Raw genomic sequence first — 72,089 nt, 5'->3', positions numbered from 1 at the left:
ATATAAGCTCAGTAGTAACACTGCTGGATCAAAGGGTATGCACAGTTTGATAACTTTTTGAGCATAGTTCCAAACTACTCTCCAGAATGGTTTGATTCATTCACAACTCCACCAACAATGCATCAATGTCCCAGTTTTCCCGCATCCCCTCCAACAATCATCATTATTTTTTCCTGTCATCTTAGCCAATCTGACAGGTGTGTAGTGGTATCTTAGAGTTGTCTTAATTTGCATTTCTCTGATTAATAATGATTTGGAGCATCTTTTCATATGACTAGAAATTCTTTCAATTTCTTCATCTGAAAATTATCTGTTCATATCCTTTGACCATTTTTCAATTGGAGAATGGCTTGATTTTTTATAAAAATATTTTCCCAGTTTATTGCTTCCCTTCTAATCTTGTCTGCATTAGTTTTGTTTGTACAAAAACTTTTAAGTTTTGTATAATCGAAATTTTCTGTTTTGTGATCAGTAATGATCTCTAGTTCTTCTTTGGTCATAAAGTCTTTCCCCTTCCACAGGTCTGAGAGATAAACTATCCTGTGTTCCTCTAATTTATTTATAATTTCATTCTTTATACGTAGGTCATGAACCCATTTTGACCTTATCTTGGTGTACGGCGTTAAGTATGGATCAATGCCTAGTTTCTGCCATATTAGTTTCCAATTTTCCCAGCAATTTTTGTTAAACAGTAAGTTCTTATACTAAAAGCTTGGGTCTTTGTGTTTGTCAAAGATTGGTTGCTATAGTTGTTGACTGTTTTGTCCCTTGAACCTAACCTATTCCACTGATCAACCTAATCTATTCCTTAGCCAATACCAAATAGTTTTGGTAACTGCTGCTCTATAATATAATTTTAGATCTGGTACAGCTAAGCCACCATCATTTGATTTTTTTTTCATTAATTCCCTTGAAATTCTTGACCTTTTGTTTTTCCATATGAACTTTGTTGTTATTTTTTCTAGGTCATTAAAATAGTTTTTTGGGAGTCTGATTGGTATAGCGCTAAATAAATAGATTAGTTTAGGTAATATTGTCATCTTTATTATATTTGCTCACCCTATTCAAGAGCATTTAATATTTTTCCAATTGGTTAGATCAGACTTAATTTGTGTGAAAACTGAGCTGTAATTTTGCTCATAAAGTTTCTGATTTTCCCTTGGCAGATGGATTCCTAAATATTTTATATTATCTGTAGTTACTTTAAATGGAATTTCTCTTTGTAAATCTGACTGTTGGATTTTGTTAGTGATATATAAGAATGCTGATGACTTATGTGGGTTTATTTTATAACCAGCAACTTTGCTAAAGTGGTGGATTATTTCTAATAACTTTTTAGTAGAATCTCTGGGGTTCTCTAAGTATACCATCATATCGTCGACAAAGAGTGATAATTTGGTTTCCTCATTGCCTATTCTTATTCCTTTAATCTCTTTCTCAGCTCTTATTGCCAAAGCTAGCGTTTCTAATAAAATATTAACTAGTAACGGTGATAGTGGGCAACCTTGTTTCACTCCAGATCTTATTGGGAATGGTTGCAGTTTGTCTCCATTACATATGATGCTTACTGATGGTTTTAAATAGATGCTGCTGATTATTTTAAGGAAAAGTCCATTTATTCCTATACTCTCATGTTTTTAATAGGAATGGATGTTGGATTTTGTCAAATGCTTTTTCTGCATCTATTGAGATGATTCTATGGTTTTTGTTAATTTTGTTATTAACATGGCCAATTATATTGATAGTTTTCCTAATATTGAACCAGGCCTGCATTCCTGGTATAAATCCTACTTGATCATAGTGTATTATCCTGGAGATGATTTTCTGTAGTCTTTTTGCTAATATCTTATTTAATTTAATTGATTGGGGGTTTTTAATTTGGTCTTTTTTTAGTTTTTTTAGTTGGAAGCCCATTTCATTAATCTTTTCTTTCTCTGTTTTATTCAAGTAAGCCTCTAAGGATATAAAATTCCCTCTTATTACCGCTTTGGCTGCATCCCACAAATTTTGGTATGATGTCTCATCATTGTCATTATCTTGAGTGAAATTATTAATTGTATCTATAATTTTCTGCTTCACCCAATCATTCTTTAAGATGAGATTGTTTAGTTTCCAATTACTTTTTGGTCTATTTACCCCTAACTTTTTGTTGAATGTAGTTTTTATTGCATTATGATCTGAAAAGAAAGCATTTACTATTTCTGCTTTCTTGCATTTAATTTTGAGGTCTTTATGTCCTAATATATGGTCAATATTTGAATAGCTTCCATGAACTGCTGAGAAGATAGTATATTCCTTTCTATCTCCATTCAATTTTCTCCAAAGATCTAACATAACTAATTTTTCTAATACTCTATTTACTTCTTTAATTTCTTTCTTATTTGTTTTGTCATTTGATTTGTCTAATTCTGAGAGGGCAAGGTTGAGATCTCTCACTATTACAGTTTTGTTGTCTATTTCTTCTTGCAACTCTCTTACCTTGTCCTTTAGGAAGTTGGATGCCATACCACTTGGTGCATATGTGTTTAATATTTATATTGCTTCATTGTTTATGCTACCCTTTAGCAGGATGTAGTTTCCTTCCTTATCACTTTTAATTAGATCAATTTTTGCTTTTCCTTGATCTGAGATAAGGATGGCTACCCCTCCTTTTTTGACTTCACCTGAAGCATAATAGATTTTGCTCCAGACTTTTACCTTTACCCTATATGTATCTCCCTGCTTTAAATGTGTTTCTTGTAAACAACATATTGTAGGGTTCTGAATTTTGATCCAGTCTGCTATCTGCCTCCTCTTTATGGGAGAGTTTATCCCATTCACATTTACGGTTAGAATTACTAATTCTGTATTTCCTGCCATCCTAATAACCCCAGATTATACTTTACTTTTTCTTGCCTCCCCCAACCCTCTTCCCCTTTTTAAACTTATGTACCCCACTTGTATCACGATGCTTACCTTCTTTAGAATCCCTCCCTCCCCCCCTTTGAATCTTTTCCCCTTCCTTCCCTTATTACTCTTTTTCTTTCCCCTTTTCCTCTCCCCCTTTTTAATGAGGCGAGAGAGAATTTTCTCTAAAATAAATGACAATTAGTTTCTCTTTGAGCCAACTCTGATGAGAGTAAGATTCACACAATGTTCCTCCCCTTATCTAAATTCCCTCAGATATGATAAGTTTCCTTTGCCTCTTTGTGGAATGTAGTTTCCCTCATTTTATCCCTCCTTCCCACCTTATTCTGCCGTCATCCCTTTTCCATATCTACTTACATTTTTATGTTATATCAGTAAAATCAGATTATACATGTATTCTTTTTGTATATCCACAACAGAAATACAATTCTCAAGAGTTCTTTTTACCTTTTCTGCATCTCTTGAGTCCTATGGTTGGAGATCAAATTTTTTGTTTAGTTCTGGTTTCTTCCTTAGAAACAAATGGAATTCATTTGTTTCATTAAATGGCCATCTTCTTCCCTGGAAGAAAATGCTCAGCTTAGCTGGGTAGTTTATTCTTGGCTGCATTCCAAGTTCTTTTGCCTTTCGGAATATCAGATTCCAGGCCCTTCGATACTTTAATGTGGAGGCAGCCAGATCTTGGGTGATCCTTTTTGTGGCACCTTGATATTTAAATCGTTTGTTTTTTTTTTTTTTTTGGCTGCTTGTAATTTTTTTTCCTTAATCTGATAGTTCTGAAATTTGGCCACAATATTCCTTGGGATTTTTATTTTAGGGTCTCTTTCAGAAGGTGTTTGATGAATTCTTTCAATGCCTATTTTACCTTCTGATTTTATTACATCTGGGCAGTTCTCTTTGATGATTTCTTGCAAAATAGTATCTAGGCTCTTTTTTTCATCATAATTTTCGGAAAGTCCAATAATCCACAGATCATCTCTACTAGATCTATTTTAAAAGTCTGTCGTTTTTGCAAGTAGATAATTCAGGGTTTTTTTCCAGTTTGTCATTTTTTTGGTTTTGCTTGACTGATTCTTTCTGTCTCAATGAATCATTAGTTCCTATTTGTTCAGTTCTAATTTTTAAAGAACTATTTTCTACATTAGCTCTTTTTATTTCTTTCTGTATATGTCCAATTGAATTTTTAAATGAATTGTTTTGATCTATGGAATTTTTTTTCCATTTCACTAATTTTTTTTTTAGTGAATTATTTTCTTTTTCCAATTCACAGATCCTACTTTCTTGTGAGTTCTTTATCTTTTCCAATTTACAAATCCTACTTTCTAGTGAATTTTTTTTTTCCAATTCACAATTCTTACTTTCCTGAGATTTTTTTACTTTTTCCAATTAATATTTCAGGAAGTTGTTGCTCTCTTGTAAGGCTTCTCTTTCCTTTCCCCATTTATCTTCTAACTCTCTTTTGAGACTTTTAATGGTCTCTTCTATGAGAGCATCATGTAAAAGAGGACAATCTGGTGCATGTTTGCTATTAGTCTCTTCAGGTTTGCTGACCTGCTCTTTTTCTTCATAGAAGCTGTCAATAGTTCTTTTCATCTTTTTATTCATGTTTTAAAGCATTTAGTGTATGCCTCCTAGGCAAGGGGGTTACCAGCTTCCTCTGCAGAGCAGGGAGAGAAGTAAACCGGTCTCCGGCTCTGAGGTATGGGAGTGCTCTGAGTGGGAGTGTTCCCTTCCCCCAACAGGAGGTGGATTCAGCACTGGCCGAGCTATCTAAGTGCCCAGTTGGGCTGTGTGGGTTAGAGATTGCCCTAGGCTAGAGACTAAGGGGTGAAAGTGTCACTGCCCCAGGCCAGAGCCTTTTGTGGGGCTGTGGGTATTAGCAGCTGACCACAAACCGCTGATTCTACCGGAATTCTGCCCGACAGTCTCTTCCCCAACGTCTCTGCCCCAACATCTCTGCCCAACAAATCAGCCCTGCGAAAGCTCTATGGCCCCAAGCTGAGCCCCACACTGCGCAGATTAGAGGCTAAGGCTAACCTGGGCTGTGTCCTCCTGCTGTGCAGGTTCGCAACTGCCCCAAGGAAAAGCCCCGTACTGTGGGTTGGGCCTGCAAGCTTGTGCTGAGACCTCTGCTTTTACTTTTGGTTTGAGGCTCTCCTCAGAACCTAGTTTCTCTCCCAGTCTACGCTGATCTCCCCCCTAGCCCCAGAACAAACCTTTTTTGGCGAGACTGCAGATTTTCTTCGGCTGGTGAGTTGTTATACTTTTTATCTTTATGAATTGTAGCAGTCAAGACTATTTTTGAGGCTCAATATAATATTGATAAAGAGGCTAAGAGAAGAGCTTAGAAAGTCGCATGTGCCTTCTCCACCATCTTGCCTCCACCCACCCACCCCCTTGATTGACTCTTTCAACCACATTGGATAAAGCCAGTTCAAATTCTCTCAAAGCCTCTTGAGTTTCTTTTGTAACCTGGCATAGTAAGTTTAAAGCACTGTCTCCCCTTAAAATGTCATATAATGTTTGCAATTGATAGGTAGTCAAGCCTAACACTGGATGCATCCATTAGATATTTCCTATCAATTTCTGAAAGTCATTTAAGGTGTTTAGCTTCTCTGTTCTTAAGGAAAATTTGTGTATTATGAGCACCTTAGGAAATACTTCATATCCTAAATATTGAAAAGGAGCATATCTTTGAATTTTTTTCTGGAGCTATGTGCAATGTGTAGTATCTTAGTGTATCTTAGTGTTTCCATGATCTTTTGTAAACATGCTTCTAACATTTGCTCCTCATGTGCTCATCCCAATATATCATCCATATAATGTAATAACATTACTTTTGGAAATGCTTTTCTTACTGGAGTAAGAGCAGCAGCAATATACATTTGACACATAGTACGGCTGTTTTACATTCCCTGTGGCAAAACTGTCCATTCATATTTTTTATAAGGCTCAGCTAAGTTAACACTGGGCACTAAAAAGGCAAATCTTTTCATATCCTCCTTATCTAGAGGTATAGAATAGAAACAATCCTTAATGTCTATAACCCACAGAGGCTATTCTCTAGGCCAGGGGTCCTCAAGCTATGGCCCGCGGGCCAGATGCAGTAGCTGAGGACTTTTATCACACTCACCCAGGGTTATGAAGTTTCTTTATTTAGTAGCCCACAAAACAAAGTTTTTGTTTTTACTATAGTCTGGCCCTCCAACAGTCTGAGGGACAGTGAACTGGCCCCCTATTTTAAAAGTTTGAAGACCCCTGCTCTAGGCAATTGAGTAGAAGATGGAAGCCCAGGCTGAAGAGTTCCCATAATTTCCATCTGTTCATTTATCTTTCTTAAATCAATCAATATCCTCCATTTTTCAGATGTCTTTCTTACAACAAATACTGGGGAATTCCAAGGACTTAGAGAAGGTTGTAAGTGTCCTTCGTCAAGTTGCTCCTGTACTATATCTTATAAGGCATGAATTTTATTGCTACCTAAGAGCCACTGTTTTATCCACACTGGTGTATTGGTTTTCCATTGGATAGGAACAGGGGAATGTGTTGGCAGGTCTTCAACAGCAGACCTGCCTAAAAAACCAAGATACTCATTTTTAATCCTAATTGTTGTAAAATGTCTCTTCCCCACAGGTTGATGGAGATTTTTTCAACTATAAAAGGATTAAAAATTCCTTTTTCATCCATCTCAAAGTCCATCTCAAAGGGGTAGCACTAACTTCAGCTGCTATTGATCACCCTATGTCAGACATGTAGGTCTCTCTGCCTTTATCTTTGGCCAGTAATTGGGCCAGTTGGCACCTCTAATGACTGTATGATCTGCACCTGTGTCTACCAATCCTTCTAATGGTATGCCATTTACAAAATAGTGAGTATAGGCCAGTCAGTTGTCACAGCTGCTGTCCAGTATATTCCTGGATTTTGTTTGCTTGGAATCAAAATCTGGGTGATTATCACCAGATTGCTTATTAGAAGTCTGTATCAGTAAACCTGATGCTACTACTTTTCCTGGGTGACAAGTCACACATTGTCTACCTGTATTAGTGACTGGGATATAATCTTCACATTCCCCAGTTTCCCATATCAGTGTATGGATGAACACTGTTTTGTAAGTGCTCTCAGGAGGTTAAATGGTCAAGCCTACTGTGCCTGGAGGCAAGGGATCCATATGCTTGAGAGGAACAGATTTCACCTCTCTAGGAGATATCTCAGTTGTTCCAGCTGCATACAACTCTATTCTCCCCAATTATAACCCCTTTCTCCCATCAGGTTGCTTTCTAGCTGGTTGATTGTGAAATCCCCTTCTCCCCTCATATGCCTTCTTGACTGATTGATCATGTCTGTGTACTGGACTTCTAGGCACTCCGGGTGTAGCATCAGTTGCCATCATGCCCCAAGTATTTTTTGGTCTTGGCCCTGGGGCTGGGCCCCTCATCTCACTTCCCTTAATCAATCTACATTCTGATGCCCAATGGATAGAGGGTCTTGTTCTCCCACTCTGTTTTCTCACTCTGTCTCTATGCCAAGATTGAGCTTTCAGATTCCCTACTTTACCACATTGAAAGCATTGACAAGTCTCTCTGGAAGTCCCTTGCCAAAAGGGACGCTGTTTTTCCATGTTTGGATCTTGGGAAGTCTGCATCATAACCTGGCTGTAAAAGGCATTTGTGCCCACTGTGGCATAGCTTCTTATGATCTCCTCTAAAGGAGCATCCTTGAATAGTCCTAGTAAAATTCTTCTACAAACCTCATTAGCATTTTTTTTAGCAAGTTGCCTTATCATAATGTTTGTTACTGCATTTTCACCATTAGTTCATATGACAGCTATTTTCAGATGTCCCACAAAATCAGGAAAGGGTTCATTTGGCCCTTGTGTTATTTTTGTGAAGGCTTCACCTTTATCATTTTTAGTGGGAAGACAAGTCCATGCTTTGATAGCAGCAGCAGCAATTTTCCCATAAGCTACTAAGGGGTAATTAATCTGTACTGAAATTTCTGCATAAGAACCTACACCTGTTAGTTGGTCACAGGTTATTGGAGGATTAACTCCACTATGACTATTTTGTTGGGCTTGTATCCTACAGAGTTCACTATTTTCAGAAAGCCACAACAAGTTTTGTCCAGGTTCTATACTTGTCCTTGCTATAGATTTCCAGTCCCTAGGGGTTAAGACTTCATAAGCCAAATTCTGTAATAACATCTTAACATAAGCTGATGTAGTCCCATAAAGAGTGCAGGCCTTTTTCAGGTCTTTGCATATTTCTATATCAAAAGGAGAATATCTTCTACTTTCTTGACCTGAAGGGTCAAACTGTTGAATCATTGGATACATTTTCAGTTGCAAATCACCTAAATTCTGCCCTTCTTCCATGGCTTTAAGCACTGCCTTTTGCAATCTAGTAATAGGAGGGAGTGATTTTTTTTTTTGGGGGGGGTGCTGGTGGTGTCACTGCCCCTCCCACTTCTCATCTCTCCATCCCAGAAGGTGAAATTGATGGGGGAGTGTCAAGAACCAGTTCTGGTTTAGGTGGGGTTGAAGCTGGTTTGTGAGAAAGAGGATTGCCATGCCCTTTGCCACCCCCTTCACCATGCCCTTCATTCTCACTTAACTCACCATGACCCCCCCACCCCCCCACCCCCCTGTGGTGATGACGCTTTTAATCCCTCCTTTGTCCTCCTCATTTTCCTCACACTTCCTCATCTGGCCATTTTTAGAATTTTTCTTTTTTCTATAACTTGCAAGATTCTTTAAGGCCAATTTTATTATGTTGTATCTATAGATTGTTTCTTGGAAATTGAATGACGACCTTTATCATTGTAATATTTGCATAATTGTTGTCCTACTAGCTTCCAATTATCTAGCCCTATCTCCTCTTCCTTTAAGAACCAAGGGGACGTGGGTTTTAATGTACCCAAGAATCTAGCAATCTGCAACCAATTTACAATTAAGCCTTGTCCCTTGATCAATTTCAGTATGCTTTCTATAGTGCCCCCTTGGGATGGGGTGAGTGTGGGGCTGGGGCTGGGGCTGGCTCTGGGACTGTGGGAGAATCTTTTCCCAATATCTGCCCCATTTCAGCTAGAAAACGTTATTAGTTCAGCCCTTAACAAAGTAGGGTCCCTGTTTGTCTATTTAAATACCCATCCTATTTCCTGGTCACCAGAGACTTCTTCAGTGAAGTTAGGGTCCTTGGGCCCCACGTTGGGTGCCAAATGTGACCACCGCACTAGCAACCAGGACACTCCAGAATCAGTTGAAGTCAGGATAAGCAAAAGTCCTTAATCTTTATTCTTGGTCTTTAGGGATAGAAGTGAACAGGATGGAAGCAGAATCTCTGCAACAGTCTTCTTTTTCTACCACTAAAGTGAGTCTGGCTCATCTTACTCCACCCCCTAGTCCCTCCTAGTATTCTCTGTATATACCAATCATTGAGCCAGCACAGGATAGTGGGAAGGACCATTTTCCAAGTATATGCCCATAGAGTATTGTCCAATCAGTAATTAGCCCTAAGTACTTGAATTGACCTCAGTGCATCGACTCGAGTTTCAGTCCTCTACATGTGCCTGTATCTATTTGTATGCAGTACTGTTATGGGCAAGCATGAAACACTTTTAAATTTATTCTATATTACTAGATCTTTCTCTGTCACTTTCTTAAGTCTATACAATTAACAAAACAATAAATTAAATCCTGACTTGCAGTTTGTGCTGGTTTCTGAAGTATAAATGCTAATGCTGAAAATTTAACAATAAACCTTCCCTGGAAGGTAGGAACTGATTACAGAACACTCCCCCATCTGCACTATGGTTAGGTAGTTTCAGGGTCAGAACATTAACCTAAGTGACTGTCTTGACATCAATTCTAAGTGTTTTCTCCACTATACCCTTTATATCCTGCTAAAAGTGGCATTTAAAATAACAGAATACCTCTAATTGGTTGAAAAAATCTGTGGAAACCTATAAAGGGTATCCAGCAATACCCTAATTCATATCTCTGTGTAGCTATTTAGACTGTAAAAGTGTAGGACGAAAACTGAATGCAAACAAGGCAGGACTTCACTCATATTAGTGGAAAGAAAGAAAGAAAGAAAGAAAGAAAGAAAGAAAGAAAGAAAGAAAGAAAGAAAGAAAGAAAGAAAAAAACAGATTGCCTCAGATGAACAACAAAACCAGTTGGGAAATATATATGTATATATTGTGCTTGTGGGACTGATTAAAGCCCATCTAAGCATTTTCAGTTCTTTGCTTTGGGTTAAGCTACACAAACAATAAATTAAATTTTGATAAAATTTAAGGTTGTGTACTATGTCAGTATTAAAAGTTTTGCAACTTTTTTTTAAACTTATAAAGCAGATGAATCAAGGTTTTGGTTTGAAAGATGGAATACCTATCTATAAAGAAAATTATAATGAAGGCATGGGTTGTGACAATAATGTTGTAGATTTGATCATTGCCAATTAGAGTTCCAGGTTGGCCAAGCTTTGCTCAGATAAGGAGACTTAGAGCTGTGCCAATTATGCCTGCTCAGGCACCGAATAGTAGGTAAAGAGTTCCTATGTCTTTGTGATTAGTAGAGAAAAGTCATCGAGTAATGAACATAGGTAAAATGGCTGAGGACAAGCATTGAACTGTAAATTCAAAGACAGAGATTAAATATCTATTTTTACCAAATAATTGGAGCCCCTGATATAGCATTGCCCTGAATAAATAATATGAGTTTCTGACTGCTTCAACCATCATTCCTTCTCCTTTTGGTGTCTTCAACAGTTGAAGCGGGTGCTGGAACAAGATGACCAGTCTACCCGCCTTTAGCAAGTAATCTTGCCCCCACAGAAGCATCCTTAGATCTAGCTATTTTCTCACTTCACCTGGCAGGGATCTCATCTATCCTGGGACTTATTAACTTTATTGCAATAATTATTAACATAAACCCCCCTGCAATATCCCAATATCAAACGCCATTGTTCATCTGATCTGTGATAATTACAGCAGTACTACTTCTTCTATCCCTGCCAGTCTTAGCAGCCAGTATCACAATACTCTTAACAGACCACAATCTTAATACAACATTTTTTGACCCTGCTGGTGGAGGAGACCCAATCCTATATCAACATTTATTCTGATTCTTTGGTTACCCAGAAGTATATATTTTAATTCTACCAGGTTTCGGAATTATTCCTCACATTGTTTCATACTATACAAGCAAAAAAGAACCTTTTGGTTACATGGGAATGGTGTGAGCAATAATATCCACTGGATTCCTAGGCTTCATTGTATGAGCTCATCACATATTTACTGTTAGACTAGATGTAGATACACGGGCATATTTCACATCAGCTACAATAATTATTGCTATCCCTACAGGCGTTAAAGTATTTAGCTGATTGACTACACTACACAGGGGAAATATTAAATGATCTCCAGCTGTACTGTGAGCCCAGGGCTTCATTTTCCTTTTTACAATTGGAGGTCTAACAGGAATCGTACTAGTTTTGGGAAATAAATATATATATATATATATATATATATATATATATATATATATATATATATATTTCCCCCAACTGGTTTTGTGTGTGTATATATACAAATACGTGTATATATATATATATACACACATACACACACACACACACAAGTTAAAGGACTCAGAAATTGAAGGAAGATTTGAAACCTGCCCCAGATTTAATGTGGTTTAATCCAGCTGTGTAATGTATTAACTCCCTATCAGAAAAAAAAATACTCTGACTTTAATATTAAGTTTATTGCCTATGGGTAACTTAGGAATTAAATTTTACTATGAACTAACCTTTTTCTATATAAATTAGTCAGATCCTTCTGACATGTTAATGATGGCATATGCACATAAACTACATTTTCATAGATTCTCATGCCAACATGTCCAATGAATAGAAATAAAGAGGGGAAATCATTCAAATTGATAAAGTGGTTTCATGTCAATGAAATAAGTAGGTAAGAGGACTTTTTTCTTTTTTTTTTCTTATTTTTCTTAATTTTTAAAAAAATTTTGAATTTGTGAAATAAAACAAGCATTTCTATAACACAGTATAATAACAAAGTTGATTGCAAGTGAAATTTCAAATATAGTATGTACAACTTGTTATTCCTTTTAAATACATTATAAAGTTATTGTGAAAAATTCTTTTCTTTTATCCCCCAACCTTGAGATATCTATTATTAGACATAAATAAGTACACACACATACATAAAATTGTTCTATATATGTATAGAATTATCTTCTATTTTCAGGTGTTTCTTTGGATACAAGTAACATCATTCTTCATGAGTCCTTTATTTTTAATTTGTAATAGGAAAGAATGACAATTACTCAAAGTCATTCTTAAAACAATATTGCTGTTACTATATACAATGTTCTCTTAGTTCTGTTCACTTTGCTCTTCACCATTTCATATTATTCTTTTTATGCCTTTCTAAAATTATTGAGGTGATCATTTCTTTACAGCACAGTAGTATTCCATTACAATCATACACCACAACTTTTTCAGCCATTCCCCAACTGATGAGGATCCCTGCAATTTTTAGTTTTCCAATACAAAGAGCTGCTATAAACATCCCATTCATATTTGAAGTTCGAATTACTAATTATGAATTTCTCTCCATCTTATTTTTATTGATAATTTTCTTTCTTAGCCTCTTTTTACCCTGTACCTTATTTTCTTCTCTCATCCTCCTATTTCCCATCCCAGTCTTCAAAAGACCTCCCCACTGTCTCCTATCTATCCAATCTTGATACACACATCCTTGCAAAAAGCCTGTCATCTTTTCCCTCAGACTCTCCCAAATCCCAGTCTACAGACCCTTCTAAAAGTCCCTTATGAACACTATCCACCAGTTTTCTCACTTTTCTATATATTTAGAAGACTTCTACACCCTTCCAGCTATCCATGCTGTTTCTTCTTCAATTCAGATATCAGCATTATCAGTTCTTTACCCTGACTGACTTCTCTGTATTAGTTCTTCCTTTTATATCCCACTTTATAATATAATTGCTCTCTTTTACCTTTTTCCTACTCAGTTTTGATATTGAGAATCATCCCATCATACACAACTCAGACCCAACTTTTCCTTTAAATTACCTAAATGATGATGACAGTTTTAAGAATATTGATATTTCCATTCGTTCTTATACACACACATACATATATGTATATATGCATTGTGATTACACATGTTAGGATATATAAATTGTTTACTTTAATGAGTGTCTTAATAATTAACCTTTAATGCTTGTCCTTATTTTTTTATGGATCTTTTAATTCAAATTTTCCATTGAGTTATGGTCTTTTTGTTACAAATACCTGAAAGTCTTTCAGTTTGTCAAAAATTCATTTATTTTTCATCAGTAAAATTGTCCTGAAGTTTTACAAAAAGAGAGTAAAGTAGAAATAGGAAAACATATCATTGCCAAAGAGATTCCAGGGAAACAATTAACAGTAATTTCATAGTCAAGTTTCAATACTCCCAGGTTAAGGAAAAAAATAATTCTGTGTAATATTGTATCTAGTTTTTTTTTTAATCAAAACTTTCACTTTGTCAATTTTTACATTGTCTCTCCTCTAACTGTTCTTCAGATCAGTTGTTTTTATAAGATGCTTCAGATTCCTTTCCATTTTTTCTAGTTTATCACATAGTTTAGTCTATAAGATACTCATTAGTATCTTCTAACATCACTCAATTCCTCTTGCCTAATTCTAGTGTTTAAGATGTTGCTTCTTTTTTAATATTTTGTGTATTCTTTTTTTCCATATAGTTGTTCCTTTTTTATAATTTTCTTAGATTGCTTGTTTCCCCAATTTTTTTCATCAATCTATTCTATTTGATTTTCAAATTACTTTTTAAGCTCTTCCAAAAACTCTTTTTGTGCTTGCAAGAATTAAAAGCTATTCTTTGAGCTAGGAGTGGCATTTTTTATTTTTTTGTTAATTAAAGCTTTTTTATTTTTCAAAACAATGGACAATTCTTCAACATTAGCCCTTGCAAAACCCTGTATTCAATTTCTCCCCTTCCCTCACACCTTCTTCTAGATGTCAAGTAGTCCAATATATGTTAAATGTGGTAGAAATATATGTTAAATCCAATATATGTATACAGGTGGTAGCCTCCTGAACCTCTGGCTAAGCCAACTGCATACCCTTGGCCTGGAACTTGAGCATGACCTAATGAAGGCACAATTATGTCGCACAAGAAAAAAAAAATGAAGCAAAGCAAAATGCAAGCAAACAGCAACAAAAAGTTAAAATGCTATGTTGTGAACCACATTCAGTTCCCACAGTCCTTTCTCTGGGTGTAGATGGCTCTCTTAATTACTGAACAATTGGACTGATTTGAATCACCTCATTGTTAAAGACAGCCATGTCCATCAGACTTGATCATCATATAATCTTGTTGTTGCCATGTACAATGATCTCCTGGTTCTGCTCATTTCACTTAACATCAGTTCATATAAATCTCTGCAGGCCTCTCTGAAATCATCCTGCTGGTCATTTCTTACAGAACAATAATGTTCCATAACAGTCATATACCATAACTTATTCAGCCATTTTCTAATTGATGGGCAACCATTCAGTTTCCAGTTTCTTGTCCCTACAAAAAAAAAGGGGCTACCACAAACATTTTTGCACATAGTGGTCCCTTTACCTAGGAGTGGCTTTTTTTAACTTCACTACATTCCTCTGAATATGAACTTACAATTTCTTTTATGCCAAATTAGCTATTTCTTTGTCTTTTCATTTTTACTATTTTTTTTTTGTAATTTATATAATCAGATTTTAATAAATTATTGGTTAGGTTGCCCTGGATCTCCATTCTTTTTACTATTATTTTATGAGTTCTCCTCTAAACCATGGCTTTTTCACAATTTATTAGTAACAGCAAAAAAACCATATAAGATCTAAACATTTACAAAACATTTCACATAATAGAATTTTGCATCTGTATTGTGCAAAACCTGCTATCTCATTTAGTCTTCACAACAACCCTTGAAGGTAATTGTTATTATTGCAATTTTGAAGATTATTCTGAGTTAAATGACTTTGGTAGGTTCCCAAAGCTAGTAAATATCTCTGATAAGATTTAAATTCAGATAATCAAATTCAACATTTATTCATTGTGCTACCTAACTGACATATATACTCACACTTGAACCTCAAAACAACCCTCTATTGTAAGCCTGAAACTATGATTTATTCATACTTCATGAATAATGAAGCAAGATCAGAAAGGTAATTTGTCTAACATTGGTCATACATCTTATAAATTTCAGACATGTAAGGCAATTTTTTCTTTACTGTAAATATTTGGATTTATATAGATTAATTTTATTTCCCTAATTAAATGTTCTAGTTTATCACAGCTGTAGTGTTTTTGAAAATATACATCAGATCAGCTTACTAATCAGAGACAACCTCCAATAAAATTACTTTCAATAAACTTAGACAAAAGTCTCTCACCTCTATTTTGTTTGGTATAGTTAACACATACAGTGTCACTATACCATTACTAACTAGTGATCTGACTCAGTTTTACTCTTCCTTAGAGTCTGGATATAATTTCAATAAAATATTCTTATCTTCTACCTGATTCCCTCAATTTTAAAGTTTTTATATAATTGATTAATAAGCAATTATTAAGCTCCTACTACATGCCAGACACCAATGGGGTTAAAATGAATTATGAATAAATGTATTATTAAAGTATTTTCACCCTAAAACAGACCTCCTATCAATAATATGACTTACTCCATGCCCTATCCCCAAAATAATGGAATTGAATGGATTTATCATCACATTGCACTGTGAGAAGATAAATTTTGGATTGGGGAGCTTTTTGAAATACATTAAATAGTGCTGATTATGATCCCATCCTAGTATAATAGAAAAAATAAACCTTGAATTTGTATGCAGAAAATGTTTGAACATAAATTCTGTTATTTAATACTTTTGTCAATTTGGCAAATCGTTTCCCACATCTTTTCTAGAGAATGGAATGGTCAATAAACTTCCTCCCAACTCTCATATCTACCAGTTGATGACACATTCATTCTTACCTTTGAAACCAAACAGATCATTCTTGATTAAACTAAACTGAGAAGTTTTTTTTTTTTATTTTCCCCTTCCTCTCTCTTTTTCCTTCTAATTTTCTTCCTCCTTCCCTTGACTCTTCCTCCTTTCACATTTCCCTTTTTTATTTATGTTCCTTTTTCTTTCTTTCTTCTTTCTTTCTTTCTTTCTTTCTTTCTTTCTTTCTTATAAAGGGGACTAAAGAGAGTTAAGCTGAAAATGAGCTAACTTTTGCATGTGTAGACATTCAGAGTTAAAGGAGGACAGAAAGAATCATTTATATAAATGTGACTTCAGAATGTGAGGAAAAAAAATTATGAAGGAATGATGAAAGTAACGTCTCTGGCAACCTGGACTATAGCTGGGCTTAAAAGGATTCGGGTTAGTTCTTGGGGTTACTCATTTTCTTCAGTCATTAATGATTTCAAGTTTTCTGATTACCAAAGACCAAATATCACCTCCATGTCATGAATTTATTTCTTACCCTGACAAGAAAGCTAAGGAATGAGAAATAGAAACTCTTTGTTCTCTTGTCAGCATGGGATAAAATACCATTTTGAGAGTTCTGTAAAGGAACATTAATGCCTTCTAAAGGGTATACTATGCTGCAAGATGAAAGCCAATGTTTACTAATCTCATCTTAAAGCTCCATCCACAGTGTAGTTCTCAGAGATGAAATGATAATGTGGGTGAAATAGCGATATGTCCTAATGAAGTACCCCAAAGTCTGTTTTCCATCATAAAGTAGGAGTTTGTAGACTTTTAATAACATGCTAAACCCTTTTAAAAGTTTATACAATCATGACAAATAAGAAAACAGGTTTATTTTAATGTAATACCATCAATTTATTCTGTACTTTTGAAGTGCCAGCTATGTGCATAGTCATGTGTTAAGAGAAATACAAAACAGATATGTGATATATTCCTTGTCTTCTCAGCATGTATATATGTGGAAACATTTCAGTTTTAATATAATAGGTAAAAACAATAATAACATTTCAAAGAGAGTGATTATCTTAGTCTGGGATCAACAGAAAAGATCTAACTAAAGAGATGTATTTTTATAGGATCTTGAATGACAGGTACATAACCTTTTCCTATGGAATTTTCCCCTTACTTATCCACAATAAAAATTTCTTGTTGTTTTACTGTTCCACATTAACTACATGTTCACATTTAATTTTAAAACCCATCTCCATGATCCTTGTGAATCTTCAAATGGGATAATGAGGTATCAGACACATCTAAACAACAACAATATGTTGATTTCCTTGGGGCTAGGCATTTAGATTCTCATTTGATTGGGTGATTCTTTCTTCTGAGGCAAGGAAAATTCCAATTATTGATTTCTTAGAAAGTGAAGTGAAAATGGTCCTTGTCATTCACAGTCCCTGCTTTCTGATTCATAGATAGAGGAGGAAATGACTAACTGGGGAAAAATAATTTTACATATTTTAATTTTCAAAATATTTTCTTTATGATAACTTTATGATTAAAAAATAGTACAAACATTATTGTTTCCATGACATATATAAGGAAACTGAGTCTTACAAATGTAAAGTGGCTAGTAGACTATACAGCTAACAAAAGAGGGATTATATTCACATCACTTTGGGTACACTGTCCAAGGAACAGTTAATTTTAATTCCCTCAAAATTGCCAAACCTATTTTATTAACATTTCTAGATTCAAATGATATAAAGTTGACCTCCTTCCCTCAGGAGAATATTTCATAATGCATTAGCCTTCCCTGCAAGAAATTTTCTCTAACACCCTATATCTGACTGGTTTCATTTCCATCTCTGTAATCATCAGTCCAAGTGTCATACAACCAACTAATGGGTCTCCAGGTTATTTTTATTACTAGAAACTGCTTTCTCATGCTTCTTCCTAAACTATTTTGACTTAAGTTACTAAGTACTTTTGATATGCATAAAGAAGAGCATTATCTCTCCTAGTAGATAGGAAAGTGGCCTAGAAGCCAAGAAGACAGATTCAAATCTCAGTTCTGACACATGCTGGTAGTGTAATCTTCAGTTAACTAATATTTCAGTGTTCTAGACAACTCTCCCAAGTTCAGAAGTTGCAGATAAATTATCAGTCTCTACTTTTGGAGGGATTTTCCTCACAGGAGAATTTTTATCCTTAATTAATTTTTATGGCAATTGTTCAATCATAGTTCCCTTACCCCAGACCTAAACATTAGAGAAGAAATGAATCACAATAAACTTAAATATGGATGAAAGCTCACTCATTTCCTCTTATTTATGTTCTAAGATGTTGTGTCATTTTGTTTACATATGGATTCTCTATAGTTGACTAAAGTCCTTGCTCTTCCATTTACATGTTGTTTGACCTTAGGAAAAACTATTTCTTTGAAACTCAGTTTCCTTCACTTTATTTTGAAGTGAATGCTCTACTAATCTGAAAAGTCCCTTTTACTTCAAAACGTTATGAACGAGATAGAGCATTACTGAAGCAAAGAGGATAAGGATTGTTGTCCTTGCCAAATTACATTTTTCTCCCATTCTCTAATGAAAATGCAACCTTCAAAGAAGGATGAGATAGAAACTCCTCTTGGGTAGATTGAAATCATCCTGTCAATCCTATCATCACTTCTGAGAAAGATCCCAGCTATATTGCCTGATTTAAAACCAGCTTATTTCTTAGACTTTGGATCCAAATTAGACCAGTAGATCCCAATGGAGGCGTGCTTCTATCTTTAGTCTTCTTGGCATGTAATCACTTAGCAAGGCATCCCAAACTGCTTTTCTTTGTTTCTTTTTTTTTTTCCTGTAAATAAATTTTTATTAGGGCAGATAAATTAATATATTTAATAATTATACATAACCTATACATGCTAATATGTAACATACATATACACATTGTGTGTGTATATGAAGTAAAATTGTAGTTGAATAGCTTAGATGCTAATAGAATAATTTCTTTTATTTAATACCTTTTTTATTTACAGGTTATATGTACAGTAATTTTGCAGCATTGACAATTGCCAAACCTTTTGTTCCAATTTTTCCCCTCCTTCCCCCCACCCCTCTCCCCTAGATGGCAGGATGACCAGTAGATGTTAAATATATTAAAGTATAAATTAGATACACAATAAGTATACATGACCAAACTGTTATTTTGCTGTACAAAAAGAATCGGACTCTGAAATATTGTACAATTAGCCTGTGAAGGAAATCCAAAATGCAGGCAGGCAAAAATATAGGGATTGGGAATTCAATGTAATGGTTCTTAGTCTCCCATAGTTCTTTCACTAGGTATAGCTGGTTCAGTTCATTACTGCTCCATTGGAATTGATTTAGTTCATCTCATTGCTGAAGATGGCCAGGCCCATCAGAACTGATCATCATATAGTATTGTTGTTGAAGTATATAATGATCTCCTGGCCCTCCTTGCTTCACTCAGCCTCAGTTCATGTAAGTCTCTCCAGGCCTTTCTGAAATCATCTTGTTGGTCATTTCTTACCAAACAATAATATTCCATAATATTCATATACCACAATTTAGTCAGCCATTCTCCAATTGATGGACATCTACTCAGTTTCCAGTTTCTGGTCACTACAAAGAGGGCTGCCACAAACATTCATGCACATACAGATCCCTTTCCCTTCTTTATGATCTCTTTGGGATATAAGCCCAGTAGTAATACTGCTGGATCAAAGGGGATGCACAGTTTGATAACTTTTTGAGCATCGTTCCAAATTGCTCTCCAGAATGGTTGGATGTATTCACAATTCCACCAGCAATGTATTAGTGTCCCTGTTTTCCCACATCCCCTCCAACATTTGGCATTACCTTTCCCTGTCATTCTAGCCAATCTGACAGATGTGTAGTGGTATCTCAGAATTGTCTTAATTTGCATTTCTCTGATTAATAATGACTTGGAGCATCTTTTCATATGGCTAGAAATAGTTTTAATTTCTTTTTCTGAGAATTGTCTGTCCATATCATTTGAACATTTATCAATTGGACAATGGCTTGATTTCTAATAAATTAGAGTCAATTCTCTCTATTTTGGAAATGAGTCCTTTATCAGAATCTTTGACTATAAAAATATTTTCCCAGTTTATTGCTTCCCTTCTAATCTTGTCTGCATTAGTTTTGTTTGTTCAAAAACTTTTCAGCCAAACTGATTTTCTAATTCATTCTATCCTATTTGCTGATTTATCCTTATCTTATCTTCCAAATTCTCCAATAGCAATTTCTGGATCATATGAATCCATTCTCCATATAAGTAGCTAGTATACTAGTACTAGAGCTAATTTCCAGCTGTTCTTGGGATAGTTTCTGTCCAAATATTGTCCTTCTTCACTCTAGAGAGCAGTTTTGAAAGGGTCAATGCATGCCTTTCTTTGCTGCTGATTTAATCCAACTTTATTAAGCATTGCTTAAACACCTACTATATTCAAGGGATTATGCCAGGTGCTTGAGATTCCACCACCATCAACAGCAATATGTAGTACATCTAGTGTATAATCTCCAAATCGGAAAGACATTGTACATAAGCACATATAAATTGAAAATGATTCAATGAAAATAAATTAAAGAATCAAGCTTAGAGATTTGAGGAAGAAATGATTTTTTATGTAGGTTGTTCAAATAAGCATTACTGATCTTTCCAGACTTTATTCCATGTCTCATATTCTTTGTGAAAACTCTCCTGACCACAGTAATAGAAAGTGTCCTTTCCTCTTTCTCTGGTAGATCAGATAACTTATTGTCCATAACACTGATTTGGCACTTGGTATCTAAAGTTCTGTATTATTCTTAACATTACATGTGTTTTGTAGACAAACAGGTATGTCTTTTATAGATACTGTATTGTTCTCCAATATATTACACCTCCATCAGTACCTAAGACAGTGCCTTCCACATGTTCAGCTCAATAAATATTTGTTGATTGAAAGAGGAACCTTGTTAAGACTTTTTTTTTTAAGTTTTAGAGCATAAGTTTGGGGTAAGTTATAATATAAACACTATGTCTTATCTTCTAACCAGTGTAATTCAAAATATGCTTATTAAGCATAGTAGAGATTTAGTACAAATTCAAATTTTGTAACTCCTTTTAATGTGCATTGCATAAAGTAGATAATCTATTCCACCTATTTTTTTTTTTTTTTACTTACAATAGGATGAATGGCTATCCAATTTGTGATATTTTTAGTAATCATTTTATATTGGTACCCATGATGAAAAAAGCCTGAGAAAACATTCAGGATTGTTGGCTAAGAGTTGGTAATTATTTAATAAGGTAATCTTGATATTTTATTTTTCTCCTTTAAGTTGTTTCTACTTAATGGAACCATTTCAGATAAAGCAATGTTAGTGATGTACCTGAAATGCACAATTCTAAGGGACCTTTTAAATCATTTATTTCATCCTATGCCCCTTAATTTTACAAAGGAAGAAGCTACATTATTCTGAGAAGACAGAATCAGCAAACTATTTGGCAAGGTATTTAATGCTTTATACATGGAAAAGATGGGAAAATTAGGGTAGAAATTATATATACCTAGATTGCTTCAAAACTGGCATATTGACAGGAAACAAAGAGTAGTAATTAATGGATCAATATTAGCTTGGAAGGTTTTCAGGGTTCTGTTCTTGGTTATTTTCTTTAATATTTATAATCTATAATTTGAATAAAGCTACTATTCATGTCAAATTTTCAGAACTCAAGTATTAGATTTTTAACTTACTATTCCCAAGATATGTATTTTTATTTTAAAGACAGCATATCTTAGCTTGTCTATACAAATCAAATTTAATTGAAATGAACATAAAATGTTATAATATGGGTTCAAAAAAATCAGCTTCAAAAAGACAAAGTTGAGGAGACATGACTGGGCAATAGTTTGGATGAAAAAGCAGGGCTCTAGCTTACTTCAAACTGAACAAATACAAATTGATAGTATGATAAAATATTATGGGCCAGAACTCTGAACTTAAAACAAAGGATTCTTACAAGGTTCTAAGTCAGTGGAATTGATAGAGACAAGAGTTATCTAATGTAGCATAGTTCAATATGATTAATTTAATCCTACAAGGAGATGCTATGGGCCAGAACTTGAAGCAAGGTACAAAATGGAATTGAGGAGACAATGGTTAAATTTAGTTTAGCATTGATTTAATCCTTAAGGTGTATACTCAGGGTACAGAATATAATCAAGAAGCTCTCTGGGCCAAAAAGAATAAGTACACTAGAAGCTCTTGGAGCCTCAGCCAGAAGGAGAATGAGGGAAGACCGGAGAAGTGGTGGCAGGCTGTCCTCCTTCTCTTCTCCACTGAAAAACTAGCCAAGTTCCAAGTGAAGGAGACAAGACTTTGAAGGAGACATTAAAGGATTTGGACTTTAACACCTGGCTGCATTTGGGGTGATTACTGAACTTCAGTTGGCTGCCCTCAGAGACCCCAAGAAAACCTCCACAGAAAATATTACATTTTTGAGAGAATATTACAATAAAAGTAAAAAAAAAAATAATGCAATATAAGACTGTATTAAGGAAACTATAATATCCAGGATTTGAAAGATGGTAATATCACTCTCCTCAGTTCTGGTCAGGAAATATTTGTGGGTTCTAATTATTTCTGTCCACCAATTAGAGAGAGCATTAAGACACTAGAGAGTACACATTGAAGGACAACTAAGATGATGAAGATCTCAAGTTTTCAAACTTATATCCTAGATGATAGAAGACAACACAAATATATATACATGTAAACATTATACACACACATATATATGTACATATACATAAACACACATATTTATATATATACATACATATGTGTATACATACACAAAACAAATACAAAGTGATTCTAAGGAAGAATACTTCTAGCAGAGGGAATAGGAAAGACTTTCTGTTGAAAGAGACAGTTGGATTGAACTTTGAAAAGAAAAAAAACTAGGGGTTCTAAGAAACCAAGATGGCAGAAAGGAGTCAGAATATTTTCTGAGCTCTCCCAAACTTCCCTCAGAATTAATACTGAATCAAAACTTCTGAATGGATTTTCAGGTGACAAAAGCCATTAATATTTGGAAGATAATTTTACAATTTAAGATATCTTGAAAGAATTTTAGGAAAGTTATATTTTGGGAAAAAGTCAACAGCTTGGGAAAGAAAGTACAGAAATTGACTATAGAAAGTAACTCCTTAAAAATTAATTTGGCAAAATAGAAAACACACACACACACACACACACACACACACACAGGAGAAAACAACTCCTTACAAAATAGAACTAGTGAAGTAGGAAAAAAAATCCACTGAGTAAAACAACTCCTTTAAAAATACTATTGAAAAGAGGCAAAAGGAGGTTAAAAAAAAACAATTAATGTACATGTTAAACATATATTGGATAGTTTACTTTTAGTAAGGGATTGGAGGAACAGAGGGAGAAAAATTTGAAGCAAGAAAAAATTTGCAAGGGTGAATGTTGAAAATTATCTTTGCATATATTTTGAAAATAAAAAGCTATTATTTACAATAAATAAATAAGTTAAAAAAAAGTCATTGTAATGAAACAAATGGAAGGGAATGACTCATTGAGATACCAAGAATCATTCAAACAAAATTTTATAAAATAAAATAAAAAAATTAGAAGTACATGTAAAATATCTCATTGGCAAAACAATTGACCTGAAAATAGATCCAGGAAAGACAACATAAGAATTATTGCCCTACCTGAAAGCCATTATCAAAAAAGTTGGACAATATCTTTCAAGAAATCATCCAGGAAAATTATTTTTGTATTGTAGAACCAAAGAGTAAAATGGTCATTGAAAGAATCCACTGGTCACCTGAAAGAGACCTCAAAAGGAAAACTCCAAGGAATAATGTAGCTAAATTCCAGAATCATCACATCAAGTAGAAAATACTTCAACTAGCCAAAAGGAAATAATTCAGATATTAAGGAGCCACAATCAGGTTTACCCAGGACATAGCAGCTTCCACTTTGAAGTACTGGAGGACTTAGGATATGATATTCTAGAAGGCAAAACATCTTGGACTAAAATCAAGAATCAACTATACAGCAAAATCAAGCATTATATTTCAGGGGAAAAGATGAAAATATAATGAAATAGGGGGTTTTTAAATCATTTCTGATGAAAAGACCAAAACTGAACCAAAATTTTGATCTCCAAATACAAGATTCAAAAAGCATAAAAATGTTAACAGGGAAGAAAAAAAAGTTATGTTTTTTAAAGGTTAAAATGTTTACATTCCTAATGGGAAGATGATACTTTTAACTCATGAGAACTGTATCTTTTTAAGGCAGTTAGAAGGGGTTCAAATACACAGGAGGTGTAAGTATAAGTTAACTTTAACACGATGATATATAAAATAAATTAGAGATGGAAAAAAAAAAGATTGTATTGTATGGGGAAAAGAGGAAAGGAAAGGTAAAACTGCATAAATTATATCACATGAAGACACACACACACACACATACACACACACACACACACACACACACACACAAAACTATTACAATAGAGGGAAATAAGGGTTGGGGACTGAGCATTGTTTGAACCTTAATATCGTAGGATTTGGCTCAAAGAAGGAATAACATGCACACATAGATTTGTATAAATATTTATCTAACTTCTATTGGAAGTAGTAGGCAAAAAGGAAGGGGGAACTAATAGAAAGGAGGGCAGAAAAGAAGGGGCAAATAAGAAAGGGAGGGCTGATAAAAGAGAGAACAGATTGAGGAAAGGGGGGAACAGAAGCAAAACACTGGTGAGGAGGAAAAGGGTGAAAGGAGAGATAAAAGCATAAAGGGGGAAAAATAGGATGGTGGTAAATACAGATTTAGTAGTCATAACAGGGAATGTAAGTGGGATGAATTCTTCCACAAAATGGAAGTGAATAATAACAAAGTGGATTTGCAAATGATATGATGGTATATATAGAGAATCTGAGAGAATAAAAAAAATCTAATAGAAATAATTAACAACTTTAGCAAAATATAAGCAGATTAAAATAGGAAGGAATAGTCCATCTGTCAGAGTTTTGGAGAAAGGAGGAATTTATGGACAAAGAACTAAAGAATATTTTGAAATGCAAATGAACAATTTTGATTACATGAAATTTAAAAGGTTTTGCACAAACAAAACCAATGCATTCAAGATTAGAAGCAGAAAGCTTGTGATAAAAATTTGTAGCTAGTGTTTCTGATAAAGGCCTTATTTCTAAAATATACAGAGAACTGCCTCAATTTTATAAGAATATAAGCCATTCTCAAATTGATAAATGGTCAAAAGTTATGAATTGACAATTTTCAGATAAAGATACAAAAGACATTTCTAGTCTTATTAGAGATTAGAGATTAGAGAAATGCAAAAAGTTGTCTTAACTCTGAGGTATCACTTCACAACTGTCAGATTGGGTAAGATATAGGAAAAAATAACAATGAATGTTGGAGTGATGTGAGAAAACTGGGATACTAATGCACTGTTGATAGAGTTTTGCAATGATCCAACCATTTTAGAGAGTAATTTGGAATTATGTTCAAAGGCCTGTCAAACTGTACATACTCTCTTTATCACAAAAAGATCATAAAATAAGAAAAAAAAACTCACATGTACAAAAATGTTCGTAGTACTTGTAGTAGAAAGGAACTCAAATTGAGCGTATATTCATTAATTTGAGAATTGGTGAAAGACCTATATGAATGTAATAAAATATTATTTTTCTATAAGAAATGATGAGCAGACATTTCAGACAGGCCTCAGAAGATTTACATAGACTTAGGATGAAAAAGGACTTCTGCAAACAGAGACATAATGAAGCATAGTGTTTTCACTTTTTTGTTTGTTCATTTTGTCTTTTCTCATGTGTTTTTTTTTTTTCCCTTTTGGTCTCTCTCTCTCTCTCTTTCTCTCTCTCTCTCTCTCTCTCTCTCTCTCTCTCTCTTTTTGCACAGCATGACAAATATGGAAATGTATAAAATAATTGCCCTTATTTAACCTGTATCAGTTTACTTGCCATCTTAGGGAGAAAGGAGGTAAGGTGGTAGACAAAAAAAAAAAAAAAAAATGGAACAGAAAGTCTTACAAAAGCAAATGTTGAAATTATCTTTACATGACTTGAAAAAATAGAATAATACTGAAAATTTAAAAGAAAAGGAAAAATCAATTCTCCAAATGGGAGACAGCCCAAATTTTCTGGAGACAACTCAAACTGATACTGAACAGCACACTATTAAATAATCAGTATTAATATTTTAAAAGTTGACAAACACTATAGATCCAAATTTGATTTTTATTATTATCGTTGATTGTCTAAATTTATGAAGACAAAAAAGAAAATGTTAAAAATGAAGATTAAATGTAAAAGCATGTCAAACACACAATTTCTTTTTTAGCAGGCCAGTTTTTAAACACTTAATGGAATACCCCTATATTGGTGATCTGGGTTGGCCTTCGAAATGGAGAAAAATACAATGAAGAGAAATCAGATAATCTTTGTTGAAATGGAGATTACTTAAAAATAATATAATTATCCTGAAAAGACAGGTTATATTTAGGTTATGAAATATCTTAATAGCCCAGGATAAAAGTTTATATTTTATCCTAGTGGTAATGGCAAGACCTGGAAGTCTGCAAAAACAAGAGTTATATGACCAAGCCTATGCTGTAGGAATATCACTTTGGTAAATGAGCAAGGACTACATTAGATTAGGGAGATAATTAAGTCACACAGACCCAAAATTCAACTATTGCAATAATTCTGGAGACAATTTTGATCAATAAAATGATCCATGATTATCGTGTGTATATATGTGTATATACACATGTGTGTAAATATATACACATATATAGTATATAAATATACATATTGTGTATATATAAATATACCTATATGTGTGTACATGTGTCTATATATGTATGTATGTGTATATGCATATTTCTTTTTTTTTTCCTTTTTTACATCATAGCTAATATTTCTTAACTGATATCACTAGATAATGTCTTTGGTCCATACCAACTATGAGATTCTTTGATAACTAATCAGGAGAGAGAAGCTATTAATTCCTATTTAACTATTATCTTTTTCAAAACATATTTGTGGCAGCTAACAGAGCAGCTACTTACAAACAGAGAAACCCATTACATAAAAGATTATAGTAAAGGAATTCAGAGAAACAGGCAAGCAAGTTTATATGGTACTTATAAGGTAAAGGATTCTATACTTTGTAGGGAAATCATATACTTACATATGGGAGAGTATACATTAAAAAGCATAGGCTTACATTTGAAGGGGTTTATTGTAGAGAACAGACAAGCTTTGTCAACATCACAATTCTTACAAAGTTTCTAAGTTCTTCATTGTACCAACTTGTGAGTTGAAAAAAAAGGCAATAAATAGATATGTAATTTTATGTTTATCACTAATTTTTGGCTAGAAAAATCTGAGAAATGATCAATATTCAAAGCACCACACTTGTTCTGCAGGAACTGAACAAAAGAGATTCAGCTGTCTTTATTAGAGTGTTAATGGCCTAGGTCAGATTTTTATAGACTTTCTGTCAAATTAATCAGACTACAAACCTGCAGTCTACTTGAGTTTCCCTATCCCAATGATCATTAAACTATAAGCCATGGCAATTAAACTGAGGAAAACTCATCTTGTTGCTGGGAAACCATCACCTACTCTGGTCAAGAAGATATTGATGATTGGGGAGGAGGGCAGCAAGGTATTATTCAGTATTATGTCTATTTGGCAAGGTATCTTAGTTACTCAAAAACTGGCATTCATAGAACAACTTAGATATTAGCATTAGATAGGCCAATCAAGGATAAGAAAGTCAATTGCTAATCAGTTAAAGATCTGATAGTTGTATTCAAAATACCTGATTTCATTTAAGAAATATTTTCACTATAAGATGCTGACTCCCAATAGCCTTCAACATTTACAGTATATTCTATAATTCTTTTTGTTGTCACTTTTGTTCTCAGGTCATCTCAAATCTGATTTTCCTTAGGCAGCCTTCGCTATATATTTAAAACCGCTTGATGTCTACTTTATTTATATCGGTAATCATTTAGACTACAAAATTTGCCCCTCATAATAAAGTTCATTTATTGTTTTATATAACCAAGACTTTTCTTTCTAACTCTTGAAATATCTTACCATCAGAGAATAAAATGGAATGTGAAAAATGTGTGGGTTTTGCTTCTTTTCACATCTCAGTAGTGTGTAGATCATTGAAATCATGGAGCTCAGAGTTGGAAGGGATTCCAGGATTGATCTATCTAACCCATAATTGATTAGTTTGTTGACTTTAAATGTTGTCACCAAATGAGAAATAATTTTAAGCTTTTGCTTAAAAATCTTGAATGAAAAGGAACTCACTGTTTTCTGAGGCAGTGTATTCTATATATAGATTATAGGTAACACAATTCCAATCTATAACAAAAATCACTGAGAGATAGCTCCAAACATGATGTATTAATTTATTAAGGATATAACTGGTCACTAATCATTCTAAGACCTTCATCAAGGAAAAGGATCCCTCTGCTAAAAGGAAATTATTTTAGAGTCATTGAGAGTACAGCAATAGAACAAGAGAGGTACAATTCTATGATTAGTGAATTTCACATACCGGAATCTTTTAGTTGTCCAACAATAATAACCAACTTGTCAATAGGACTTTGACAGATCAGTACAGCTGATGAACCTCAGACCATGAACTGCAGGCCATCTCAATAGGGATTTTCCAAAGATCATAAAACACTATCAAAAATATCTTAAGGCTTTCCACAGGTCATACAATCCAATGTTTGACCAACAATATCCTGAGGCCAAAGGAAGTAATGGTTTTGAAGCAAAAGTCATTAGGGAGTTGAGCGAAGTTTTTCCTAGAGGTGAGAAAATATTATTGAAGCTTGTGAACTTTATTTTATTTTTTTTATTATAACTTTTCATTGACAGAGCCCATGCCTATGTAATTTTTTTTACAACATTATCCCTTGCACTCACTTCTGTTCCAACTTTTCCCCTCCCTCCTTTCACTCCCTCCCCCAGATGGCAAGCAGTCCTGTACAAGTTAAATATGTTGTGAACATCAGGGCTAACTAATATAGTGTGAACGTGAGTATATATATATATATATATATATATATATATGTGTGTGTGTGTGTACACATATATATGTATGTATGTATATATAATACAACTAGCATAATTATTAATATTTGGTGGAATAATTAATTGTAGTCTGCATAATTCTTATTCTTACATTAATTAAATCAAACAACTTAATTCCACTTATAATTATTGATACGTATTAAATCATAAGAACCTGAGTAACTACTGACTAAATTGAATAGGGGTATCAAAATAATCTCACAAGATAGAGATGGGGAGAGAGATAGGAGAAAGGAGGAAGAAGAAAGGAAGGCAGACAGGAAGACAGGAAGGTAGGAATATATATATATATATATATATATATATATATATATATATATATATAGAGAGAGAGAGAGAGAGAGAGAGAGAGAGAGAGAGAAGAAAGTGATAGACTGAATGATGTATCTACACCAATTTTTGAGTTTTGTCCAAATTTTTTTCTAAACATCACTGTCTATATTCCAAAGATTCAAAAAAAAAAAAAAAAAAAAAGGAAAAGGACTTTATAAAAACAAAATAAAACAAAATATTTAGACTACTCTTTTTTATGGACAAAGACTTGGAAACTTTAGGGATGCCCATCATTTGAAGAATGGCTGAATAAGTTGTGGTATATGATTATAATAGAACATTGTTGTGCTATAAGAAATGATGATGAGGATGACTTCAGAAAAACCTAGGAAGACTTTTATGAATTAATGCAAAGTAAAGTGATCAAAGCCATGATTATCTACAGAGAAGTGTGAGAGGGAATTAAAGGAATAGATGAGGGACATGTAGGCTTATAGATTCAGCTAATTTGATTAACAACCAGAAAGGGGCAAAGAGGCTTTTGTAGGGAGTGAAAGAGTCAGGTCAGTCCTGATCTTCTAGTATATTTTCACTGACTTTTAGGGTTGTGGATCAGACTCTACTACCTTCCTTGGTAATAACAACATAATAAAAGATCATCAACTATGACACTTTTTTCAGAGTTTATCTTTTTAGCAACTGCTTCTGTTTTGTCTCTCCACTTAGAATGAGTCTTCTTCTACTCATACTCCTATTTCCCTGCTTCTTTTACCCAGAAGACCTATCCTGGATCACAGTAGGTAAAATTCTAAGCAGTCTATATCTAGTCTAAATTGGAAGCTACTTGGAGCTTAGAGAGTGCTTAGAAGGAAACTCCCTTATCTTCCATTAGTCTGTGGGCAAACTTTTAAAATATATTTATATTTGGGGACTTCCAGCCAAGATGGTGGAGAGGAGGCACACAGCTGTGTAAGCTCTGCGTTTTTGCTCAGAGTCCATCTCATTACAAGCCTCTGAATTAATGCTTGACTGAAAAAAAAAATAGTTACCAAGAGAAGACATTCTTGAGATCTGTTTTTGCTCAAGGGCAGGACAGTTTTAGATCTGGCATAGGCTGAGAGCAGGCAGCAGCAGCCCAGCAGACCAGGGGGGTTGGGGTGTGATCTCAGCCATCTCTGTGGAGAGAGTTTTGCTACAGGATTGGATACTTTGCCCTGGCAGCAAGTCAGTAGCCCAGCAGAGAAGCTAAAAACACCTGGGGTGAAGAATACAACCCCAAACAGCTGGAGTTTCTTGGGACCTGGCCACCCCTCCCCCACAGCATCTCAGCATGCTCTCATAGTCCCGGAGCTCAGGCTCAGTACAGTCCTGCTAGTGCCTCGCTGCTGCCCCTGGCAGTCTGTAGAGGAAGCTCGGTAACACTACCCAACCCCTCCCCCCCAAAAAGCAGATTACATTTGTTTTTTTGTTTTTTTTTTTCTTTTTTTCCTCGCTAGTTTGTCTCTGATTCTTCTCTGACAAAATGAGCAAAAAATTGAAAAGGACCTTAATGATTGAAAGCTTCTATATGGATAGAGAGCAGACTCTAAACCCTGAAGAGACTAAAAACAGACTGTCTCCAGGTGAATCCCCAAAGGAGGAGATCATCTGTTCCTCAGCACAGATGAATCTCATAGAAGAAATTAAAGAGGCTCTCACTAGAGAGCTAGAAGAAAAATTGGAAAAGGAGAGGGAGGCTTGGCAAGAGAGTCTGGAGAAGTCATTCCACTCATTTAAAGACAGAGGGGATAAAGAAATCAAATCCTTGAAAAATAGTATTAGTGAACTGGAAACAGAAAATAGCTCTCTAAAAAATAAAATTGGAGAAATGGAAAAAAAAATTCCATAGAATTAACAACTCAATTGGACAATTAGAAAAAGATATATAAAAAAAAGTGAGTGAAGAAAATACTTCATTGAAAATTATAACCGAAGAAATGGAATTGAATGACTCAAGGAGTCAACAAGAATCAGTCAAGCAAAACCAAAAACATCAAACAATGGAAAAAAATGTGAAATACCTTCTTGGGAAAACAACAGTTCTGGAAAAATAGATATAAGAAAGACAATCTGAGAATTATTGGACTCCCAGAAAAAAATATGATGAAAAAAAGAGCCTGAACACTATTTTCCAGGAAATTATCAAAGAGAACTGCCCAGAAGTCATAGAAACAGAGTGTAAAATAGACACTGAAAGAATTCATCGATTACTTACTGAAAGGAATCCTAAAATCAAAACACCAAGAAATATAGTGGCCAAATCCCAGAACCCTCAAATGAAGGAAAAAATATTCCAAGCATCTAGAAAAACCCAATTCAAATATAGAGGAGCCACAATAAGGATCACCCAGGATCTAGCATCCATATTAAAAAATCTAAGGCCCTGGAATATCATATTCCGAAAAGCTAAAGAACTCGGTATGCAACCAAAAATAACTTACCCAGCCAGAATGAGCATCTTTTTCCAGGGAAGAAGATGGTCATTTAACAAAATAAGTGAATTTCACCTATTTTTGATGAAAAAAACAAAACTTAACAAAAAGTTTGATCTACAAATATAGAATTCTAGAGAAACCTAAAAAGGTAAAAAGAAATCCTGGGAACTATTTTTCAGCTATAATGATGTATAAATAATACATGTATATCTTGTTCTAGAAATCAGAGGTAGAAAGGACATTGTACCAGAAAAAGGGTAAAGTGGGGATACTACATCTCAAAAAGAGGCAAATAAAACCTATTATATCTGAGAGAAAGAACAGAGGGGGATGAATATAGTGGGTATCTTACTGCCATCAGAATTGACTTTAAGAGAAAAATTTTAGACATATTCAATTTATGGTGAAACTTCTCCCACCTCATTGAAAAGTGAGAAGGGAATCATGAAAAGAGAAGGAATAAGCTATGCAGAAGGGAATATGAAAACTGTGAGGGAAAGGAGTAAGATAGGAGGAGGAACTCTAAGGTGGGGAGGAGGGATACTAAAAAGGGAGGGCTGTGAGAAGCAAGTGGTGCTCACAAGTTTAATACTGGGAAAGGGGTAAGAGGGAAAGAAGGGAGAAAAGCATAAACAGGAGTTAACAAGATGGCAAGTAATACAGAATTGGTCATTTTAACCATAAATGTGAACAGGGTAAACTCCCCCATAAAAAGGAAGTGGTTAGCAGAATGGATCAAAAGCCAGAACCTTTAAATATGTTGTTTAAGGAAACACCCAAGCAGAGAAACAACAGAGTAAAGGAAAAGGTTGGAGCAAAATCTACTATGCTTCAGGGTGAAGTAAAAAAAGGGGTAGCATTCTGATCTCAGATCAAGCAAAGCAAAATTGATCTAATTAAAAGAATAAAGGGCAATCTTATAAAGGGAATAATAATGAAGAAAATCAATATTAAACATATATGCACCAAGTGGTGTAGCATCTAAATTCTTAAAAGAGAAATTAAGAGAGCTGCAAGAATAAATAGAATGCAAAACTATAATAGTGGGAGATCTCAACCTTGCACTCTCAGAAATAGACAAATCAAACCATAAAATAAATAAGAAAGAAGTCAATGAGGTAAATAAAATACTAGAAAAGTTATATATGATCGCTCTCTGGAGAAAATGAATTGGAGACAGAAAGGAGTACATTTTCTTTTCAGCAGTTCATGAAACCTATTCAAAAAATTGGCCATATATTAGGACATAAATATCTCAAACTCAAATGCAGTAAGGCAGAAATAGTAAATGCATCCTTTTCAGACCAAATGAATAAAAATTACATTCAAAAAAGCCAGGGGAAATTAAAAAAAATATTTGAAACTAAATAATCCTACTAAAGAGGATTGGGTGAAAAGCAAATGACAGACATAATTAATAACTTTACCCAAGAAAATGATAAAATGAGACATATACCAAAATGTGTGGGATGCAGCCAAAGGGTAATTAAAGGGAAATTTAATTCTAGAGGCCTACTTATAAAATAGAGAAAGAAAAGGTCAATGAATTGGGCTTGAAACTAAAATGCTAGAAAGAAACAAATTAAAAACCCCCCAGCAAACACTAAACTTGAAATTTAAAAATAAAAGGGAGAGATCAATAAAATTGAAAGAAAAAAACCATTGAATTAATTAATAAATAAGAGTTGGTTCTATGAAAAAACCAACAAAAAGACAAAACCCTTTAGTAAATCTGATTAAAAAGGAAAGAGGAAAATCAAATTGTTAGTCTTAAAAATGAAAAGGAAGAACTCACCACTAACGAAGAGGAAATTAGAGCAATAATTGGGAATTACTTTGCCCAACTTTATGGCAATAAATTTGACAACTTAAATGAAATGGAAGAATACCTTCAAAAATATATCTTGCCCAGATTAACAGAAGAAAAAGTAAATATCCTAAACTGTCCCATCTTAGAAAAAGAAAAGAACAAGTATTAACCAACCCTAAAAAAAAATCGCCAAGACCAGATGGATTCAATGTGAATTCTACCAAACATTTCAAGAACAATTAACTCCAATGTTATATAAACTATTTGAAAAAATAGGGATTGAAGGAGTCCTACCAATCTCCTTTTACAACACAGACATGGTACTGATACCTAAACTAGGTAGGCTGAAAACAGAGAAAGAAAATTATAGACCAATCTCCCTAATAAATTTTGATGGTAAAATCTTAAATAAAATATTAGCAAAAAGATTACAGGAAATCATCCCCAGAATAATATTCTATGACCAAGTAGGATTTATACCAGGAATGCAGGACTGTTTCAGTATTAGGAAAAGTATTAGCATTATTGACTATATCAATAACCAAATTAAGAAAAATCATATGATTATCTCAATAGATGCAGAAAAAGCATTTGATAAAATCCAATATCCATTCCTAATAAAAACACTTGAGAGTATAGGAATAAATGGACTTTTTCTTAAAATAGTCAGACACATATTTAAAATCATCAGTAAGATCATATGCAAGGGGAAAAATAACCTTCCCAGTAAGATCTGGAGGAAGAAGGTTGCCCACTATCACCATTATTATTCAATATTTATTAGAAACACAAGTCCAGAAAAGAGTCAAGAAAGAGATTAAAGGAATTAGAGAAATGAGGAAACCAAACTATCACTCTTTAAGATAATATGATGGCATACTTAGAGAACCCAGAGATTTCAATTAAAAAGCCATTGAAATAATTCATAACTTTAGCAAAGTTGCAGGATATAAAATAAATCCCAAAATCCTCAGCATTTTTATACATCACCAACAAAATCCAAAGCAAGAGATACAAAGAAAATTCCATTAAAAAAAACCATTGACAGCATAAAAATATTTGGGAATCATCTCCAAAGGAAAGAGGAATTATTGAGCAAAATTACAAAAAACTTTCCACACAAATAAAGTCAGACTTAAATAATTGGAAAATATTAATTCTTGGAAGGCCAAGGAATATAAAAAGAAACAATCTCCCTAAACTAATCTATTTCTTTAGTGCTATATCAGACTTCCAAGAAAATATTTTAATGATCTAGAAAAAAATAACAACAAAATTCATATGGAATAATAAAAGGTTGAGAATCTCAAGGGAATTAATGAAAAACAAATCAAATGAAGCTGACCTAGCTGTACCTGATCAAAAACTTTATTATAAACAGCATCCACCAAAACCATTTGGTGTCGGCTAAGAAATAGATTAGTTGATCAGTGGAATAGGTTTGGTTCACAAGACAGAATAGTCAACTATAGCAATCTAGTGTTTGACAAACTCAAAGATCCTAACTTTTGAAATAAGAATTAATTATTTGACAAAAACTGCTGGGATAACTGGAAATTAGTATGGCAGAAATTAGGTATGGACCCACACTTAACACCGTATACCAAGATAAGATCAAAATGGGTCCATGATTTAGGCATAAAGAACGATAATATAAATAAATTAGAAACATAGGAAGTTTATCTCTGACCGGGAGGGGGAAGAAATTTTGACCAAAGATGAACTAGGACCATTACTGATCACAAACAGAAAATTTTGATTACATCAAATTAAAAACCTTTGTACAAACAAAAACTATGCAAACAAGATTAGAAGAGAAGCAACAAACTGGGAAACATCTTCACAGTTAAATCCTGATAAAGGCCTCATTTCCAAAAATATAGAGAATTGACTTAATTTATAAGAAATCGCCATTTCCCAATTGAAAATGGTCAAAGGATGAACAGACAATTTTCAGATGATGAAATGAAACTATTACCACTAAGAAAGAGGTTCCAAATCACTATTAATCAGAGAAATGCAAAAAATAACTCAAACCATAACCCGTCAGATTCAAGATGACAGGAAAAAAAATGATGAATTTTGGAGGGGATGCAGGAAAACGGGACACTGGAGTTGGGAATGAATAACCATTCTGAGAGCACCCGGAATTATCCCAAAAGTTATCAAATGTGAACCCTTTGACCCAGCAGGTAACTGGGCATCCCAAAGAGATACAAAGAAGGTAAGGATTGTATTGGCCAAAATGTTTTGGGCACCCTTTTTAATGGCTAGAAACTGGAAAATAATGGGGGCCCATCAATTGGAGAAATGGTTGAAATTGGGGTATTGAATGTTATGGAATATTTTGTTCTGTAAAAATGACCACAGGATGAATACAGAGGGTTGGAGAACTTACATGAACTGATGCTAGAAATGGAGAACAGAAGATCAGTATATACTTCAACAATGAACTGTATGAAGATGTTTCTGATAGAAGTGGATTCTTTGACAAAGAGACCAACTCAGTTTCAATTGATCAATGATGGACAGAAAGCCATCCAAAAAAGAACACTGGGAAATGAATGTAAACTGTTTGCATTTTTGTTTTTCTTCCATTTATTTTTACCTTCTGAACAATACTTTCTTAAAAAGAGAACTGTTTGGTTCTGGGCACATATATTGTATCTAGGATAGAGTGACATATTTAAATATATTGTTGATCTAGGAGGGGGGGAGGGAGAGAGGGGAAAAATCGGAACAGAAGTGAGTGCAAAGGATAATGTGTAAAAAATTACCCTGGCATGGGTTCTGTCAATAAAAAGTTATTATAATAAATAAAAAAAATAAATTATAATATATATATTTATATTTAATAGTCATCATTTAAAAGCTTTTTATTTACAGGATTTATTTACAGGATATATGCATGGGTAACTTTACAGCATTAACAATTGCCAAACCTCTTGTTCCAATTTTTATTCTTACCCCCCCTCCCTGATCAATTTTCCAGAATGTTAAATATATTAAAATATAAATTAATACACAATAAGTATACATGACCAAAAAATTTTGCTTTACAAAAAATGACTTAAATATTGACAATTACTTTGAAGGAAATCAAAAATACAGGGTGCATAAAATAGGGATTGGGAATTCAATGAATGGTTTTAGTCATTCCCAGAGTTCTTTTTCTGGGCATAGCTGGTTCAGTTCATTACCCCATTAGAAATGATTTGGTTGATCTGTTCGGAGGATGTCCTGGTCCATCAGAACCTATCTATATATTGTTGTTGAAGTATATAATGATCTCCTTGGTCCTCTTCATTTACCAGCATCAGTTCGGTAAGTCTCCCAGGCCTTTCTGAAATCATCCTTTTTATTTTCAGAAAGCAAATTCCTTATTCTATACCACCCAATTTATTCAGCATTCTCCAACTGATGGACATCCATTCAGTTTCCAGTTTTAGCCATACAAAAAGGGCTGCCACAAAAATTTTTACAACGGTCCCTTTTCCTTTCATTCCCTTTGGGAAAACCCTAGTAACACTCTGATCAAAGGATATAAGTTTGATAACTTTTTGAGCATAGTTCCAAACTACTTCAAAAATGGTGGATTCGTTCACAACTCCACCAACAATGCATCAATGTCCCAGTTTTCCCGCATCCCCTCCAACAATCACAATTTTTTTCCTGTCATCTTAAATCTGACAGGTGTGTAGTGGTATCTTAATTTTTAATTTGATTTCTCTGAAATAATGACTTTTTTTTTCATATGACAGAAATAGTTTAATTTCTTCCCTGAGAATTGTCTTTCATATCCTTTACCATTTTTCAATTGAGAATGGCTTATTTTTTTAAATTGGTTAATTTTCCTATATATTTTGAAATGAGGCCTTTATCAGAACCTTTGACTGTAAAAATATTTTCCCAGTTTATTGCTTCCTTTAATCTTGCGCATTAGTTTTGTTTGAAAAACTTTTCAGTTTGGATAATCGAAATTTTCTATTTTGTGATCGTATTCTGTTCTTTTTAAAAACCTTCCCCTTCCCAGTCTGAGAGGAAACTATCCTATGTTCCTCTAATTTATTAATAATTTCATTCTTTATGCCAGGTCATGAACCCATTTTGACCTTATAGGCTAGAACTAAGGGGTGAAAGTGTCACGCCCAGGCTGGGAACCTCTAGTGGGACTTGGAAAGAGGTGACCCCAGACCACAGACCACAGACCGCAGACCGCAGATCCGACCCAGGGCCTGACCCGCAGACTGCCGCGGACTCTTTGGCGCCCTGCCTGATGCAAATCGGCCCTGGAAATTTCCCAGGCCCCCCGAGCTCCCCCACTGGGCAGATTAGAGGCTAACCCGGGCTGGGTCCTCCTGCCATGCAGGATCACAAGCCTGGAAAAAGCCCCGAACTGCGGGTTGGGGCTGCACGCTTGTGCTGAGATCTGTGCCTTCACCCTCGGTTTGAGACTCTCCTCGGGACCTAATTTCTCTCCCCGTCTGCGCTGATCTGTCCCCTGGCCCCGGAACCAACCTTTTTTGGCGAGACTGCAGATTTTCTTCGGCCGGTGAGCTGTTCTACTTCTTATCTTTACGAATTGTAGCAGTCAAGACTATTTTTGAGGCTCGATATAATATTGATAAAGAGGGTAAGAGAAGAGCTTAGAAAGTCGTGTGTGTCTTCTCCGCCATCTTGGCTCCACCCCTATTAAAAGTTATTCATCTTTTTAATCTCCTCAGACACACATATCTACTTGCAGCAATTCTCAGATGACACTCCCTTTGGTCATTACATGCCATTTCTCTATTTCTCTTGAATGGGCAATTACTGATTTAATGACCATTCAGATAGACATGCTTGAAATCAAAACTTAAAATAATTCCAAATAACACTCCCAATAGCTTTTATCTCCAATAGCCAATTTCACTAGTCACAATTTAGGACTAGGTACAGTTATATGTTTTTATATTTTTATAAAAGCAGTTAAAAGTAAGTACATATTAGACCTTATCTTACTCATTTTCCCCCAGCTTAAATCCATCCTAGAAAGAAATCGATAATATAAGTTGAGAACAATCATTTTCAGGAGTTTTACAGATAAAGTGAATATGTGATATTTTATTTAAAACTCAAAATAAAATGTTTATTTACTATAAGGCTCCAAAACAATAAATATTCATATTGCTCATGAACCCATAAGGTAGAATTAAGTCTAAAATTAATCTAAAATTTGTCACTACTAAATTGGCTCAAAGACGTAACTTCAAAGTGTATTCTTACAGGTGCACCTTCATAATTTTCATAAACAGTGCCCAAACAACCTATCATATTAAAAAAATAAACTATGCTTCATAAAACAAGCTTTTTGGTATCTTCATTTTAGTTATATTTATGAAAAGGAAGGAATCTGAGTAAACCAATTCATTATTTCAGAATTTCAAAATATGTTGTCAATAAGACTAAAAAGATTTGAGAGCCTTGTTCAAAAAGATCCCAGAGACCTTCACAGGTATTGTCTATTTATAAGGTCTGTGGTACTTTTCCAAAAAAAAGTGAGCTATTATTATTTTCTATTTGGAGTAAAATAAAACCAATCAAATACTTGACAGTTTTCAAACATGACTACATTCTTTATTAGCTAAATTTCTAATCCAACAGCATCCAGATTGAAAGAGAAGTTAATTTTCTAAGGATACAGTGATATCATCCTCTGAGTATCATTTTTCAAATTAATGATATTTCTTATATAATGATTTCCCCAAAATCAAAATATAACCAATAGAATCTTTTAAATATATTATCAATTTTAAAATACAACACAAAATTTATTGTCAATTCAGTTGAATGCACTTTTAAATCATCTTACTTAGAAAAATCAATTTATCAACCTATCAATTTAGCATCCTTCAATAGATGAAATAAAAATTAGTATAGAATAATTTTGAAGTATTTATACTTTCACTTTTTATCCATACAGTTTCTTAGTGTATTGCTTTAAGGACAAATGTCAAATGTATATTTTTCATTAAGGACTAATCTACCTAGAGGGCAACAATTACCAGGATTATCCTAATATGAGAAAAAAAAAATTTTAATGTGATAATATAATTATTTAATTATAATTTAGTTAGGTTTCTTTTTTGGATAAAAATCAAATATGAATTTATAATCACAAATGACTTCATCCAAAATCTCAGTGTTTCCAAGAGCTATTAAGATTTGTACAAACAGCCTCAGATTCTCACATCCTCCTTTTTTTGAGGCCCATGAGGTGCTAAAGATTGGAAAAACATTTTTCTAATTGCTCTGCTATATGAAAATAATTCCATGCTATAAATTTATCTCTGTAAATTCTACTTAGCAAATGTTGAGACTTAATAAAATGTATAATAAATAAAATATAGAGAAATACTTTTTCTAGCTGGTGTCCATAAATTCACGTTTCAAAATTTTCTCATATCCCTCTTACCACCATGAGACAAAAAAAAAAGCCTTCCTCAACCTTCATTTTCCATAACTTCAAATACTTTACTTTCAATGCCTCCATTCACCCTGTTAATACAAATATATTCCATGTTTCTTTAACTTTCCACCTATTCTTCTCCTAAAATTTTCTTTTTTTACCTTTTTTTTCTTTCAATGGACTTTGATTAAGTCTCCACAAACTTTTAAAATACAATATTCCTTTCACATTATGACTTGATATTTTAACTAGCTTTCTTTTGCCCATTTCATCTTTATTTAACAAGCGTATTTGTTTCTAAAACTCTACTAAATCTCTTCTATATAAATTGTCTAATGTTGCACTAATTAATTGCAAAACATATATATAATATATATATATATATATATATATATATATATATATATATATATATATTTGCATAGTTTATTTCAATTTCATTTAGGTTATTTTCATTCTAATTCACCTAAACAAATAAGATCTGTTGAATTACTCACAGAAAAAATATATAATAGTAAGGTAAATTATTTTCCTAAGATCAAATTTCCACCTGATAAGATCTGTAGGTTGTCAACTACAAATTATTTTTTTTAGCATCCCTTGGGATTTGAAATCCCCATCTAATAAAACAATGAACCTTTGACCTTCTTGGTGGAAAAGTGTGAAGGAAAAATGGTTTTAAATGGTTTTTTTTTAGATGCAACGTTAGTCTGCAAAACCCAAAACATCCACTAAAATCAGCATTTACAGAAATATTGAAACTATAATTTGGAAATTAATAGTAAAGAAATTTCAATTCTATAATGTACCTAATTTTTAATTAATTTGTCATTTAAAATTCTACAAACTAAAAAAATTCCTTTCTTTCTTACCTACTTTTATTTCTGTAACTTCAACTTGGTCAGGATTAAAAGTATAGAATTAATATCTCAGTTTTTAGGTTTTATACTGTCCTTTCTAAAACCTGATAATGAAAGTCTTATCAAAAGTTCACTGAAAGTAAATCCTTGTTTATTGAAAAGGAAGGTTTAGCATCATATTTTAAAATGGGAAAACTGTATTAAATTTCATTGATTTTTCCCCAATCTTATTAAATGCTTTTCTGTGATTTTAGAATATTGTTTTTTCATTCATTTATTTCAAATACTTGTTAGTTTCTTTTATTTTTTTAAATTTAAATTCAGTTTCTTTTCTTTCCCTCCTATGTCAGCTCTTCTCCAAGTTAAATTATACAGGTGCTTTGACAATTTTATAAAGTTAGTGTGATCTCCCCTTTCCTCAACACTCTGTATGACCTCTTCTATATACTCCAGCAATTCCCCTCCTGAAATCTGGAAACTTCAACACAGTATTCCAGATGTCATGTGCATAGTGTAGAACAAATCAAAGACTCCCTGTATTTTTAAATTTTGTCTTTATTAATGTAATTTAAGATGAAAATAGGGTTATGATTATAATAACCCAACTTTTTATTATGACAATATTATTAAACCAAGTTATAATAACAACTGCACTTGTGACACTAACTTATTAAAACCCAAAATAAGATTTTTTAATGTAAATTCATTCATTTTTTTTTCTGATTGTTATCTTCCATTTTTGTTTAAAAAAAATTTGATCTAATGTTATCTGAAAATTGTGTCATTTTCAATTTTGATAATCATCTAAGTTTTCATCAAATTTTTCAAAGACAGTTAAGGCCAAGGAGAATCTACTAAACATCTTCCTTGAACTTTGTTTTGGGTCATTAATGAATACTCAATCTTAATCATTTAAACAGTTTTTTTAATCTAACTATTGTGAGGCCCACATATCTCTAGATTGTATTCAAGGATAATGCATGCAATTTTGTCCAAGATTTTTCTGCAAAATTTATAATACATATCAACAATATTCCCTTAATTTATTCATCTAATTACCTACTTTTTAATGAAAGAAAATTAGGTTATTTTGGCATAGCCTGTTCCTTTAAGCTCAATATGATTCATAATAATTCAAATACTTAAGTATAATAAAAAACATCATCGAGAATTAGATAGATTAGTTAGAGCTATAGATAGATAAATAGAATAATAATTTAGTCTTGATTATAAGCAAGGTATTGTATTAGATACAATATACACACAACTACAAGTACACAAGAGCAACTTTATCCTCAAGGAACTTAACTATTTTAATGGAGGAATCAAATACATTTTTCAAAATAGAGTTTAAAAGTCAGGGATGGAATAAATGTCAGCACAACATGAAGGTGGCTTAAAAATGTTATCAATATGTGAACACTGATAAGAAAAAACAAAAATTTACCTATCAGGATTGAAAGATGTAGAGAAAGAGTTAAAGTTTAAGGTGAAAAGGTAAGGAAAGTATGGTATGGCAGAAGTAGAAGGGTATGAAGGAAATGACACTTGTACATTTCTGTTGATCAGATTGCAACTAGAATATTGATTTCAGTTCTTGATACCATATTGTAGAAAGGGTAGTGGAGATCCGCTAAAGGAAGTCTAAACATTAGGGGTGGGGGGAATAGGGATATTTATCCTGGAGAAGAAAAGACATAGCAAAGCCATCAACAATTCAAAGAAATGTTATGTTACATTATAGTTCATAATATCCTTACAAAAATGTAGGGAAACAAATAAAACTTATCTCCTGGATCTGAACCTTGCTAATAAGGAAGAATTGATTGATATGAACCCTGGGAGGAGATGATTTCTGCATTTTAGAATCTAGTCCAAAACAGTACAAGAATATGATATAGAAAGAGATTTATCCTAACTTTTAAGAGGACAAATTTCAAAAGATTTAGCAAGAGGATAGGTTGGATCCCAAATGTTATTAATATTTTTAAGAGTTGTCAGACCATGGAATATGGGAAATTCGTTACTAAAATTCTAAAGACTCAAGAAGATACAATTCAAATAGTGGGGGATAGGGAAAGTTTTCTCAAGAGACTGATGTAGATACACAAGGAAAAATTCAATATTTTAAAACAGCTAAAGAATAGACAAATAATAGAAAATGAATACAAAGTCAATTCACAATCCTATAAGAAGAGGAACCAAAAAAAAAAAAAAAACCCATGGAATAGAAAATAGAAATATCATGAACAAAAAATAAATAATGAAGCATATCACAGAAAATAAAACACACATTTTTGCTCATATAAAATTAAAAAGTCTTTGGACAAGCAATATCAAAGCAGCTAAAACTGGAAGGACAACAGTCAAAGGCAGGGGGGGGGGGGTACTTAGGAAGTTTCTCTATTACTCTAAAAATTTTTTCTATCTTTATCCTGGATATTCTCTTCTTTTAAGAATATAGATTATTCTTATATGATCCTTAAAAACATGAGATACTTTCAGGATCTAAATTTATAGGTTGTAAGACAAGGAATATATATATATATATATATGTGTGTGTGTGTGTGTGTGTGTGTGTGTTTTTTTACCTCGTTGCTTAGGATTTAGAGTTGACCATATATTCAGATTTAAAACAGTCAGATCTTTTCGTACCTGCATGCTATTAGATTTTTCTCTTTATCTTCCAGTTAAAGTTTAAACAAAAAAGTCATCAAATAAGTTCTTGCTTAATATTACAGATAGGTTGGAGAGTTACTTCAGGTAGAAACATTAGTTTTCCCCACTTTCTAAGTTCCTCTTCCATGTTGTCTCATAGCAGTTTTTTATGGGTGACAAGATCAATTTCAAAATTCTGCAAAATAAAGAAAATCAATGTTATCATTGTGAAATGGAAGCTCATCAAACCCCTTTTCACTGCCTACCAGATATAATCTTCCTTCACAAGCCTGAAATATAGGGCTAGCTCCCTGGAGACCTCAGGATTAGCCAGAGTGATAATAAGCAAAAGTTCTTGGTCTTTGGGGGAGAAGTGAAGGAGATGGACAAAACTGCCACAAGCTCTCCACCAACCTCCCTTCTCCTGGTCCTGCTGCAAAGTGAGTCTGGCTTGTCTCACTCCATCCACTAATCCCTCCTACGATTATCTGTGTACACCAAAAGATTGAGCCAGCATGGAATAGTGAGAAGGACCATTTTTCCAAATGAAAAAGATTATGAAAAATTTTTCTAAAGAACTAATAATAAAAGAATTACAAATCAAAACATTTTTGTTGATTTAACTCCAACTCAAAGATTAGGAAAAAAGTGTTAATTATCAGTGTAAAAAGAGCTTTGGTAAAATATGAACACATACATTTTTGTGGAGCTAAATGTTGAATCAACTATTTTGTACAAATATTTGGAACACTATAAACTCCAGGCTAACTGTCTGGAGGGCCTCAGTATCAGTCAGAGTCTGGATCACTCAAAGTCCTTGGTCTTTAGGGAGAGAAGTGAAGGAGGCAGGCAAGCTTCCACTCAGCTTGACAAAGATGAATCCTGGACTCTGGAATCTGAAGCCTCAAGCCTCTCTCCTCCTTATTCTGTAGCCAAGTGACCTTGATCTCTCTCCCTCAGCCCTCTAATTTTGGCCTAGGATTACCTCACCACCACACATTCAGAAAGGAACTATGATGAGGAGAACCATCATATTACCATCACATCTAAATATATGTATATAGAACCATTATCTCACATCAAATAGGTAATTAGCCTTAAGTGCACTGCTGTTTGATTCAAGTACACCTTTTCAGAGTTTCAGCCCTCTACATTGATCACACTTTCAAAAACTGTGACATGAATGTCTATACCCTTTAATGCAGAGCTTCCATGGCTAAGTAAATAATCAGAAGAAAGTAAAGATATGATGGTTTCATAAACATCAATTTAATATTGCAAGACTTTTTAGAATAGCAAAGAACTGGAAGTAAACCAGATAACCACCTATCAAGCATTGGCTAAATGAATTGTGGTACAGAAATGTTATAGAATATTATTTTGCCTAAATAAATGGTAGAGTAGAAAGAAACATTTCAAAGAAGCAGATAATTTTCATATTTTAACTGATATATACTTTTTTTTTCCCCCTTTATTCATTCACTTAGGAAGACCCTAGTTTAGTGAAGGAAATTTATACCTGGCAGGCAGGGTTTTGATGAGCTTCCAGTTAAAAAATTAGAAGAAGCAGATAAAGAATGTGTATAATTACAACAATATTGTAAATGAAAAGGACATTTAAAAACCAACTGGGAGCTGTGTAATAATTATATGACAAAACTTGGCCCTGAAGAAGAGATGAAAAAATTGATCTCTCCTCTCTCCCTTCTTTGAAGAAGGAAAAGACTATGAGAGAGAATAATTACATTTCCTGATATATTGGGTGATGTTTTTGCTATTTTTTTTTCCTGACCTTCCCTTTCTCTCATTTCTTCTGCATATGCATATTTGTTTGTTAATTTTAAAGTAACATTACATGGCTCAATGATTACAAAGGGGTGTAATATATTTTAAAATAAAGGTAGGATAAAATGCAAAGAATAAATTTATAAGAAATAATAATAATAAAGAAGAAGAAGGAGAAATAACTTTTCAACAATTATAACTTCCCAGCAATGGATTACCATCTCATAAAGTAAAGAAAAAAAAAAGTATTAAATCACTAAAGTTGGAATATGCATAGTAGAATGACTACTTGATTGGTCACTTTTAAAGGTGACAACTTTAAAAGTGACTCCATATATTAGTGGTAAAACATGTTATGAATGTCACATGAAAAATGTTTTGTGTGAAGTGTTTTTTAAACCATAATTACATAATTCTCCACTATTCTTAATCATATATATTACACCTTCATATATTCCTTATCATAACAACTTTGACAAGGGAAAATGTTTTTAAGCACACAAGTACACTTTGTAGGCTACTTTGTTCATAACTACTGAACAAATAGCTGCTTTTATCAAATCTCAGGAAACAATCCCTTGCTTGTCATAATCTCCTCAGATGGCCAGAGTAAGAACTGTGCCTGAGTAAAAGTAGTTCTGTGTATTCATTTCTACTTTGGTAGGGGGTGGGGAGGAGAGGGAATTTAGAAGTGGACTAGATCCATCTTTTACCATTTTCTCCTCTTTTATCTCATTGGGTATTCATGGCAACACCAAAGAACAGATATTATTATCTCAGTTTTACCAAATGATTAACAGAATAATTCTATGAATTCTGAGAAAGGAAAAATACAGAAAAAAAAAATACTTGACTCAAAATTATGCTCTATTCATTACATATTGTCTTTATGACTTGGGATAAAGCATTGCCTCTCTTTGTTTCTTTATTTGTAAAGCGAGACAATTGTAACAGATAATCTTCAACTCTCTTTTCAGAAGTGGTTATCGTCCATATGGGGAGTCATTACTTCTATATCTTTATTTTTTAGAATTCCTAGTTTTCTTCAGGTCTCAACTCAAGCATTATTTTCTATATGAAACTGCCTAATACTCTCAGTTATCAGTGTCATTTCTTACTCTATCATCTTGTATTTACATACATACATACATACAGTTCATGTGTATATGTATATATCACATATATAATATAGATATAGATATTTATATTTATATATGCACATTGAATTTCTACATTTTTACATTATATATTTTCATGTGTGTATATATTATACTATATATTATATATATATTAAATATTTTGTGAATGTGTGTCTATTCACACATATACACACACATACACACAAAATTAATATAAAATAGACACAGGAAGACTTGTATTCAATTCTGTCCTCAGAAAATTACTAGTTCTGTGACCTTGGGCAAGTCATTTAACCCTCTTTGTCTCAGTTTCCTCATCTATAAAATTAAATGAAGAAAGAAATGGACAATTACTCCAGTATCTTCATCAAGAATACCCCAAATGGGATCATAAAGAGTTAGAAATGACTGAATGTTAGTATAAATTTAAATTTTATCTATATTAGGTTCCTTCTGTAAAATGTAAGCTCCTTGAGCACAGGGGAATTTTATTTTTGCTTTTGCATCTCTACTATCTAGTATGGTGATTATCACTCTATAAATATGTGCATGATGATTGACTCTTTTTATTTAACGGTCAGTTTCAAGGCTGTGAGATAATTTTAAAAAATGAACTTTGCTGAAGAGTTTTAAAAGAGGAAGAAAGAATTCTACTCTCCAGGCCTCTTCCCTTCAAAAGTTCATATGCTTCATGACTTTCTTTGTGAACCCATTCATGGAATTCTTTTTTTTTTTTTTTTTTTTCCTAGGGTTATTTTTTAAGGCACATGCAGGAATATCATAGATCCTTCTGTCTCTTTTTTTAATAACATTTTTGAGATTTTTGAGATTCCATTATTTGACTTTATCTCACCCCTGGTGAGAGCCCATAATGGATATGAACATTACACTGTTCATTATCCACCAACATCAACCTTGAAAATCAATTTCTATCTGACAAAAAGGGAACTCCTTCTTTGAGTATTTATTTTGGTTTGTATTTAGAGTAAAAAGAAAAAGAAAAAAGGAAAACATGATTCCTGGGCTCTAATATTGGCTTTAAGAAGATAATGGTCACTCTCTTCTTTTCTGCAATAAGATAATAAACAAAGTAGCTTTATATTGTAGGGACTTTTCTGAGAAATAATCAAAAATACATTTTCAGTATATCCAGAATAACTAATTAGTAACATAGATGCAGGGCTGTCTTCAAGCAATTTTGCCTTTTGGTAGAGTATCCTCCTCCTTTTTTTTTTTTTTTTTTTCCATTTTTGAACTTTAAAAGTGATTTATTATGAATAAAATTTAATATTGAAGCAATTAAATTTATTTCACAACTTTTTAAGAATAAATAAATAAAACCCCTTTTCCTCTTTCTCAGGAGGCATCTTTCCATTAAAGTTTTAATTGATAATGATTTAATAAAGGATTTTTTTTTCAATATGGGTTTTTGGAAGGTCAAAAAGCTACAAAAATCCAAAGAAATCACTATAATAATTCAATTTCTGTTATCATGAGAGAATAGGAATAAGCAAGGTAAATTATCACCTAGGTTGCAACATATGGAAAGATATACTCAAGGAAGAATTTAAAATATTACTTTTAAAAATAAATTCCAGAAATTTCAGATCTCTGTGAGATGTAGATATGCATTTTAGATGCATTGTCTTTAATAATGAAAACTCAAAACTTCTGGAATATGTAACATGCATGAAAAAAAGTTGTTTTTATATCATCTTCATTTCCAAACTTTTTAATGTTTCTATCTGTTTCCTTAGCACTCTCGCACTCTCTCTCTCTCTCTCTCTCTCTCTCTCTCTCTCTCTATATATATATATATATATATATATATATATATATATATATATATTACTTGAACCAAAAATTAAATATGAGAGGATAAAAACCACTTCCACAAAACTCAACTATGTCTGAAGGTATATACAATAACCTATATCCAAATATTCCACTCATACAAAGAAGGGAAGGAAGTTCACATACACACACACACACACACACACACACACGAAATATTATTAATAATGTTTAGTTTTTGGTTATTCCATTTTATTATTATAATTCTTATGTACAATGTTTTCCTGATTCTATTATCCTTCAATGTCATTTCATGTAGGTGATTCTACATTTCTCTGCATTTCTTTATAGTAATCAATTCTTATATAATACATTTATTTACCCCAATTGGTTTGCTCATTGCACAATTGATCAATAATTTGTAATCACTATTTGCATTTTTTTTCCTCTCCTAATGATTTTAAATGCTGAGTCAAATATTAGGAGCATTTTAGTTATTTAAAAAAAAAAGTCCAAATCACTTTCCAGAATGGTTGGATCCATATTTTTCATTTTCCAAATAGGAAAAATATTTTCAAGTGAACAAGGAGATACAATTTATAGCAATTATACAGAGCAAATGAATGCCCTACTAGCCCACAAATTGATAAACAGAACACAGAAGATATTTGACAGTTACCTGAAGTCCATAATCTTACAATCTTACCATAAATAATAGTTGCCTATTTTTTTCTGTTAAGAGTTTTGATGACTCCAGTTTACTTCAAAAATACCTTCAAATAGTAACAGTTAATGAATAAAACATTTATAATAATAATGTTCTTTTAAAATCATACCACAGAAATCATGTAACTTATCAAAAATTATTGGTGTTATCTTTTATTTAATATCATTAACTGATCATGACAATCAGTGAGTTGAGGAATGTAATGACATTTGCGGATTTAAGTGTAACATGGAACAGACTATTTTCCTTCCTTTGGTCTTAATTTCCTCATCTGTAAAATGAGGAGGTTGTTATAATGTTGTCTAAGGTAAACAGAACACTGGATATGGAATTGGCAAGACCTAAATTAAAATCCTGCCTCAAACATTTACAAACTGTGTGACTTTAGGCAAGTCACTTAACCATTTACATTCTCTGTTCCTTCATATTTAAAAAATGAGAATAATAATAGTCTATAGTTCATGCAGTTTAATGAGATAATGTACATTGAAAGCTTTAGAAATTTTAGAGTATTATACAGAGATAAACTTATTTCCAATTGTCATATTACTTGAAGGAGGCTAGGAAGGATGCTGATGATGCCGGGAAAGATTCCTTTCTTTATGACTCTCAACCCCCTCTAGTTAATGTAATTACCCTTTGACTCACAAATCCTGGTCTCTTTGTATTCCAATAGAAAATCCTGACCTCTCCCAGCACCCATTAGAATCTGAGCCAACTTTGGAGCTATGCCCACAGGCCCCTTGAGCTAACTCTCCCATTATAAAAGGGAAACACTGGGACCTCCCCTTTGTAGAAGTCCCAAACATGCTAGCCATGTCAAAACCTTCTGTCCACTGGACCCTCTGTCCGGTGCCCTTCTTATCTCTACCTTCACCGATTTCCTTACTTCTAAACTCCATAATAAATCTCTTTTATCAATCTAGCTCTTTGGGCCAATAAATGCTTTTATTGGGGACTCGAGCCACTACTAGACCTCATATAATGTCGTATTGTTGAGGTATTTATCGAATGTTGAGGTGTAGACCAAATGTTGAGGTCTAGATTTGGGGTACCTAAATGAAATTAGGATTTAGTTGAGGTCTAGTGGCAGGTTTGGGGTACAGGGAGTCAAACAGAGCTCCCCTGAAACCCCCTTGGATTTGGCACAAGGATACAGTGGTAAATGAGGTCTAGTAGCGGTGCGAATTCCCAATAAAAGCATTTATTGGCCCGAAGAGCTAGATTGATAAAAGAGGTTTATTATTGAGTCTAGAAGTAGGAGATAGGTGAAGGTAGAGATAAGGAGGGCACTAGACAGAGGGTCCAGTGGACAGAGGGTCCTCACATGGCTACTATGTTTGGAATCTCTGCAAAGAGGGGTTTCCAGTGGGAAGGGGGAGGGGGGGCTTTTGTAATAGGAGACTTAGCTTGAGGGGCTTTTGGGTGTAGCCCCAAAGTTGGCTCAGATCCGGGTGGGGCTGGGACAGGTCCGGATCTTTTATTGGAATTCAAAGGGACCAGGATTTGTGAGTCAAAGGGTAATTTACATTAACTAGGGGGGGGTGTTGGGAATCAAAGATTGGAATCTTTCCCACATCAGTATCCTTGTGCCAAATCCAGGGAGGTTGCAGGGGAGCTCCATTTTACTCCCTGTACCCCAAACCTGCCACTAGACCTCAACTAAACCCTAATTTCATTTAGGAACCCCAAATCTAGACCTCATCATTGAGACAGAAAAGAAAGAGACATAAAATTTAAAGGTATAAGTAGACAAAGATCAGGTTAAAAAAAAAAAGAAATCCATATTACATCTAGGAAGAAAGAACAAAATGAGAATAACAGAATCTATGCAAGTAGTCATTAAGAGACATGAATTATTTAATCAAAGTAAAGAAAGAGGTCAAATGGCCAGGTAATAAATTGTAAGTCATCTGGTCTATAGAAAATAAGAATTATCAACAGGTTAGAGACAATGTAAAAGGGAAATATCCATAGAGAATCTTAATGAAGATATAGTTTACAGATTTGCCCTCAGCTTGTTTATAACCCTCTAATCCTGATGACAACTAGACCTTAAGTAAATTAAAGGTCTGAGTGAGCCTGATGAGGACAATACAGCCTTGCCCAAGAGAGCATCTGCATTAAAATGTTCCTTTCAGATGCGCACCTTTTGGATGCAAACCTATCCCAAGTATGTCCCTTTTAAGTTGAAGACTTAGCTCCAGGGGCTTTGGGGTGTAGCCCCAAAGTTGGCTCAGATCCGGGTGGGGCTGGGACAGGTCGGGATCTTCTATTGGAATTCAAAGGGACCAGGATTTGTGAGTCAAAGGGTAATTTACATTAACTAGGGGGTTGGGAATCAAAGATTGGAATCTTTCCCCTCATCAAGCCTGGCTTGACATTGCAGCTGATGACAATAGCAAACAGTTGGATAGGGAGTGACAGTAGGAATTGGGACAGGGAAAAAACATTATTATGACTTTTCTCTAATTTTCAGCATAAACTCTAACCTTTATTGGTTAGGAATAACTCCATAGGTAGAAAGGAAGGAAGGAGGGAAGGAAGGAAGGAAGGAAGGAAGGAAGGAAGGAAGGAAGGAAGGAAGGAAGGAAGGAAGGAAGGAAGGAGGGAAGGAAGGAAGGAAGGGAGGAAGGAAGGAAGGAAGGAAGGAAGGAAGGAAGGAAGAAAGGAAGGAAGGAAGGAAGGAAGGAAGGGAGGGAGGGAAGGAAGGGAGGGAGGAAGGAAGGAATAAAGGAAGGAAGGAATAAAGGAAGGAAGGAAGGAAGGAAGGAAGGAAGGAAGGAAGGAAGGAAGGGAGGGAGGGAAGGAAGGAAGGAGGAAGGGAAGAAGGGAGGGAAGGAGGAAAAGAAGGGAGGGAGAGAGGGAGGGAAAGAGGAAAGAAGGGAGGAAGGAAAGGAGGGAGGGAAGGAGGAAAGAAGGGAGGAAGGGAAGGAGGGAGGGAAAGAGGAAAGAAGAAGGGAGGGAGGAGGGAAGGTGGATATCTTGAAATAGTTTTCCTTTTCCCAAGCCACCTTCAATCTTCCTGATCCAGATAATATGAAATTTTACCTTGAGGGTATCATTCAAAAAAATAAATAAATAAAAGATTGGATTTAGCATTTGAATAGATATTACAAAGATCATACAGTTCAAACTCTATGATTTGTATTCTGAAAACTAAGGCTCAAAAAGAATGAATGAATTGTGCAAGGACACATGGCAAGAGATGGGACTATAATCCTACTGCTTTCTAAACCAAAGATCTACTTTATCAGGATGCTTACTTTCCCCAAGGAAGATTTTCTCTCTAATACCAAAAACCACAAATGACTAATGAACTCACCTTTCTCATACTTACAATGAACAAGTTATAGAAGGTAATCTCTGAGGATCTTTCACAAGTCTAGAAACTATATTTTTTTAGTAATCAATTACAGAAATGTGTGAATGAAGCATCCAAGAGCAGACTTTGAAAGAGATGGAGAGATTTGAGTATGTAGGGCACAGGAGAAAGGAGTGAGTGCCTTTAAGGTGGGTTAAAAAGGCAGATAATAGGAAGGCTGATGACCCTTCAAGTGATGTTCACCTCCTTTGCAGCTTTGCCAAGAGACTGACTCTGAGTTTACAGTCACAATTTCATTTCATGTATCTAGTTCAGGCCTTGCTGGAATGCTTAATTTTGCAGAAAAGCAGATGCAGATGTGTGTTTCATTATCCCCGGTTGCTGAGGTAAAGAACTGATTCTCTGGGAAAGGACACTTTCCCTCCCAGCATTTAGTTGAGAAATTCCTTGGCTGAGACCCTGGCTATTATGATGCTCTCCCTGGCAACAGCTGCATAACAAAGGTAATTCACTGAAGCCCACGTAAGACAATTACTGGTAAAAGAATAAAACGTTTATAGAAATCAATTCTCCCTGCCCCAAACCTCTCAATTATACTCTTGGCTGTTAAAGGGATTGCTGTTTGATGAATAAAACAGATAAAAGAGTAGGTCTAAAAAGCCCTCAATTCTATTCACATTCTGATTACTTGGAAGTGTTCCTCACTGCCTCCACCCATCAGCAACTGGATCCAGAAACTCTTAGGGTTTGAATTTGCAAAGAACAGAAAGAGGACTGATCCTGGTCTAGAAATGATTCATAGGACATTAGAGGGTATAACTGAGTAAGAAGGGCCTGGAGAGAGAAAGTCATTTGTTCAAGGATGAAATGGTAATAAATAGCAAAACTGGGATGGGAACTCTGGTCCCCTGGTTCCACATCTGACTTTTTTTCCTTTCCACTACACTACAGACTGGAGATTAGGACAAGGCAGACATTCATTAATAATTCTTTTATGTGTATCAATCTCATTTCCCCTCTCAGATTATAAATTTCTCAAAAGTAGAAACTGTTCTCCTTCATAGCACTTAATCTAGTTTCTATACATTTTTTGGTTCAAAGAATTGAACTGAACTTTAGTTACTAATAAATATTCTTGAGTGTCTACTGTGTGGTAGATTCAGGAACATGAGAGATAAAAGAATAGTTTCAAGAAACTGTCCCTTTCCTTCAAATATTCCTATACAAAAAATTCCTGCAAATACCACCAAGCATGTATCCTCTCACTCCCCTCAAGTTCTAAAAGCATGATTAAGTCATCTCTATCACTAAAAAGATCTATCAATCTATTTTATATTAACCCAAATCACCATTCCTAGGCTTTTCAGGCCAAAATCATGTTATTTGGCAACTATTATCTTAAATATATGGTCTCTTCTCATGGTAATATATACTTGTTAGAGGAGACATTGTTTTTGCTTTTGTATTTGGGCAGACTTGGATAACACTTTATTATTTGATGGTGTGCTAAACATCCAATGTGACACATAGTGCCAAAATATTGTGTACTTAAATGCTAAAGCAATTGTAGAACAAATGATTACAATAAAAGAAGAAACAAAGAATATTTGTCTTTTGGACTTTGCATCCTCGTACTTAGTATTGTTAATAGTATATTGGAAATACTTTTTAGGGGAGGCAATTGGAGTTAAATGACTTATCCAGAGTCACATAGCTAGTAACTGTTAAATTCCTGAGTCCAGCTTTGAAGTTTTAGACAAAAGCCCAAACTAAACTTCAAATCTGTCATCCCTATCCAAACTGGGAAATAATTGGGGATCATTGACTAAAAATTCAATGGCAGCCTATGTACTGCTGGAGAAACAGAGACAAGATAGAGTTTTCAATATTTTATTTAAAATGGAGAGATTGTACTGGTGTCATGCTGCCCCCATCAGGGTAGATGTCCAAAGCATCCAAAAACCAATGTGAGTTCTCAATGACATACATAAGCAGGTGACTCAGCTACAGGGGTAGACTGAGGCAGGAGCAGAATCAGAGCACTGAGAGCAGGAACTATCCTTCTGGTTCTGACAGGGTGGGGGGGAGGCACTGGATATTCTGATAAATTGGCGTAAAGATTAACAGTGACAGAATGGGGTTAGGACCATAAATTCTTGATGACAGGAGGAGTTAGGAGCCAGGAAGTTTGAACTCCCCCTTATCTTGAATTTACACTGGCTCTAAGTTTATAATTTGTCAATCTTGAATTTACACATTGACAATTTATAAACTTAGAGCTGGTAGCCCTGAGTTATATCAATCTTAATGAACTGGAGGTGGGGTTTGCAATTAAGGGGATTGAGGCAGAACTATTCAGGGAAACCTAGGAAGAACAATTAGGGAAACTGAGGCAAGGCAATTAGGGAACTGTGGCACAACACCTATACTAAAGAAAGAACCAACAAGGAAGGTAGTCATAATTGAGGAAAAACTAATGCTAGATACAAATCATAGGGATAATAGGATTTGGAAAATCATATTGATCCTGAACATTTAGGGAGCAGGTTGATAGGCAAGAGCTCTGGATACCTGAGGCAAACTGATTGGTAGGGAATCTAGTGGAATTAGCATAAATATTGAATCAATCCTAAACTACTGAAGTACTAAAGTAGGATTTTTGACTTTGTTCTACTTCTCAAGTGAGGAAGAGTAAAAGGGTCTGGAACAAGGATGGATATAGATTATTTTAAAGTGATTTCTTCAAGTCCTTAGTTAAAATTCTACCTGCTACAAGAAGCATTTCTTAATTATCAATGATTAGCAGACATTGCTAATGTCTTCCCTCTGTTATCTTATATATAAGTAGCTTGGACATAGTTGTTTGCATGTTCTCTACTACTAACTTGTTAGCTCCTTGAAAGCAGAGACTGGTTTATAAGAGATGGTATATGGTATGGTGTGTGTGTATGTGTGTGTGTGTGTGTGTGTGTGCGTGTTGCCATTCTTTGTATCCTTTTCCCTTAGCACAGTGCCTGACATCTAATAGAAACTTGTTGATGTTACCTTCAAAAGGGATCAGGGAATTATTTATACTAGCTTATAAGACTGTGAGCTCATACTCTATCTGATCAAGAAACTAAAAGTCATGATCAATTCACAAAATCATAGAGTTTTAGAACCAAAAGGAATAATTCTCTTACTTGACAGATGAGGAAATGGAGCTGAAGAGATTGTGTTCAACTGAGGATCACTCAGCAAATTAATGAACAGGCTAAGTTTGGAAGCCAGATCTTTTAACCAATATTCTTTCCAACACACTATGTTGATTTCCTTCCATATTTTCCATCTCCTTTATATCTCCTTGGACATTACACACATGGTATAGATGCATGAATTATCTCCTTACCAAGGCCACCCCCAGAAGAGCAGCAGAGCAATGAAGCATTACATTATTAACCTTTCTGTTTGTGTAGCAGAAAAGTAGGGAGAGTATCACAAGGGATGACTCCTCAGGGTGCTGGAGAAATGCCAACACAATTACACTCATCATGCCTTCCAAGCTGGCAGCTGGGGCTGACAGTGAAGTGGATGGCAAATATGGAATTCAAGGGTTACTAAGCTATGTGCCAAATTTTCATTTCTCTGCCAATCAGTGGAAACTACCAGCCTGACAATCAATAAAGTTGACTTGGTCTGTGCTACCTTCTAAATAAAATATAGCACTGACTTGTTCAGAAACAGCAGTCAATCAAGAATTGCCCTCCACTGACTTCTATTCAGAATGGTATTCTCAGAATGGCTGTCTCTCCTCATTACTGTTATTGCAGTTGGAATTGCCAGGATGCTTAGTGATGGCAGGCTTGCCTTCTTCATAATCCAACTTCTCAACTGAGAGGTGTAAGTTGGAGATCAATTCCACCACAGAAAGACTTTTTAAATTAGTATCCTTTTTTTCCTGCCTCTGAAATGTTGCTTGATTTATCATTAATAGTATTTTCTTTCATTTCCAACATCAGAAATGTGTATTGCCTGTTAACATCATCTTCCCCAAGATTAAAATCAAGATAACTAAAATCAAAGCTTATGTTTGTGATAGGTTCAGACCAGATCAAATAAATCACTCTATGCTAAAACTCCTTTTATTTGTCTATATATGTACTAGCTCCATAGGCAAAATAGGCAGATATATGGATGAAAAAAATTTAGACCACAATAGAATTGGAAGTGAAATAAAAGATCATATGTTCCAGAATTCTCATTTTACAGACAATGAAATTGAGACTTAGAGAAATGAAAAAAGACTTTCTATAAACAATTGCTATAACACAACTTATATAAAATATAGCTTCCATTTACATCTTTTTTTAAAGTTTATAAAATGCTTTAATTATATTCTGTCCTTTAATTCTCGGGTGAAATAGGTATTATTATCCTCAATTCAGAGTTTGAGAGAAGTAAAGTTCAGGGTTGTGCAACTAGAAAACATCTGAGGTAAGTTTTAAACTTACATCTTCTTGATTTCAAGTTCAACACTTTATAGCACTTAACTGCTCCAAAAAGTACTAAGTAGAATATATTTAAGGGATATGTGTATTCTCTCTCTCTCTCTCTTTCTCTCTCCTCTCTCTCTCTCTCTCTCTCTCTCTCTCTCTCTCTCTCTCTCTTTCTGTCTCTCTCTCTCTCCCTGTCTCTCTCTGTCTCTCTTTCTGTCTCTCTCTCTCTGTCTCTCTCTCTCTCTGTCTCTCTGTCTGTCTGTCTGTCTATCTCTCTCTCTCATATAATCTTGTTGCTATGAACAATGTTCTCCTGGTTCTACTCACTTCACTCAGCATCAGCTCATGTAAATCTTTCCAGAGTTCTGTCTCAATAAATAAGCCTTTATTGAGAACTTACTCTGGAGAGACTCCAGAGGTATTGTTTATGCCAAATGAGTGTAAAAAAGATAGAAGTATGGGGCAGCTAGTTGGTGCAGTGGATAGAGTACCAGCCCTGAAGTCAGGAGGACTTGAGTTCAAATCTAGTCTCAGACACTTAATACTTCCTCACTGTGTGGCCCTAGGCAAGTTCACTTAACCCCAATTACCTCAGCAAAAAAATAAAAATAATAATAATAAAAATAAAGATAGGGATATGATTCAAAGAAATGGATAATGAACCACTGCCTTCTTAATCTGGCCTTTGTTCTGAACCCTAATTTCATTTCATTTGATTAAGAGGTTCTAAAGAACAAGACTCATCACACCTCTAACAAGGTCTCTTCAATTGAAGTTGCTAAAAAAAAAAAAAAATAAGGACATAACCTTGTACCCAGATTTGTATCAATAACTACAAGGGATTTCCCAACCCAAAATCAGATGATTGTCCAGAAATATAGAGCTTAAGATAGCACTGTATAAAAGCAATGAAACAATGAGAAAGAATGAGTTCATTCTAGTGGCTATTATTAACTTCATTCTTAGATGAGCATATTGATCTGTAGCTTCAGTTATACAATGGAAAAACTGCTCTAAAGTAGCATCAGCCTACCCATTACTAGAATTTCTAACCACTGAACCTTTATAGATAAGAGCAGAGGGTGCTGCATGTACCCTAGAGAATTGAAGCTCAGTTGTCTGACACTAAGAAAGATGGCAAGTAGAGATGATATGGTCCCCAGTGAAGAGATCCATGATTGCAGGAAAGGATGTCATCAATTATCCCTTATCTAAAGTAGGAATTTTTTCAGCCATGTCCCTTCATGTGTGCATTTTGTATATTTTACATGCAAGACTAGTTTCTTGCTCTAACCATTCACATATATTTTCTGGGGATATGAATGATTGAATGAGTGAGTGAGCAAAAAAAGCATTTATTAAGGCTTACAATGTGTCAACCACTGTGCTCTAGTGCTAAGCAGTAGAGATATAAACAGAAATATAAAATAATTCCTGCTTTAATGTAGTTCTTATATTAACTGAGCCAGTGGAAGGAGGGATAGCAAATATATTTATGAAGAGTCAATTCTAATATAGATGGAAAGGGTTACTGATTGGCCATCTAACTAGAAGGATTTTAATCTGTGACTTCTTTCTTATTCTACAAGAAGTATGAGTGTGCTAGAAAAGAATAACTGGGAAAATGGTCTGAAGATAGGTAGAAGGAAAGGCTTCCCACCCCACAGGATCTACTTCATTCACATTTCCAGCACCAAAAATGTCTGAATAAAAAGAATGTGCCTTACTTCACTCGATACTCAGTCTTCTATGTATACTACTTTGTCATTTTTGGTCATTTTATAGTGTGATAGATAACTTGTGTAAAAATGAACCCCACATGTATGTGGAAATATCTCATTTAGGTATTTTGTTTTCCATGTTTTTTAATTAATAGAATCTAAAACTGATAGTGACAGTAGACATCATTGGATCCAAACCCCTCATTTTACAATTGTTCCAACTGGGAACAGAAAGATTAAGTGACTTGCCTATTTAGTTAGTGTCTGAGACTGGATTTGAGCCCATATCTTTTAGATTCCTGTTCCATTGTTATATCCACTATTGAAGTTTCCTCTGTCTTGATGGAAAAAGTATATGTATTTTGGAATGAGAATTAAGGCATTTTCTGAAGGCCTCACATCAATTCTACCATAAAGTCAAAGTGTCCAAATGAACTTTGAAGTCACCAAATTCAACTTCATACATGATACAGAAATCACTTCTAAAACAGTGCTAAAAGATCATTCTTTAACCTCTTTTGCAACACTTCTGGTTAAGGGAAATTGCTTTTTAAGAGGCAGTAAGTTTTTAAAATGCTATAATCATTAGAAAATTCTTCCCCAAATTGGAAGAAACTATATCAGTTCCACCCTCTGCACAGAAATAGAGATTAGATCTATTCTTTTTTTTTTTTTTTTTCATGTGTCAGTCTTTACTTGAAGACATCTCATTGCTTCTTTAAATCTTGTGTTCTCCAAACTAAACATTCCTTATTCCTTTGAATATTCCTTGTCCAAAATAATTTCAAGGCCCTTCATCAATATGATTACACAATCTTCCAGACAAGTTTTATTTTGTCAACGTCCATAACTAAACAAGACACTAGGAAGTGTCACAGCATTCCAATACTCTTTTTCATCCCCCCAAATGCCTAGCAAAGTGTAATACACTGAAAGGAATATAGCATAAAGAGAATTGTTTTTCTGTCTTAAATCTAAAGCTCCCCAGCTGTGGTACAGTGAATGAATCATTAAATCTTTATGGATCTCAGTTTCCCCTTTCCCCAAAAAAATAGCACCAGACATAGTTTGGGGGATGAATTCCTGTCTCATAAGTCAAAAGATCTGAGGTTCAGTGGTACAGTGCCAGTGAATTCTTTGATTTGGGGTGAATCATTTCTCCAATTTGTAATTTGCTTAGCTATAAAATGAGGAAGCTAAAATAAATATCCTTTAACCTCCCTTACAACCCTAAATTTCTCTGGCTTAAAGATTCATAGTTTCATATATTTACTGCAAAACCAGAATTGAAATAACCTCTAATTTCATATACCATCTCTACATCCCTTTAACAAAAGAACAATTAAGGCCCAGAAGGCTTATCTGTGACTTTGATATGAAAAGTTTATGAAAATAATGAAACCTCTATCACAAGCTGTGATGTTATCATTAACATATTAGGCAAGCAAATGAATACTTATTAATAGATAGTACTTAGTGACCCTATCTAATTTTGAGATTTGATTCTTGACTATTTATTCTTAGATTCATAAGTATTCAGGCAGTTAGATGAGGTCAATTGAATTATAATCCTTTCCACAGCCTTTATTAACTGGCATTTTGGACCTATCTTATATATTTTTGACAACTTTATTTTTTTTAAAGTATACTATGAGAAATAACCTATGAACATGGATGAAATATATTCTAAGGAAATCTCTGCATTGTTTTTGAATGCCATTGTTTAGTTATCCCAGAGTTTAGGGTAGCTGAGAAGAAATAATCTTCTGTCCCAGAAAAGTGGGTGAACCAATACCAAAAAAAAAAAAAAAAAAAGAAAAAAAAAGAAAAGCTGTATCCTCCTGAAAAACCACTTTGAACCACATGTATTAATAATCCACCCATGTATCTGTCTCCTTTTCCAGGAAGAAGAAATGGAAACACAAGGCTTGTAGCCATCCCTCTGTATATGCTCCCTCTCCCTGTTGTTTTCTGTCTCTGTCTTGCCTGTTATTTCCATCATAATGGAATAAGAATAACAATGCAGGCACTGTGCCAACTCCCAGTGCTGACTGATGCTCCAAAGGATTTTTGGATGTGTGCACATATTTAGGTGGCATTTAAATGATGTTTGTGCTCCACACAGTCAGAAAAAAACAAAACAAAACAAAACAAAACACTTCAGTATTGGTTCTTTTGATCACCAGAAAGTTATCATAATAAAGATTAAATTGTAAAAGACTCAAATTAATCCAAGGTCCTCCAGACTACCTCTCAGTGTGTTTCAATTTGGTGTTGAGGTGAGAGGTAAAGGTTAAATTCTCAAGTGAGAGAATGAAGAGGATAATTGGAGGTTCAAAGAATGCTTAGCTTGTTTTGAGTTAAGCTATTCCTTTTTTGACTATTTTCATACAAGTGCCTAGTCTGAAGCTTTGGGTATGGGAAAAAAAAATCAGCTATAAATTGAAAACAGTGTCCCAGATCAAAGCAAACAACAACTAAAAGGGCAGGTAAGTACCAGATAGAGGAGTCATGCCAGGTTAAGTAACAAATAGTTCTGTTTGAACCAGGTCCTCAGAAGTTATTAACCTAATTAACAGATAGATTTCAGAAGATCTATAAATTTATTTTTAATGTTGCTTTAATAAATGCTTCAAAATAATATTTCTCTTATAAACACATATATTTTATTTTGTGCATTTAAAAGTACAAGAATAAGTTAAGAATAGTTCCATAGACTTGATGAGAATGCCAAAGGGATTCATGATGTACAACAAAATTGTAAGAATGACTAAGAAATCTGAATGAGTATAGGACCAGAAAAAATTATAGATTGGCATGTAAACAAGAAACAAAACATATGGTGGTTTGGTGACCAGAAAATGCATGCATTAGAGGAACAAGTTTCAGGAAATCTACAAGTAAGAAAGGACAGGAGAAGAATAAATTGTGGGGTAGAATAGGTCATTTTATTAGAAAGAATTATTAGACTAGTAACCCAGGCAAAAGAGCAGAGCAAAATTCTAGAAAGCAGATTAGTTCTAATATTTATATACTATTGCTAAATGAAGACTGTTTCTCTAGTCTGCTGCCATCACTCCACAACTTCTACTTCTTGGAGGTATTGATGATCCACCTAAATAATACACAATTAAAAAAAGAAAATAATAAAACTTACTGCCTGCATATACTAGTTTCCAGATGTATTTTCCATGTATTTTTACCCCCAGGATTTAAGTACTTTTCTCATAATCTTTCTTCAAACCCAACTCCTGATTCAAGTCTTAGAAAAATGTATCCTCAGTCACGTTGAATTCAAAATTAAGCAACCCCTTAATCATAATATACATCTTTAATTCACTTTAACCATTTATAGGTTAAGTTATTTTATTCACATTATTTATAGATTTATAGGATTAGCTGCATATTGAAATTCACTACTACATATAATAATTGTCTATCATGCTATTCTTCCCCAAGTCTAGTCATCCTAAATATATTCTTATTATCTCTGTTATCTTAGTTGTCTATTTTTAACATTGCTTACTGAGGAGTCACATGACTTGGTTTCAAATCTGATCTCAGACATTATTTATGTAACTTGAATATTTCATTTAACTTTACCGGATTCAGTTTCCCTAAAATTAAGAGGTTAGACATATGTCTCCTGAATGAGGTTCCTTTCAGTTCTATATCTATGATTCCATGGTTCAATCTGTATATTTTTCTGTGTTCTCTCAAAAGCAATTAATTGTTTATAGGTATAGATCCATTGGTGTCATCCAGTCATATAAAGTTCTAGTGAAGAAAAAACAATTACTAGTAATCAGCTACCCCCTGCGCAGTAGTCTTGGAGCATGTTACAATGTGTGAAGATCCTTGCAAGATTTATCAAGTTTGATGCCTTTAATTCACATAACACTGCCACAAGAAATCTAGAAAGCATTACTAAAATTACAAAGTCTTGGGTAAGAAACTGAAGACTTTAGGAGCACAGGTGGTGTTTTTGTCAATGTTGCCACTTACAAGCAAGAGTTTTAGAAGAGAAAGTAGGTTTGGGAAGTGAACAGCTGGTTAAGAAAATAGTGTCTGAGAACAGGATATCAATTACTAGATGGCAGCTTAATATATCATAATGATGGGCGCCTTGCCCTGAATAGAGCACACCTCACAAAGATGGGTACAAATAAAGTTGCATGAAGTTTTGAAGATTATATCAAATGAAACTTGAAACTAATAAAAGAGGGAGAAGGAGAAAACTACAAATATTCAAAAAGTCAAATGCCATGGAGAGTTGTTATAAGAAGAACAGCAAGCAATAAGACCCCCTAAATTCACAAGTGTTAAAAATGAAATAATCAGTCCAGGTTTAGGGGTGGGGGGTGATGAAATGGAGTGAAAGTGTTGTATATTTTTTCAAAAATGCTCATTGTGACAATAAGGAAAAGTAATGATGATATCATTATTGAAATATGTCCTAGGAAGAGTATACCGGAATCAAAAGGAACAGGATGAATAAAGGGGAAAGCCAAGTAGCACTGCATTTTTGGGGAATGTCAAAGTCCAGGGAAATGAGGAAATGTAATGAAATGCATCGCCAAACATAAAGTGCAGCTCCCCCATAAACATTCAATGTAATCTAGGTATATTCTATAAAAGAGACTTGTCTTTCACTTCATTGGAAGTAAAGGCCACTCACAGAAGTAATTTAAAATAAAGTTTAAAAAAATCATAAAACATTAAAAGAACTCATAGATTCTTTTTTTTTTTCTTTTTTTTTTTTTTTACTGACAGAACCTATATCTGGGTAAGTTTTTTAAAACATTATCCCTTGTACTCATTTCTGTTCTGACTTTACCCCTCCCTTCCTCCACCTTTTCCCCCAGATGGCAAACAGTCCTATACATGTTAAATATGTCACAGCATATCCTAGATACAATATTTGTGTGCAGAACTGAACAGTTTTCTTGTTTCACAGGAAGAATTGGATTCACAAGGTAAAAAATAACCCCGGAAGAAAAACAAAAATGAAAACATTTTACATTCATTCCCCAGTGTAGCTGCTTCTGTCCATCACTGATCAATTGAAACTGAGTTAGATCTTCTCTTTGTCTAAGAAATCCACTTCCATCAGAATACATCCTCAGACAGTATCATTGTTGAGGTATATTATGATCTCCTGGTTCTGCTCATTTCACTTAGCATCAGTTCATGTAAGTCTCGCCAAGCCTCTCTGTATTCATCCTGCTGGTCATTTCTTACAGAACAATAATATTCCATAACATTCATATACCACAATTTACCCAACCATTCTCCAATTGATTGGCATGCATTCATTTTCCAGTTTCTAGACACTACAAACAGGGCTGCCACAAACATTTTGGCACATACACGTCACTTTCCCTTCTTTAGTATCTCTTTGGGATATAAGCCAAGTAGTAGCACTGCTGGGTCAAAGGGTATGTATGCACAGTTTGATAACTTTTTGGGCATAGTTCCAAATTGCTCTCCAGAATGGTTGGATGTATTCACAACTCCACCAACTATGCATCAGTGTCCCAGTTTTCCTGCATCACCTCCAACATTCATCATTATTTTTTCCTGTCATCTTAGCCAATCTGACAGGTGTGTAGTGGTATCTCAGGGTTGTGTTAATTTGCATTTCTCTGATTAATAATGACTTGGAGCATCTTTTCATATGGCTAGAAATAGTTTCAATTTCTTCATCTGAGAATTGTCTGTTCATATAGTTTGACCACTTATCAATTGGAGAATGGCTTGATTTCTTATAGAGTCAATTCTCTATATATTTGAAATGAGCCCTTTATTGGAACCTTTGACTGTAAAAATGTTCCCAGTTTATTACTTCCCTTCTAATCTTGTCTGCATTAGTTTTGTTTGTACAAAAACTTTTTAATTTGTTGTAATCAAAATTCTCTATTTTTTGATCAATAATGATCTCTAGTTCTTCTTTGGTCATAAATCCCTTCCTCTTCCACAGGTCTGAGAGGTAAACTATCCTTTGCTCTTTCAATTTATTTATAATCTCATTCTTTATGGCTAGGTCATGAATTCATTTTGACCTTATCTTGGTGTACGATGTTAAGTGTGGGTCAATGCCTAGTTTCTGCCAAACTAATTTCCAATTTTCCCAACAATTTTTGTCATATAGTGAGTTCTTATCCACAAAACTGTGGTCTTTGGATTCATCAAACACTAGATTATTAAAGTTATTGGCTGTTTTGTCCTTTGAACCTAACCTATTCCATTGATCAACTAGTCTATTTCTTAGCCAATACCAAATGGTTTTGGTAACCATTGCTTTATAATATAATTTTAGATCTGGTCATAGATTCTTCAAAGAGGAAAACTGAATGAGAAGTTGCCTTTCAGACAACTTTTTAATATTTCAATTAGCACTTCTTTCAACTAAGATTTTTTTTTTTGTTTGTCTTTGTTTTTCTTTTTTTTTTTTTTTTTTTTTTTTTAGTATCCTCAGGACATATAATATGATTCTGTGGCACCCATCAGATCCACACTGTCCAAACAACTCAATCTAATAGTGTTTGGGAGTGGGGAGAGCAGGGAGTGACAACATACAGATCTCTTACCCTTATAGACATGACTCCTCCAAATTCAGGTACTGTGTGGGCAAGCCTCTTCTTTTTTCTAAGAGAAGATGCATAGTAGGAACTATGTGAGAGATTTCTTTTTTACATTAAAGGTCTAATAACCTGAACTCTTCAACTTGGGAATAAATGATCTTTTCTTATGATGCAACACTGAAAGCTGGCATTGCCCAGGAAATCTCTCTCATCTGGGAAGAAGGCTGGGTTCCAGGATCTTATTGCCTAAGGAATAGCTATTTCCTTCTCATACACACATGCTCATAGTGTTGAGATTCTTGAATATCATCCATCAACTTTCTCTCAGGCCAAGTGAAAAACCATATGCCTTGTTCTTCCATGAGCTTCTGTAGTTAATTTGTCAATTCTGGCTGTTGTCATCTCTTGGGCACAAAAAGTCCACTCAGAAATTCTATTCTCTGATATTTTGAATTATGTTCATAAATGTGTCTATAAGCATAAATAACACACATCTTTCCTTCCTCCAAGACAATTGGCATTGATTCCTTTAGGAATGACTTTTTGCTCCCCTACCAACTCCTTAAATAAAACAAAAGTCTATTCTGCATATAGACAGGTAGGGTATCTAAACAGAAAATCAAAAGACAAAAAACAAAAAAAAGGAGCAAAAACTGAAAGGGACAAAAAAACAGATGGCCTTCTTTTTCTTATCTTTGCTTTTATGATTAGATATCAAAAGCTTATTTTTCGAGCTTATTTCTCCATTCTTCTGAGTCCTAACAAGACAATCATCCTGTTAACAATTGCAGTCTCTTAAAATCGATTAGAAGAGACACGTATCATGATTGATTGATTGAATGAATAAAGAATTTTTAAAGTCTTTACTATATGCAAAACAACAGCAGTTAGATGGTACAATAGATAGAACACCATATTTGGAATCAGAAGACTGATCTTAGTTCAGATCTGGCCTCTGACATTTATGTGGTATGTGGACCTGGAGAAGTCACTAAATCTGGTTTGCTTGAGTTTTTCATTTATAAAATCAGCCTGACCTTTTCATTTATAAAACAAGCTGAGAAGGAAATGACAAACCATACCAGTATCTTTGCTAAAAAGAAAAAAAAGGGATCACAAAGAATTGCATGTGGCTGAAACAGACAACAAACAACACATATGCAAAAAACTATGCTGAGCACTAGGAATGCAAACAGAAAAAATAAAAACAGTCCTTGTTCTTAAGGATCTCATTGTATAATGCAAATGAGTAATAACATATATTGAAGGTTTTAGTTATAAGTTGGATGAAAAGTCACATGATCCTTAAGATATATCAGCCAAAAAACTAGGCATGGACCCACACTTCACACCATATACCAAGATAAGATCAAAATGGGTCCATGATTTAGGCATAAAGAATGAGACTATAAATAAATAAGAGGAACATAGGATAGTTTACTTCTCAGACTTATGGAGGAGGAAGAAATTTGTGACCAAAGAAAAACTAGAGATCAGTATTGATCACAAAATAGAAAAATTTGATCATATCAAATTTAAAAGCCTTTATACAAACAAAACTAATGCAAACAAGATTAGAAGGGAAGCAACAAACTGGGAAAACATCTTCACAGTTACAGGTTCTGATAAAGGCCTCATTTCCAAAATATATAAAGAATTGACTCTAATTTATAAGAAATCAAGTCATTCTCCAATTGATAAATGGCCAAAGGATATGAACAGACAATTTTCAGATGATGAAATTGAAACTATTTCCACTCATATGAAAGAGTGTTCCAAATCACTATTGATCAGAGAAATGCAAATTAAGACAACTCTGAGATACACACCTATCAGATTGGCTAAGATGACAGGAAAAAAATAATGATGAATGTTGGAGGGGATGCAGGAAAACTGGGACATTGATGCATTGTTGGTGGAGTTGTGAATGAATTTAACCATTCTGGAGAGCAAGCTGGAATTATGCCCCAAAAGTTATCAAACTGTGCATACCCTTTGATCCACCAGGGCTACTACTGGGCTTATACCCCAAAGAGATACTAAAGAAGGGAAAGTGATCTGTATGTGCCAAAATGTTTGTGGCAGCCCTTTTTGTAGTGACTAGAAACTGGAAAATGAATGCATGCACATCAATTGGAAAATGGTTGGGTAAATTGTGATATATGAATGTTATGGAATATTATTGTTCTATAAAAATTGACCAGCAGGATGAATACAGAGAGACTTGGAGAGACTTAGATGTACTGATGCTAAGTGAAATGAGCAGAACCAGGAAATCATTATATACTTCAACAATGATACTGTATGAGGATGTATTGTGATGGAAGTAGATTTCTTCAACAAAGACAAGATCTAACTCAGTTTCAATTGATCAATGATGGACAGAAGCAGTTACACCCAAAGAAAGAACACTGGGAAATGAATGTAAAATTTTTGCATTTTTGTTTTTCTTCCTGGGTTATTTTTACTTTCTGCATCCAATTCTTCCTGTGCAACAAGAGAACTGCGGTTCTGCACACAAAATATTGTATCTAGGACATACTGTGACATATTTAACATGTATAGGACTGCTTGCCATCTCAGGGAGAAGGTGGAGGGAGGGAGGGGAAAAGTCAGAACAGAAGTGAGTGCAAGGGATAATGTAAAAACAAAAACTTATCCAGGCATGGGTTCTATCAATAAAAAGTTATAATTGTTAAAAAAAAAAAAAAAAAAGTTCTATCAACCAAGTAGGCTCTAATGTCATTTTCACTAGGGGAGAAATAATTTCAGTCTCTGATGTCAAACCATTTGAAAGTTTCAAGAACTTTAGTGGAATGAACTTTTGGATTGTGGAATGAATGAAATTTGGACAAAATTGGAACAAAAGGAATTTTGTTTTCTAGTTTTTTTCATAGCTGTGAATACAGCACCTATTGGAATAATTACTAAAGTATATCTGCACAAAGCTTGTTTTCCAGAATAATGTCTGAGGAAGTGGTCTCATGGCATTATTTTTTCCAAGGCTTTTGGGTCCAGTGATCTAACCTGTCCCCAGCATAATATGAGGAGAGATAGTGATTGAAAAAGTGGCATGTTTGATTTTCCTGGTAAATGATGCCTACTTTTTCTTTTTTTTTCCTCTACACCTTGTTCCTTCAATTAGAGTGTCCTATATGTAGCAATTACCAACTAGTTGGTAATGTTTGTGTTGGCTGGATCCTTTTCCACACTAAATATTATAATTAATAATAACTGTGAGGGCTAGACTAGAGGCTAGAATGATGGTGGAGAGGCTGAATTGGGAGTTCAGGGGGATGTAGGATTGTCATTCCTGAGCTTCTGTGCTTATCTTATGGTGTAAGTTGATCAGCAATTGTTGCTAATAGTAATGAAGAATAGCAACTTCCACAATAGTTTCATTTTTTAATGAAATAACTAAGGAAGCTAGGTTGGAAAAAGGTCTGGTGACTTAGAAGAGGTCACTGTTATCTTCAAGGCTCTTATGTTCAGGGTCTTAAGACATATTCATTAAATTCTAAGGGGTGATGGTAATCAAAATCACAGTAGTTATTTCCCTTGCTCTGTCACATACTGCTTCCTTTTTCTCCCTCAAGGTGGCTTCTTGTTTCATCTAGCTTAAGTCCCCTTTTGGTGAGGAATGCTAGGCCTTTTTCCAAAGTGGCAAATAAGGAAGGCTGGGATGAAAACAGGAATGAGAACTTGATGTTATGCTTTGATCACCAAGGCTCCTGTATCAATTAAATAAAAAGTGCCCATAAACAAGAATATGTTGTTTCTGAATAAGGAAATATTCCAGTTAATCAATATAAGCATGATTAATATCTTCCCTGAATATTATAATCTTATATCTCTTTAAGAAATAATTTCTATGAGGTATTCAGAGACATGTGGGAAGAACTATGTGAAATAATATAAAATAAGGAAAATAGAACCAAGAGAAAAATATGCAATGGCAAAATGAGTAAATATTGTCATGATTTATAATAAACTATTTCATTTTTTTTTTTATAATTGACAAGGAAGTCTTTTAGAGTTGTAGTAGCCTTTTAAATTATTATTATGTTCATCATATAAATTATTCTTCTGGTTTTACTCACTTCTTTGTGCATCAGTTTATGCTAATCTCTCCATGTCTCTGAATCTATCATATTTTTCATTTGTGGAACAATAATATTCTATTACATCCACATACTAAAATTTCTTCATTCTCCAAATTTCTCCATTTCTTAATTTTGTCTCTACTTCATTGCACAATAAAAAGTGACACTATATTCTTATGCATATCTATGAGTCCTTTCCCTCTGACCTTCACCATCTCTTTCTAGTATATCTCTAATAAATATTTTTTGTAAGTGAGTATGTAAAGTTTAATGTACCACTAGTTTAGTGAATCTTCAATCCTTCAGCATAGATATGACTGAAAAACTAAAATGTGGCATCTGCTGTCAGGATTGTAGGCAGGTCAGTTCTTTTAACATTTTTATTCATTACAAGGACAGTTTCAATGTATATCTATTTGTAGGAAAAGTTAAATAGAAATAATATACGAAAAAATCAAAAGACAACAATAAAATTTTTGTGACTAATAGAAAATTAAAATTCAGCATAAATAAGGAGATGTTAAGAAAGTCATTGCTATTGATGTGTTTAAATCATCATACCTAGAAGAGTTAAATCCCAGAGAATGAGGAAAGAATGTAAATATGATAAAGCCACTGTCATTGATCTCAGGAAAAATAAAAGGATTACAAAAAGGCACAGTTTTCAAGAGAGATGTTTGGAAGCTGCACAACAAAGGACAATGAGCTTAATATCTAATCCTAACAAATTTCTAAAACAGAATACTAAAGTGATGGTTAAGGATTTCTAGAAAAGAAATGGGTCACTGATTAATGAGTATGACTTTAACAAGAATAGGTCATGTCAAATTAAAATAATTTTCCTTTCTGATGGAGTTACTAGAATAGTAGATCAAGAGAACAATATAGATAAGATATATTCCTTTTAGCTAATCATTTGACAAAATCTTTTCCCACTATTATTATAGATGTGATGAAAAATGTGGCTATGCAATAGTACAGAAATAAGCATAGACTGCATAGTCATTAATGATTCAATGTCAGTTGTAAAGAGTTTTCTAGTAGTATGTGCAAGAAATTTATCTTTGATCCTGTGATGTTTAACATTTTTTTAGAAATGATTGGATAAAGGGATAGATAGCAAACTTATAGTTTCATATACTATAAAATCCAAAGAATCTGTAACTCACTAATAATAAAAAATTATATTGACTATTTAGAACATAATTAAAAATAATAAAATGAAAGTTTTTTTGATAAGTTTTTATCGATAAGACAACTCATCTTGTACATGTTAAATTGATTGTTGGAATTAAGATATAACTTTCTTTGCATTTCTGTGAATCTGGGATTCTTTGAATTTTTAAATTAGTAAATGAAGTGATAAATGAAGGATTTATTCCCTATATGTCAATATGGAACTCACTACTGTCAAGAAAAATAATAAAACACAATTGGAAAATATTTTACAAAAGAAATTAAAAGACAATAGGATGTAGACAATGTTAGATATGTGGTTTCATAAATCAATATATAGTCTTTAGGGAATGTTATGTATACTTCATTGGTTCCCATTTCTATTGTTTGAAACAATATTTATACCTTGCCCTATAATTTATTTAACTGACATAAAAAATATCCATTAATCTTAATTACTTCTCTTATGGACAATCTATAACAAAATTTGTGTTCTAAGTTTGAATTGTCCTACCACCCTTCTGGGCTGGCACATGGTTCTGATAATGTGTCCCTAGGGGAGAAAACATTGAACTACTTAGAATTATGAACAGAAACTCTGTCAAAAAGAAAATGAGATTTTCTTTAACTTTTCATGTTTTCTAAAACAAAATATTTTATTGACATTATTGACATGAATTGTTCTTATTAAAGAAATGCTTATTCTTTGAAATCACTGACCTCTTTTCACTCTAGACAATAACTAACCATAACTTTAGTAAAACAATTTAGAAATTCCTCAGGGAGAAAAAAGTCAATCTTAATGACCTACAGCATTCAGATTTCAATGTTTTTTTCTCTCTTAAAATTTTGGAGTTTTATCCATTTCCTTTCCTCTATCACCTTTTCCATAGTCTTTCTAAGATGACTTCCAGATTAATTATTTTACTGAAAAGATTTGTATTTTTTTTATCCAAAAACAGTTTTTTTAGTTTTATCTAAAACTCCTGCAAATGATAATGGTAATGATAATGATGACGAGGATGAAAACATATCCATATGTAGTTCTTTGTGATTTCCCAAGCACCTTTCTCAAACAAAAATAAAGATAACTGTGCATGAATACAATGAGCATGATCAAAACTAAATAAATGAAAAAAATTATGTCAGTTAAAGTTAATAAAAAAATGTACTAGTCTCAATTAGATATTCAGATAGTATCTATAGTGTTTAACTATGTCTGGTCCATAATAATAGTTGGAAAGGAAGTTGGGAAATTAGAAGGGAAGAAAGGAATGAAGGAAAAAGGAAAAGAAAGAAAACAGTAATTAAAACTTGTCATGTGCCAAATACTATTCTAGGTGCTTTACAATCATTTATTTGATTTATTTGATTGGGGTAGGGAGGAAGGAAGAATAAAAGTAGGCAACTACATCTCAGATTTTTAAAATTACTGAAAAGAAAAGAAAGATTAACTGTTCTATGAATGCTGGAGCCTTCCAGGAGACCAAATAAGTCTTCTATAAGCATCATAATGCTGGGAGGAAGGTGCTGTTAAACTGAAGTTG

At 33.9% G+C, this 72,089-nt stretch overlaps 1 long non-coding RNA gene across 3 annotated transcripts; it reads right to left on the bottom strand.

The window, feature by feature from the left end:
• Positions 1-17,538: 17,538 nt before the first annotated feature.
• Positions 17,539-52,937, bottom strand: LOC116420522. Of its 3 annotated transcripts, none has more exons than XR_004230867.1 (4): positions 52,484-52,937; positions 43,711-43,909; positions 28,646-28,901; positions 17,539-18,800 (listed from the first exon to the last, which is right to left on the bottom strand). It is a non-coding gene; the product is annotated as an uncharacterized LOC116420522 (long non-coding RNA). The 3 variants fall into 3 exon arrangements; XR_004230866.1 differs by having other exon boundaries at positions 52,499-52,937; XR_004230865.1 differs by having other exon boundaries at positions 17,540-18,800; positions 52,727-52,936.
• Between the last annotated feature and the right edge of the window lie 19,152 nt (positions 52,938-72,089).

Source organism: Sarcophilus harrisii, chromosome 1 (genome assembly GCF_902635505.1).
Source record: "Sarcophilus harrisii chromosome 1, mSarHar1.11, whole genome shotgun sequence".
In the NCBI taxonomy this organism is placed as follows: Eukaryota; Metazoa; Chordata; class Mammalia; order Dasyuromorphia; family Dasyuridae; genus Sarcophilus; species Sarcophilus harrisii.
This window is presented reverse-complemented; position numbering and strand designations above follow the sequence as displayed.